Raw genomic sequence first — 65,940 nt, forward strand, 5'->3', positions numbered from 1 at the left:
TGTGCGAACAGAATTATAAGGCAAAACCCGACCTTTTTGGATCTAAACCTCAGAACTCTCATCCCCTCCGATTTCCCCTATAATTCGCCCCCCCCCCCTTTTTCTCTCTCTATAATCATCCGATTTGAACAATTTTGGGCTCTATTCCCCTTGATTTTTCGAGCTCTACCTGATTCCTACACTCGTTTTCACCCTAAGACAGGTATACTCCGCGAATCTCCACATTCTGAAATCGTGTTCTTGAGCAATTTTTGGGTTTTGTGTATTTCTTATTTCCGTGTTGATTCCTTGATCAAATATGCATGAAACAGATGTTTAAACATGGAATAGAACACAATTGTCTGTGATCAACGAGTTTGTAACAGGATTTGAGATGATTTACGGATTGACAATTTTTTTGAATTTGGTTTTTTTTTTATCACAACTCGATTTCGCTTTTCATTTTCATGTTGCTTTGAGTTCTTAATTGATTATAACCATGTTGAGAGCAATGATTCTATTTTGTAGAGAATGAAGCGCACAAAAATGTCAGCAAAGAAGAACCCACAAGAAGAGGGTTCGTCTCATCTGGAGAAGCAAAGGCCAAAGAAGTGGGATAAGTCTGATACCACCCACTACAACAACATGAAGAAGGTAGCCGTTCCGGCTACACAACTAGCATGTCCTGAGACGATGACAATATTGGGAATCCAAGCAGACATTGAAGGACTGTTCCAGAACATGGGTCTAGGCCAACTATGCAACCTCAACGAACCCACTTATCCGGAGTTGGTACGCCAGTTCATAGCATCCGCATACGTCACCCGTCCCGATGATAGGCATCAGGAAGGTTTTCTGGCATTCGTAGTGCAGAAAGTATACTATGAGGTAACTTTCACAGACCTCTGCGGACTATTTGGATTGAGTGCAGGGGAGAGGACATCTGGTCTTTATTGGACTTCAGAGCTGTTGAACTTCTGGGAAACGATTGGCACAGGGGTTTATAGATCTTCTCAGGCAAAGGAGTCACTTATCCGGAGCCCAGTACTGAGATATGCCACACGCCTCATTGGCTCATTGCTATACGGGACAACCACAGCCGCATCAGTCACGCAATGGGAGTTGTGCCTCCTGTACCAAGGTGTGAGGCATTTGCTACCGGCATTTGGAAACTCTACATTCCCACCTGCTACTGCCTTCAACATGGGAGCGGTGCTGGCCGCAAACTTAGCAGGATACAAGGGGAAAGTAACCAAAAAAAAGAGCAATGCATGTGGATTTGGTGCAGTGATTACTCGGATCCTTAGACATGTGGGTGTAGACTGCAAGAACCAGGAGGTAGCACTGGACAGATCGAACAACATTGCTTGGAACTACCTGGATGTCATTTCTCTAGTAAGTAAGGAGTTCATAGCTGGTCCCCACTCGAGGATCCATCGGGATGGTCCTTACGTCTACGTATTCCAGGACCGAGCGAAGAAAACACTCTACTGCCACCTACCTCAGATCGGTCTCACTTCTCTACTTTCAGAGGCTGCAGTTGAGTTCCTACCCCCTGCTACCGCACTAGTAGACAAGCCATCCTTCTTCACGCCAAAATATCAGACCAAAGGCAAGGGCGTGGTTGATGAAGAAGGAGAAGATGAGGCTGCACAAGCCATTCCAGATGATTCACAACCCCATCAGCTACTCCCATCAGACTCCAGCCAGTACAAGCTGCAAGAGCTTCCACCGAACGCCACTTCGCGCCAGCAACAACATTGGAGAGATCAGAGCATAAAGACAAACAACGACATGCTACACAAGATCTGGGCTGCCATTTCACGTATCAGGCCGTGTCGTTGCCAATGTTGCCGGATGTGCTTGGTTGTAGTGGGTCTTCCAGCTCAGAACTTCCCTGAACTCGGCCTCTCGGGTTGAGTCTTGTAACAGTAACCCATGGATCATCTCTGTTTCTTACCCGGGGGTACTTGATATAACAAACCTGTAACATTTAGAAAAATTATAAATTAATACACATGATGATGAATCATTCTGAATAATTAACATTTAATTACCTGATCGGCCTGAGAAGCAAGAATGAAAGGATCATAATATTGCAGCTTTCGCCTCGAATTTACTGATGTAACACCAAATGCATCTGTTCTCACACCTCGATCTGGGGTGTTGTCGTGCCAATCACAATAGAAAACAGTACAGCGCAATCCAACCATGCCCAAATACTTAATTTCCAAAATCTCATGTATGTGTCCGTAGTATATATCATCTCCTGATGCAGAACAAACGCCAGCATCATAAGTCGTACTCGAACGTCTCCTCTTCTGAGTTGTGAATGCATATCCTCGAGTACAAAATCTCGGATATGACTTCACAACAAAGTTTGGTCCAACGACCATCTCACGTATCCAATCGTCAAATGTTTCACCTCTGGCCAAACCAGCAGACACCTATTAATAGCACATATATATATATTATATCAATAAATGTGAATTAGTATAAATATGTGATAAAATATATTTTAATTTGTTTAAAGCACTCACATAAGTAAACATCCATCCACTAAATTCTCTCTGCTTCATTTCTTCTAGTTCGTCCTCTGTGGCGTATCTATACTCGAACCGCTTTTCTGCCATGAAAATCCTGTATATGATGACAATAATGTAATTAATTAATATTTAAATTTCAACTTGTTAAAATAAAAATTTGTAAGCTCATTTATTTACCTCTCATATTGAAGAACGCCTTCGCAGTTGGTGAGCAAATATGTTTGCAAATGACTGCGCTCCTGCTCAGTAAGTCGACGGTCCTTTGGTTTTCCGCTAAGTCGTCCAACATCTGTGAAAATGTCTGGAACCGTAACATGATATGCTGCCCGTTCGCCTCTATCATCATGCCGAGCAGGTCTTCTGTTTTTGGTCTGAACTTCTGCTGGAAAGTAGTACTCGGCAAAGTTTGAAGTTTCTTCATTGATCATCTGTGCGACTATAGAACCTTCCACCCTACTTAAATTTTTCACCATCTTCTTCAAATGGAACATATACCGCTCATACAGATACATCCATCTATACTGCACAGGACCACCAAGTTCCAATTCTCTTGCCAGGTGAATAACAAGATGCTCCATAACATCAAAAAATGAGGGAGGAAATATCTTCTCAAGGTTGCACTGAATCACGGCTATGTTAGTCTTCAAATTTTCAATACCTTCAAGAGTCACTGATCTCGTGCATAAATCGCGGAAGAAACCACTTATCCCTCCAATTGCTTCATGAACATTTCGTGGTAATAGTTCCTTGAAGGCGAACGGAAGGAGGCGCTGCATCATTACATGGCAATCGTGGCTTTTCAAGCCAGTAAACTTTCCTTCCTTTCTGTCGATACAGTTACGCAAATTTGATGCGTAACCGTCTGGAAATTCCACATCGTTTGAAATCCAATCAAATAACGCATCTTTTCCCGCTGCATCAAGTCGGTATATGGGAAAAGGAGCCCTACCATTTTCATCAACATGAAGTTCTGAACGAGCACATATATCGACTAAATCCAGTCTTGACTTCAAATTATCCTTTGTTTTACCTTGAACATTAAGGATCGTGTTCATGAGATTGTCAAAAAAGTTCTTCTCAATATGCATGACATCTAAATTATGCCTTAGCAGATGATCCTCCCAGTATGGCAGATCCCAGAAAATACTTTTTTTGTGCCAGTTATGTAGTTCTCCAACAGCATCTACCGGAAAACGCTCATGTCCACCGACTTCTGGCGTCCTTTCTGCACCAAAATCTCTTAGTTGTATCTTCAAATCTTTCCCACAAATTTCCGGAGGTGGACTGTCAAACACCCTCTTGTTCTTCGTAAACAAATTCCTACTCCTACGATATGGATGATCAGGTGGTAGGAATCTCCTGTGACAGTCAAACCAACACGTTTTCCTTCCGTGTTTTAGTTGGAAAGCATCAGTGTTATCTTGACAATATGGACATGATAGCCTTCCATGCGTTGTCCATCCAGACAACATACCATATGCTGGAAAATCACTTATTGTCCACATTAGTACTGCCCGCATTTGAAAGTTTTCTTTACACGAAACATCGTATGTTTCAGCACCTTGAGCCCATAGTTGTTGCAACTCATATATTAGTGGCTGAAGAAACACATCAAGTGATCTCTTAGGATGCTCTGGTCCGGGAACGAGAATCGAGAGGAACAAAAACTCTCGTCGCAAGCACAAGTTTGGGGGGAGGTTGTATGGTGTAAGAATGACGGGCCATAGAGAATATTGTCTTCCACTCTTGCCAAACGGACTAAAACCATCAGTACATAATCCAAGGTAGACATTTCTTCTCTCATACGCAAAGTCGGGATACTTTGATTGGAAATGCTTCCACGCTTTTGCATCTGAAGGATGTCTGATCTCACCATCTGTTGAGTGCTCCGCATGCCATCTCATTGGTTGCGCTGTGCGTTCAGACAGATACAACCTCTGCAACCTTTCCGTCAAAGGTAAATACCACATCCTTTTATATGGCACTGGAACTCTTCCACTCGTATCTTTATAACGAGGCTTTCCACAAAATTTGCATGTAACCCGCTGTTCATCCGCCCTCCAATAAATCATGCAGTTGTCGCTGCATACATCTATTACCTGATACGATAAACCAAGACCAGCTACGAGTTTCTGAACCTCGTAGTATGAACCAGGAGCTACATTATCCTCGGGTAGAATACCTTTTACAAAATCAGCAATCGCATCCACACAGTCTTCAGCCAAATTATAATCTGTTTTAATGCCCATCAATCTTGTAGCAGATGATAAAGCTGAATGACCATCTCTGCAACCTTCGTACAATGGTTGCTTTCCAGCATCCAACATATCATAAAATCTCCTAGCTTCTGCATTGGGTAAATCTTCCCCTCTAAAATGATCATTTACCATCTGCTCAGTACCTACACCATAATCTACATCCGTTCTAATTGGTTCTTCTAATCTAACCGCTGGCTGAGGTTCGCTAGTACTACCATGTTCATAATCAGTTTCCCCATGATGATACCAAATTTTGTAACTTCGTGTAAACCCACTCAAATATAGATGAGTCCAAACATCCCACTCTTTAATAACCTTTCTATTTTTACAATTAGAGCAAGGACATCTTAACTTACCTGTTTTTGCTTCCGGTTGTCGGTGAACTAACCCCATGAATTCGGTTATACCTCGTTGGTATTCTTCCGTAAGCAATCTCGTGTTCGGATCCAAATGAGGTCGATCGATCCAAGAACGGAAATAATTTGAAGAAGACATATTTTTTATGAATCAAATTCGTGTGTAAATAGAGTAAGAGGGAGGATGAAGATATGGAGTGAATTAAGAGGAAGAGGAGTGCTTGTTTATATAGATTAAATCCTGCCGACATACCGAGGAAATTCCGACGGAATTCCGACGGAAAAGGCTAGTTCGTCGGAATTTCCTCGGAATTTTGTAAAATCCCCCAACGGCTCTCCAACGGCTATAATATTTCCTCGGAATTCATCGGTTTTTTCCGAGGAACACATTGTTCCTCGGAATTTCCTCGGAATATTCCGACGGACTGAGGTTTCCTCGGAATTACGTCGGTATATTCCGAGGAAATTCCGAGGAACCCCAATTTTGTGTTACCTCGGAATTTCCTCGGAAATTCCTCGGTATATTCCGACGATTTCATTTTCCGTCGGAATGTCCGTCAGAATACCGCTGTTTTCTTGTAGTGGTATTCTGCCTTAGTTGAAGAACGTGAGACTGTACATTGTTTCTTTGAAGACCAAGCAATGAGGTGCTTCCCATAATAGACTATATAAGCACATGTGGATGTGTAATTGTCATGTTTTCCTGCTTAATCTGTGTCGGTGAAAGCATGTAGTGTTGGTGTGTTTGTGGCTGACCGGATAATGCATGTTTAATGCTTCCAAACAGAAATCGAAGTATGCGTTTAACTCCATTCCATTGCTCATATGTCGGCCGGTGCATGAACTGCGACATCTTATTGTCTGTAGATGATATGTCCGGTCGAGTAAGGGAAAGGTATTGCAGAATCCCTACTGTTGCGCGATATTATGTTGGATCTTCAAGTGGTTTCCCGGAGCCTGATTGTTAGGGCACATGGGCGTTAAGACTGAGTTTTTATCCACCATCTTTGTTCTTTGTAATGATCTGCGATGTATTATTGTTGTGTTAATAACAGTCCATGAGATGTATGATGTGCTTCTATGCCTAAAAATAAGAGATAGAGCCAAGATCTTTGAGAGAGAAACAAGAGGACAAAGCCTGGATATACTGATTAAGTTATTGCTGGTTCTTACTGGTGAGTATGATGTCATCCACGTAGAGCATGTAGAGTATAGTGTCAATTTTTTTGTACAGGAAGAGATGTACATCTGCCAACGAGTTTGCGTATAGAAAGTCAAGCAAGACGCATTTGAGAAATTTTTTACCACGTTCGTGGAGCTTGTTATTCCATATATCGCCATATGTAGTTTTCATACAGCCTTCAGATTGTCTTTGTCAGTGAATCCGGGTAGTCGCATCATGTAGACATCATCTTCGAGTTTTTCTTGTAAGAAAGTGTGAATGACATTGAATTGTCTGATAGGGCATTTGTGGGAGGTTGAGACACCAAGAACCAGTATGATTGTTGTCGGCATAACCATCGTATTGTCAATTTCTAGTTTTTGATTGAATCCTTTGCCAAAGAGGCATGTCCTGAACCTATCAACAGAGCCACAACCTTTCGTTTAATCGTAAAGAGACACTAACAATCCACAACGTTTGATGCCTTCAACAGAGATTCCAAATCCTAAGAGTAATTTCTTTTTTGAGCATTTATCTCATCTCAGGTCGTCTTTCGCCATTGAGGACCTTTTAGAGCTTCAGTTGATGTTGTGGGGATCTTCTCAGATGGGTGAATGACTACCGCAGTGATATTGAGTTTGGTCGCATGCTTATGCTGACATGTTGAGACGCATGTTGGTTGTTGCGGCAGAGCAACACCTGATCCTGAACCATATTTAATGTCTCTGGTGTAACTTGTTCCTAGTCCGAAAAAGGTGTAGGTATGGTAGTTGGTGTTGTTGTGTCCTATGGAGTAGTTTTTTGAGTTGTTGAATTAGGAGAAGGCAGTGGTGCTTGTTGATCAGTTGTTGTTGTAGTAGTTTCTGGTAATGTGGGTGGACCGATGTGTGAAGTCGGAGTTGTTGTTGTCAACGTTGGAATGATAGTGACCATTGTGGTAGCTGCATTTGTAGTCTCTGCATCTAAATTTTCATCAGGAACTGCATTCACAAGTGGGTTAGGCAATTCAAATGGAAAAACATATTCATGAAAATACAAAATGTTCAGATGTGTAAATCATAGAAGTTTCTCTATCAAGACAAAAGTATGCACTATGTGTTGTGGAATAACCAAGAAAGATGAGACATTATTACGTTTTAAAAGGTGTTTGGTCAAGGCTCAGGAAGTGATGAAAAGTCAGGCGGATAAACACCGCCGAGATGTGACTTTACAGGAGGGAGAGTTGGTCTATTTGAAGCTACGACCTTATAGACAGCAGTCCGTGGTCACTCGTTTTTGTCAGAAGCTCACAGCTAAGTTCTATGGGCCATACAAGATTGTGGAGAAGATTGGAAAAGCAGCATATCGATTGGAGTTACCTCCAGGTTCCAAAATTCATCCGGTCTTTCATATCTCGCAACTTAAGAAGGTGGTGGGCAATCATGTCCAAGCAACTCACTTACCACCAGTTTGTTTGGAGGAAGCGTAAAACTACACTGTTAACTTGACAGTAGACAAAGATCATATTTTAGTGTATCAAGTTTTGGCGCCGTTGCCGGGGACCAGCTTTTTACCTTTATTTTTCGGTTATTTATTTAGTCTAAAACCTCTAACTTGTTTAATCCCTTTCTTGCAGCGAATGACCCAGATGCATGACCAGTAGACATACTCGGAGCAATACACAAGGGGAATTACTTTCGCTTACAAATTAGGAACTCACAAGTTTAGAAAGAACAAACCGTCAACAAAGACCAAATGCCGCCACAATGGACAACTTTTGCACTCCAGAGCAACTCGCTGCTTCTATACAGCAGATGCAGCAGCAGATGCAACTAGGGTTGGCAATCAAGGACCTGAACCGCGGGTCTGGCCCATAAAGGCTTGCTGCGGGACGGGATTGGGCCTCCATTTGGTAAGCCCACAAAATTGCGGGCCTCGCGGGATGGGTCGAAAGCGGGACGGGTCGAAAGCGGATGGGCTTAACCTGCGGGATTTTGAAGACCCGCAACCCTAAGTCCCCATTTCTGCTTTCACCTTAAACATTGTAGCTCCGGTGATGGTGGTTTCAGGGTCGATGATGCACCGGTGGAGCTTCTTCGAGTCATCATAAGTTGTTTGAAAACTCACTTTCCACCGAAGAAGAAGATCTAGTTCCCGCCATGGGTTCTTCATAGTTTTGCCTATATGTATTTGTTCACATTATCATACATTTTGGAGTTTTAAGTTTCAATATATCTTTAACCGACTTCTATTATTCTTATTTGCAGAAGATGAAGTTGATGGTGAAGAAGAGAAATTTTCATCTTTTTGTCGCTTGTTGGTGATAAAGGTGAAGAACAAAAAGTGTGATTGGTGTTTTCTTTTTATTTATTTTTGGGATTAGCATCTTTGATTAGGTGTTGGTTTTATTTAATTTTGGATTCAGAAAATGAAAGCATTTGTTATGAACTTATGAGTTATAATATTTGGATTCAACAACTAAAGTATTGTTTATTTTAAAAATGTTTGGAGTCTAACAAAAGTAAATAAACTAGTGTTTTGATCCAACTAAAATCTTCAACTAACAAGGGTATTGTCTTATCCAGTCCAATCCTCGACTAAACTCACTTACTGATGCGTCATGAAACTGATAAAGCGTCATGAATCATGTCTTGAAGCGTTCAGGAGCCATATGTCTGTTTGTAATTATATGTCCCGCGGGCCGATCCGTAAAGGCCTACATGTTTTCCGGTACGGGTTTGGTCAGCCATTTTGAAGACCACAGCCCGCGCGGGCCTGACCCGCCGTGACCCGCTTGAAGACGAGCCCGCTGCGGTACGGGACGGGACGAGACGGATCAACCTGTTTGACATTCCTAGATGCAACAGATGCAGCAGCAGATGCAACAGATGCATCAAACAATTGCAACACTGCAACTGGCTGCACAGCAGGAACCACCTGTTCCAATCGGTGAGAGGAACTTACAGCGTAACATCCCTGATACGCGCTCTGCTATCGCTCCACCGCCATGTCAATGGGCGGATTTTGAGATCAAACCCGGCATGATCAATCTAGTGCAGAGAAAGATGTTCCATAGACTGTCAGCTGAGATACCAGTGGAACACATCGAAGCTTTCAAAGAAATTTGCAGCTTCACTTGTGCAAACGGCGTCCCACCCAATTTCATCAAATGCATGCTCTTTCCATTCTCTCTAGCGGACAAGGCTTCACGATTGCTTAAGTCGTTACCTACAGGCTCCCTAACTACTTGGGAGCAGATTAGAGCAGCTTTCTTGGGTCACTTCTACACGAAAGCAAAAACGGCTGCCTTAAGGAACAAGATCTCTTCGTTCAAGCAGCTTGCTTACGGACCATTTAGTGAAGCGTGGGAGCGGTTTAATGATACCCTCAGAAAGTGTCCTCATCACGGATTTGACGATAACCATGTCCTTGGAATCTTCTACAACGGTGTGGATTGGGAGTTCCACAATGCTCTGAATGCAGCGAGCAATAGAGACTTCATGACCCAAACCACTGAAGGAGTTCACGCGCTAATAGAGAACATGACAACCAGTTCATCCAAAAAAAATGAGGAGACTAACCGCTCTAAGAAGGTGCACAGCATGGACACTAAAAAGATTGATGACCTCACCGCCAAGGTTGATAAGCTGCTCAAGAACAATCAGAGCCAGATCTATGTAATGGAAGAAGCCACCATGGAACCAGGTGCTACTGATGCTACAACAGAGACCGAGACATCGGAAGAGAATCAGCAAGAGGTCAGTTACGTCAACGGTCATGGTTGGCAGTTCAAGAATTACTATCCAAACCCTAATGTGAGAAATAACCCGCATCTGTTCCCATACAAGACCAATCCAGACAACCCCAACGACATACCTCAGGGAAATCAGTTCCAAAACCCTGGATATCAGAAGCCATACCTTCAGAGTCAGAATCAGAATGGAAAGATGTTCATCCTAAGCCAAGCTCAGAACCAGTTTCAGAACATGCAGAACAATCCGCAAGCTGCTCCAGCAACTACGAGTGGTCCGCCAGATGAACTGAAGGGAATGATGCAACAACTTTTGCAAGGTCAGCAGATTCAAGGAAAAGCACTGAAACAAGTTTCCAACGAGATCAACACTCGGATGGATAACATGTTCACGGAATTAAATTCCAAATATGATGCTGTAGCAAGCCACATAAGGAAGCTGGATGTTCAGATTGCTCAAACTGCCAAAACAATCAAAAGGCAATAGGGAACACTCCCTGGAAAAACATACAAGAATCCCAAGGACTGTAACGCAGTTGAGTTGAGAAGTGGAAGACATCTCCCAGATCCTGTCTCAAAAAAGCTTACTGCTCAAGTGAAGGGAAAACAGGAAGAGGGAGAACAACCTCCACTTGAGGATGTCCTCGACGACGAACAAGACGCAAAACAGCCAACTGTCATAGAACCTGTAGCTCTTACGACGCAAGAGCAGCCTGTTCCTACTCGCGTCTACACTCCAAAAGTTCCCTACCCAGTCCCTGCTAAAAAATCACGCAAGGATTGCGAAGAGATGAAGTGCAAGAAGATGCTAGAGGAGTTGAATGTCAAACTATCTCTCATGGACGCAATTCAGATGATTCCTTCAATGCGCAGTCTTGTGAAGGGGATAATCTCTGGGAAGACCTCTGCAGACATCGATATCATGATGGTCTCAAAGGAATGCAGCGCAGTCTTTCAAAACAGAACAGTCAGGAAACTGGAAGATCTTGGAAAATTTGTCTTCTCGGTTCAGATTGGAAAAACAGTTTTCGCCTGTTCCTTATGTGATTTAGGTTCCAGTGTGAATCTCATGCCCTACTAAGTTGCAAAACGCATGGGACTAACCAACTTCAAGCCAACCAGGATTTCGTTAGTGTTCGCGGACAGATCAGTCAAGTTGCCAGTAGGTGTTCTCGAAGACCTGCAAGTTCAAATTGGCAACACCACTGTTCCGGCAGATTTCGTGGTTCTGGAGCTCGAAGATGAACCGAAGGACCCTCTCATTCTGGGCCGACCCTTCTTATGCACAGCTGGTGCAATAATTGATGTGCGTAATGGGAGGATCAATCTTCAACTAGGAGATATTGTGATGAAGTTTGAGATGGACGAGCTGCTCGAACGACCTATGCTAGATGGTCAGAACTTCACGGTTGACGACGAGAACGCCGCCTTGACCCCTCAACAAGGGATGATTGAAGAAATCCTAGCAGATGATCCTTTGGAAGTGGCTCTTATACGAGCTAAGTCCGAGCAGAACACATTCAACATTGATGCTGATGGGTGCGAAAAGATGCTAGATTCGAGCCAAAGCATTGAGAAGATGGTCGCTTTCCTAAGTTTGGGGGAGACGAGCAATCAGGTCCCACCAGAAGGAACAACTGCTTCTTAAAGAGGAAACAAACCGACCAACCTGCTCGATGATTCCTGGAGCGAACTCAAGGCTCCAAAGATCGAATTAAAGTCCCTCCCAGCGGGACTCAGGTATGCGTTTCTTGGACCTAATTCCACATATCCTGTCATTGTGAACTCTGAGCTCAATAATGTGGAAACTGGTAAACTATTGTGTGAATTGAGAAAATACCATAAGGCAATAGGGTATTCATTAGAAGATATTCCCGATATTTCACCTGATTTATGCATGCATAGAATACATCTAGAAGATGAATCGATGACTTCTGTAGAACATCAGAGGCGGTTAAACTCAAATCTAAAAGATGTTGTTAAGAAAAAAATAATGAAACTTCTAGAAGCTGGTGTAATCTATGCGATTTCTGATAGTAAGTGGGTTAGTCATGTTCATGTAGTTCCTAAGAAAGGTGGCATTACTGTGGTTGCTAATGCAAAAAATGAATTCATACCTACTAGGACAGTACTTGGTCACCGTATGTGCATTGATTTTCGAAAATTAAATACAGCTACACGAAAGGATCACTTCCTGCTTCCATTTATTGATCAAATGCTTGAGAGATTGGCTAACCACCCATATTACTGCTTTTTAGATGGTTATTCAGGTTTCTTTCAGATTCCCATTCACCCAGACGATCAGGAGAAGACAATTTTCACGTGTCCCTACGGAACTTTCGCCTACAGGAGAATGCTGTTTGGGCTGTGCAATGCCCCTGCGACATTTCAGCGTTGCATGATGTTTATTTTCACTGGCCTAATTGAGGACATAATGGAAGTTTTCATGGATGACTTTAGCATCTATGGGAACTCCTTTTCTGTCTGTTTGCAGGGTCCTTCAGCGGTGTGAGGAAAAGCATCTTGTGTTGAATTGGGAGAAGTGTCATTTCATGGTGCGTGATGGGATTGTTCTCGGCCACAAAATCTCCGAAAAGGGGATCGAAGTGGACAAAGCAAAGATAGAAGTGATGATGAGTTTACAGCCTCCAAACTCTGTCAAAGGAATCAGGAGTATCCTCGGACATGCTGGTTTCTACAGAAGGTTCATCAAGGACTTCTCCAAAATCGCAAGACCACTCACTAGACTGCTCTGCAAGGAGACAAAATTTGAGTTCGATAGCGATTGTTTGGGCGCGTTTCACACGATCAAAGGAGCTCTAGTCAGCGCACCCATTGTGCTACCACCAGACTGGAAGGTTCCTTTCGAGATAATGACTGACGCAAGCGATTTTGCAGTTGGAGCAGTGCTCGGCCAACGAAAAGACAAGAAGCTTCACGTGATCTATTACGCGAGCAGAACACTAGACGAAGCTCAATGTCGCTACGCAACTACAGAGAAAGAACTTATGACAATTGTCCTTGCCTTTGAAAAACTCAGATCTTACCTACTTGGCTCCAAGGTGATAGTGCACACGGACCATGCAGCGTTGAGATACTTACTAACAAAGAAGGATGCGAAACCAAAGCTGCTCCGATGGATCTTATTGCTCCAAAAATTTGACCTAGAAATAAAGGATAAAAAGGGCATCGAGAATGGCGTCGCAGATCACCTTTCCAGAATGAAGATAGATGAAGAAACAACCCCTGATGACAGCCTTCCAGTCGAGCACGTCTACTCGATCAGCCTCGGAAGCATAGCTGAACAACCGCTCCGTCTGGATTTCTCCAGCGCACTGGAACACCTTGTCTGCGCGATAAAAAAGCAATACCCAATCTTCCATGGTTTGCTGAGATTACCAACTATTTGGCCGCTGAGAAAGAACCAGTCAAATTCACTGGCAATGATAAACAGAAATTTCTAAGAGGCGCCATACATTACTATTGGGATGAGCCATTTTTGTACCGAAATTGCAAGGATGGAGTATTCCGACGGTGTGTATCAGAGTCTGAGATTCGAGGAATCCTCTTTCACTGTTATGACTCCTCTTATGCAGGGCACTTCGCAACATTCAAAACCGTGTCTAAGATCCTCCAAGCCGGCTTTTGGTGGCCAACAATGTTCCAAGATGCCCACTCCTACATCTCTAGGTGCGACTCATGCCAGCACTAAGGTAACATCAGTAAACGGAATGAGATGCCTCAGAACTTCATCTTGGAAATAAAAGTATTCGATTGTTGGGGGATTGATTTCATGGGACCATTCCCACCATCCTTCAAGAACGAATACATATTGGTAGCAGTTGACTACGTTTCTAAGTGGGTGGAAGCGATAGCCAGTCCCACAAACGACGCAAAGGTGGTGACTAAGATGTTCAAAACCATAATCTTTCTAAGATTTGGGGTACCACGAGTGGTCATCAGTGATGGGCGTAGTCACTTCATCAACAAGATCTTTGCAGGTCTATTGAAAAAGAATGGCGTGAAACACAAGGTAGCCACGCCATATCACCCTCAAACCAGTGGTCAAGTGGAAGTTTCAAACAAAGAGATCAAGAGCATCCTGCAGAAAACAGTCAACACTAGTCGCAAGGATTGGTCACTCAAGCTAGACAAAGCTCTCTGGGCCTATAGAACCTACAGAACAGCCTACAAAATACCAATCGGGACCACTCCCTATAACCTGGTGTACGGTAAAGCTTGTCACCTGCCGGTTTAGTTGGAGTATAAGGCAGCATGGGCTGTGAAGCTACTCAATTTCGACATCAAACCAGCAGCAGAAAGACGATCCATGCAAATCCACGAGCTGGAGGAAATTAAGTATCTCGCCTATGAAAGCTCAAAGATCTACAAGGAGCGAACTAAGGCCTATCACGACAAGAGGATCATCAGACGAAACTTTCACCCTAAGGATCAGGTGCTCCTTTTCAACTCTAGGTTACGATTGTTCCCTGGAAAACTGCGATCAAGATGGCCCGGACCATTCACCATCAAAGAGGTCCGCTCCTACGGAGCTGTTGTGTTGCTGGACACAAAAGGTGAGGAATTTGTTGTCAATGGTCAATGACTTAAGCCATATCTTGCTGAGACAACATTCGCAGAGGGTGAAGAAATTCCCCTAAGCGACCCTTGTTTAGCCTAACAAGCTAACCAAATCAAGCTAGTGACTTAAACCAAGCGCTTGGTGGGAGGCAACCTACTGGTGAGTGTAAATATTTCTTTTAGATTTTTGTTTTGTGTTTCTTTTAATTTATTTGAAGGATACAAATCAGAAAAGCCCGAGTTACTCAATCGGAACAGTCTACCAGAGCACCATGTATCTCGACGGGTCGGCGAAAGGGGCACAAACGGAGCAAAAAGAAAAGAGGGAGAGGAGAAGAGCAAGCCTCCGACGACCACGCGCCCGGCTGACGGCCGTCGGAGTAGAACGGAGAAAATAGCGTAAAGAAAGGCTAGAGGTTCTGGTTTTTGGAGAGAGAAAGAATTACTTAGGTTGTTTAGTTCCAGAATAAGTTTTCCTTTTTAGTTGTTACTTTTTTATAATTTCCTTTTTATAATTTCTGTAACTTTTAATTGATTTACATTCAGATTTCAGATTGGTCACATCACAACGGCAAGAGATCTGGAGAGAAACATTTTTTTTAATCATCAGCTTATTATACAAGTCTGAATGAATTGTTACAACCTTTTAAACCGACCAAAACCGGCTTCTAAATCACATATGGTTCAGTTGGTCTTCGGCTTTTTTTTGCTTTTTCTTCAGTTCACTTCTATAATTGTGTACAAATGGAATTTTTTTCGTAAACCAATAATGTGACCTCAGTACCTGAAGAAAAGAAATAGTCTTATTATTTTGTGTTGATATTGGATATGCTGCATAGTTTTTGGAGAAGTGGTAAACAAAATTGTCTCTTCTTCAACGATTTCATTCTGCAATAAAAACTCTATAAATTAGTACTTGATTAATTAATAATTTTTTTGGTACCGAGTTGGACAAGTTCAAAATATGACATAAATTGATAAGATAAGACGATAATATTTTTTTAGAAATTTATATGTAAATATATACTCCATTAAAATCATAAATTATTAATCTTTATAGATATAGTTCATTTAAGTACAAACAAAAAAATGTATTGTTTATTTTATATCAAAAATATAATTCATCTCTTTTTTCTTAACACTTCAACATATTTTGATAATATTTCTTAAAATTATATCTAAAGCAATATTTAAATTCCATGAAACACATTTCACACACACCAAATAATATAATTAAAAAACGATTTTCTAAAATTTAATTAATTTATATAAGGTAAAATCTAAAAATAAAAGTTCTTGTAAATTAATAACTCTATAAATTTATAAAATATCATAGTCCAAACAATATTAACATATATAGAGTTTTTACTGTATATTGCAATAGAATAATGCATACTTTCAAGTAGATTCGCTATGTTAGTCGTCCATGTTTGTCCGTTAAGATTCATGTGTTGCCGTCCTCACCAAGGAAGCTATGACTAGAAACTAAACTTGGGATTTATAATGCATGAGAATGTGGATCCTCAGGGGCATCATGGTGATTCCATTGTGGCATTTTCAAAATGAGATATAGAAGTCATTCAGACCTCAAAGAACATAGTTTGGGGGTTTTTGGTTGTTGTATTTTAATGGATATGAAAATCCGAACTAAATCTAGTGTTACTGGTTCTATGATTTTCAAATCTGTATTAAAATCATTTGTTATTGGTTTAATGATTGATAAATTCTATATCAAATCAAGTGTTATTCAATCGTATGGATTTACTAATAAATTTGATTCTATAATGGATTTGAATGGATTTCCTTGGATTTTTTTGTTAAAAATACAAAGACTCTAATCCGAAGGAAAAACTTAGGATTTGTAAATACTAATCCGAAAAATTAAAAATCTGCATATTTTACTTGGATTTATAAATACTACATGAATTTCTAAATCAAACAAAATATATAAACCAATAACACCTTCTTAGTATTTAGTACTCACTAACCAATACTGTGTTTTAGTGTTCATAAGAGTGTGTATATTGAAGAACAAACACCAAAATGTATTTAATAGCAAAATTTACTAGTACACTTTAGATGCAATGAACATGTATTCTGCCTTATCTGTTTCTCGACCTCAAATCTCTGTTCTTTTCTGCCTCCATTGATTAACAGACAAACTCCAAATGGAAGGTTAATCCCCTTTCTCCCTCTCGACATATTTTCGATCTCTATTTCTCAATCAGACAACTCTCTGTGTTCTCTTCAGCCGCCTGTTCTTTTCCGCTTGTTTGTTCCACGCCGCGGCAGTTTCAATTGCGAGCTCCGGTGAGTAGAGCACGATGCGACTGCTAGCTGTCATCAAGTGGAAGAGGAAGACGGTGGATAACCGCATGTAACATGTCTGTTTGAGGTGTACACTTTGTTTGTGTGGATATTGTGAACTGGGAATCTGTATATGTCGATGTCGGGCATATGTGAGGTGCGGATGTGACTTTTGTGGACAGAGGATGTGTGGATGTTATCGGTGTAGACGACAGTTGTGTGGATGCGGTGGCTGTGGACATGAGAGTTAGGGGGGGGGGGGAGTTAAGTGCGCAGTGGTCAGATAAGAGGTGATCAGATGAGATATGGATAACAAAGAAGATCCCGCATGCGTCTTCCATGTTCTGGGTATTTACGAGATTCATATAAGATGATAGTTTTTGCATTTTGTAAACGTTTGTATTTCTTTTTGTATGATACAATCAATTTTTTTTCTGATACTTTTTGTTTAGGAACCAAAAGAAAGATCTATTAGTGAAAGGGTTAAAGCCGTTAAACTAAATTAACAAAACTTCAAACCCATACAACCGAACAGCCGACGAAAACTGCGCCCTATATCCCGGTGAGATTTCACTCTAGACACTTACACAACATGGCGTTTCATAATGCAAACACTCTTTCACCGACTCTTTTTATTTTTTTCTCAGGTCCCACTTCAGCCGGAGAAACAAGAATCACTTGGAAGCCACTCCCCTATCATTAGCCAATATGCCGCACAACACTACCTCCACCCAAACCAAAGCCTACAAGATCACACTGGCACTGTCGCCAACATCGGCATCCATTTACACACTGACCACCAGAGCCTTGACCACAACACTCCCGACCACAACAACACTCCTCCTAACCACGAGAGTCCCATTCACAACACATCCGACCACTACAACAATCACATTAACCACGAGAGTCCCGTCCACAACACACCTGAGAACCACAATCCGACCACCTTTTTTTTGTCCACCACGAACTCCCATTCCCATAGGAACCACAAACCCATGCTCCACCCATTACCAAACACATCTCATCCATCTACATTAGCTCTGCGAAATAGATTCGTTACAGAGACACAACATGTTTAAGAGATTTATAGTTGACTTGGCTCATTTTCTCTTTCACTGTATCTCTCAACACAAACCCAAGCTCTAGCGAAAAAGGATGTCTTCACCTACTTTCACCACCGCTGTATCCCTCTTAATTGCATCATCTACCAAGCAACATTGTAAAATGCTAGCATATCCCCAGCTGTTAGATCTTATGTCTATAAACAGATCTAACGTCCCAAAACAACTCACCTTCTCTGATATATCTACCTTTTAGTAAACACCTTTATCATTTATTGCAACTAGAAACAAATTTAGTTACAACTCTCTAACCTCACGTTGCCTCCTCAAAAGAAGAACTCTTCTCATTACACAAAAGCAAGGTCAATTTTGTCTCAAATAAAACAGGTGGCAAGAGAATGTGTGTCATTTTCACAATGTGTCTCTCAGTGAAAACATAAGTCATGAAGTGTCCTTCTATGTAACTCTCTCTTCTTTCGAAGAGGAACTGTATTGCACTAGTAACTAAAATGACGTTGTAGATCAAACAAAACTATTATTTAATATGATGTATTTCAGTAGTTACTAAAATGGTATGTAGATCAAGAGAAAACTGTTATTTAATATTAATTTAAATAACTGATTAAATTTAAATGTTTCAAAAGAAATTAAGTAATTTATATTAATTACCTTATCTCTCTGTTTGGCTATGTTATTAGTTGGTGACATGTTGTTTTCCTTACCTCAGAAGGGTCATTTCTTTGTACATGCGTACAAAGAAGCATGATTGTACACATGGACAACCTGAGATTCGTTCACAGTGTACACGGTCGGATTGTACACATACTATTTTGATTGTACAATATCAATCAATGTTAGTGCTGAAGAGACCACATTTGATATAAGCTTGAATTCACAAGATTTATAACACAAGATACTTTGAGACTTAAAACTTGATTCTACAAACTATCCTAACTCGCAAAACAGAACTCTCAAAAACAATACATTGAAAAAAGCTTTTTGATTGATGATTGGAAGATTAACGAGAAATACAAAAATTCTTAGCTTTTATAGGCTATTAGAACTGTCCTCTAATGGTCTAGACTGACAAAACAGAGGAAATAATTATTTAGAAGCAAATAATCGTCTCAGGTGGATGTGCTTTCCGGTAGGGGTCTTGGCTGGCAGTTTCAGCTCTTAACTTCTCAGCTACTTGGGCCATGCATAGGATGTCCTCATCAACATTGGACGGAAAGCTCTCTTGTGCCATTTAGACACGCTCTGACATCTCTCTTATGCGAGCCGCTACATCAACATAGTAACATATCAAAAACTCCATTGAAGCAGTCAATTTGGAGCTAAATGTACAAACTTTGAGATTAAATGGAAGTACCTTGAGCACGGTATTCATAACCCTTTCCACGGAAGTTGTTGGCGATGATGGTTGTAGAATGAGACTTGGTTTGAGAATCGGTGGTGAGGTTGTATAAATGAGTGATTCCTCGATGAGTGTAGTAGAAAATGGAGATTTTTTGCCAGCGGATTCGAACTGTATAGTGAGCCAAGTTTTCAATTTTGAGATTTGGGAGATGCAATCTGAAGAAAAAAAAAAGTAAACAAGAACAAGGGAGATGATGATTTTGCTTAATAATCTTGGTTGTAGATGATGAAAGAACATGAATTAATCTAATGGCTAGGAACATTGGTAGATATAAGTTTAATCAATATCTGGAAAAATAGATCTTGACCGTCGAAATTGGAGACAGATCAATGGTTGCAGTGAAAGCATGTCACTTATCTATTTTATAAGGGAACTAGGCTTTTATGATTGAACTAAGAGATAACTAATTTAGTTAAGAATGAATGAAATAGTTATGGAAAGTGTACCGGTAGAAGAACATAACCAAAAGTGTAATAAATAAGATGAAATTTGTCTTAGAGTGAAAATATTTCTTCTTTATATGTCACGATTACTCACGAGTGCTTAATGTAGGTAGATGAATGTGATATATTCTAGGTTATCCATTTTTGGAACATGCATAAAACGGAAACCTTGATCCGAAGTAGCAACTGTAGTCCACGTTTTATCTTTAATTATTGTTTATTTAGCTGGTTCCTTTTAATCTTTTAATAAAGGAGACTATTTATATTAGGCCTGAGACTTATTATCCGAGATCTGGATTCGATCCGAGATCCGCTCCGGATCCGCTCGGAAAATAGGATATCTGGGGTGCCCGGATCCGAATCCGGATAGTAAAATCTTAGATCCGTCCAAACCGAATCCGGATCCGGATAACTTAATTTTTAGGTCTGGATATCCGGATCAGGATTCGTATTTTTAAAACACATTAAATTTTTAATTTTCATTAATATTTATATTTTATATAATAATATTTATACATAAATTAATTTTATAATATTATATTTTAGTTTTTACAATATTATATATATATATATATATATTTATAAATCTTGTATAAATATTTAATTATGTATTATTTTTAAAATTTTAGTATTTAAAAAAAATTAATTTTTTAAATTAATTTTACGGATCCGGATCCGGATCTGTATATCCGCGGATAATATAATATAAAGACGGATATCCGAAATCCACAAATCCGGATCTAGATATTAAATCCACGGATCCGACAGATCCAGATACCCTAAATTTCTCGGATATCTGGATCATTCCCAGGCCTAGTTTATATGACCCTCTGGCCTCTGCTATGCAACCAAAAATATAGGGTAATTCTCCTAAATAGATCATTTTCAAGTTTTGATCACAAAAATAGACCACATGGACAAAAATAACAAAAAATATTTCATTTAATAGGTAAAATGACCCTAATATCCTAGATATATAAAAAATAGAAAAATAAATAAAAATAAAAAAATATATAAAAAATAAAAAAAAAAATATTTTTTTATAGTTTTAGATTATATGTTTTCAAATTCGAACTTTTTTTATAAATTTTTTGTTTTTATAAATTTGTTTTTTTTAATTTTTTTTTTTTTCAAATTTTCTTTTTGTAATTCGAAAATACTTTTTGAAACTATTTTAAAAATTTTTATTTTAAAAATTTTAATATTTATTTTTTATTTTATAAAATTTTAAATCTCAATCCCAAATTTCTACCCCTCAACTCTAAACCTTAAGGTTTTGATTAGTTAAACCTAGAGGTATAAGTGTATATTTACTTTTTTAATGAAAAATTTTGGTCTTTTTAATCGCTATGATATATATTTGTGACATAAACTTTTTTATTGCTATCCTAGGGTATTCCCCAAAAATATATAGGTTTTTTTTTTTTTTTGCTTACGCTATGTTTTCTTGGTCTCTTAGGTTTCGCAGAAAAACATCATTAGACAAAATCAATTCAACCAATCATAAGAAATAAATGTAAACAAACTTACTAAAATTAAATATTTAAAATTTCATAAATTTTTGAAAACTTTATTTGGAAACAAATTATTTTTTCATAAACATCATTTATTGAAAATGGAGGGAGTACGAATATACTGTCTTTTTGTGCAACTTACTAATATATTGTCTAAGTAAGCGGGATCCCTTTAGTTCAGAGTTTGACAAAATATTATTTAACTAGCATAAGATCTGCGCAAGGCGCAGGGTGAGTTTATTTGTACATATTATCGATAGTTTCTTTTATATATTTGATCATTTTATTTATATATATATAATATTTTTTGTTGTTATTATATAATTTCTTTCCGATGGATCGGATCAATTTTTATTAAAAATAATGGAACAAAACTATAATTAAATACATCATGGGTTGATCAGATTGAACATTAAACAAATTATGATATAAGAACCTTATTTTTTCCATCGAACACATTCTTGAAAAGAGTGAACAGTATTGTTTTCACGGTTGAATTATTTTGACTTTTATCTTCCATATGATTTTGAAAACTTTCAAATCGACCATCGAATTGATACATGTCATTTTAATGTTTTTAGTCGTATACTTAAGGAAAACTTACATTTTTGTAATTTAAAGTCGTTTTAAAAAATTCAAAATATAACATATAAGAAAAAATCTAACATATAAGAAAAATATGACATATAAGGTGTCCTCATTTTTGTATTTTAAAGTCGTTTTAAAAAAAATATAAGATATAAAGTTTCCTCATTTTTGTAATTTAAAGTCATTTTAAAATATTCAAAATATAACATATAAGAAAAAATCTAATTTTTTTATTATATGGTTAATGTGATTGTTTATTTTTTAATAGTATAAAATTAAACAAAATGAAGAAGAATGCAAAAATTGTTATCAAATCTTTATTATTCATAATCATTAATTGCCATATATATGTAAATCATATTAGGTAATTTCGTAACTTTTATTTACGGAAAGAATACACACTTTTTATATTTTAGGTTAATATAATGTTCTCTAGTGGACATTAAACAAATTATGACATAAAAACCTTATTTTTTCCCCTAACACATTCTTGAAAAAATGAACAATATTGTTTACACAGTTGAATTATTTTGACTTTTATCTTACATATGGTTTTGAAACTTTCAAATCAACCATCGAACGGATACATGTCATTTTAATGTTTTTAGTCGTATACTTAAGGAAAACTTACATTTTTGTAATTTAAAGTCGTTTTAAAAAAATTCAAAATATAACATATAAGAAAATTCTAACATATACAAAAAATATAACATATAAGGTGTCCTCATTTTTGTATTTTAAAGTCGTTTTAAAAATAATATATAACATATAAGGTTTCCTCATTTTTGTAATTTAAAGTCATTTAAAAAAAATTCAAAATATAACATATAAGAAAAAATCTAATTTTTTTTATTATATGGTTAATGTGATTGTTTAACTTTTTTTTAATAATATAAATTTAAACAAAAATGAAGAAGGATGCAAAAATTGTTATCTAATCTTTATTATTCATAATCATTAATTGTCATATATATGTAAATCATATTAGGTAATTCCGTAGCTTTTATTTAAGGAAAGAATACACACTTCCTATATTTTAGGTTAATATAATGTTCTCTAGTGTTATATAATTATGGAATAGTGTGACACCATTAGATTAAACTTTACTTTATATTAGATGCTCTAGAATTCTTTGAAATAGAATTTAGAAGGCATTTAGAGTGCCACCAAAGATTTAATGTTTTTTTTAATTAATACCAAATTAAGGTTTTAATTTTTCAAATGCTTCTCAATTAATATATAGGGGATACGATAAAACTAAAAGTCTAGAATATAAAATTTATTAAAAAATCTACTATATGATTCCCCGAAAATGTAACAGCCAAACTTACTGCAAATTTCTTTTACAAAAAAAAAAAACTTACAGCAAATTTTAGGTCTGGTATAAATAATACTGTTCGTCGTAGTGGTGCAATGCATGTAAAATTACCTTATAGTGGATAAGGAGGGGTTATTGCAACCAAAATTTATTTGGAATTTGATAAGTCTCAAAGTTGAGAGATTTTTAAGTCAAGTAAATTTTAACAAATATCGTATGAATTTTCATCAGATATTTTGTATTGACTCCCATTGATTGTTATTAACTATTTTTAGATTTTTTTCCTACCAAAAAAAAAAAACTATTTTAGATTTTTATATATTTTTTTCTCGAAATTGTTTCCTTAGAAGGTAATAATAATACATACAAATTTTTCTAAAAAAATTCTAAAATATATTTGATGTAAAACATATTTATATATCATCTATCAATTAACACATTGCTACGGACCTTTCTTTGTTAGCTATATACAAATATTTTCTTTTTACATATAACAAAGTGTTTTATTAATATATTGACATATAATAGTTTTTTCTCAATATTTTTCGTGTTGTGCTTTAGGAGTGGAGTCAGTGAAAACCACATTTTGATTCTCTTATTAAAATCGACATGATTCACACTATATACATAGAAAAAATGATATATATAAAATAATTAAGAACTGTAAATATGTCTTGATCATATTACTCATTTTTATATAACTTAATTGTTTTTCCATAGTGTATTTTATTTCATTGGTTATTCTATTCCAGTCTCGTTACCCAGACCACGTCAAGTTTGAGCAATAAAGCAGCCTTTCGATGAAAAAAAATAAAATAAATATATATATATATATATAATTTAATTAATTTTATTATAATTGTTTTGTGTAATTTATTTTGTTAATAAATTGGTTTATATTATAATCGGTTTAAATTTGTTGTTAACAATTAGTGTTAAATATTTTTCTTCAGATAACTTATATTTTGAATTATTTTTTATAATTATTTTTGTTATTATATTTATTGTAAAATGTTCTTTTTAACTACGAACGTCTATTATACTACTCAAACTTGAGATGATCTAGGTAACCAGACCGGAATAGAACAACCAATAAAATAAAGCTCTCTATGGAAAGATTCTGAAATCTGATTTTGCGCTCATGGAATATAAATGATTTATTGCACAATGTATAATGTATTTATAAATATATATATTATGCAATGGCTATTATTAAATTATTATATTACTTAAATAAATGATATAACCATTATTTAGGAAATATAAATAAAATAATACATTAATTTAATTGATTTATTATTGATTGAAATGTTTTGTAGTATTTAAACCTGTAAAAGTAAGTTCTATTTATTTTTGTTGTTTTATAAATTATTCGATTTTTGAATTATTTAATTCATCTAAATAATTTGAAAGAAAATTGTTAGAAGTTATTAAAAAGATGAGATCTAATATTTTTTATTGTTTGGACACAAGATTAATTATAGTTTTGTTTGGAAACATAGGTAATAGTATAAAGATTGTTTGGAAACATAATTAGTAATATACAAAAAAGAATATTGGTGATTTAATGTAGGTTTAACTATAAAGTAAAATGGTGTATTTAATTTAAAAATTTACAAAATAAATGTTAGGTCCAACACAATATTTTTGTTTTAATAAGATATATATTTCGTTTAAATTTATATCATACATATAGGTATATGAAATAAATAAATCATGCATATTGATTTCTAATAAGCAGACGGTATACTTCCATGCGCTGGTGAAGCAAAGAAGAGCAAGGAATATGATCACACAACTCCTAGATGAGAATGGAAATGCAGTGGAGGATGAGTAAGGATTAGTAGCCATTGCTACTAGCTATTTCAGGCAAATTTTTGAGTCTTCCAACCCGGAGGATATAGCTGATGCTTTGACAGAGGTCTCAACATCGATTACTGGGACAGTAAATGACGACCTTACAAGACCAGTAACTGAATGGGAGGTCAAATTGGCTCTTTTCGCAATGCACCCAGAAAAAGCCCCAAGGCCAGATGGAATGACGGCCCTCTTCTACCAGAAGTTTTGGGATATTGTCAAAGAGGATTTAACTCTTATGGTTAATAAGTTTCTTTTCGAAGGAAAAATGGCGCAGGGGGTTAAATGATACTAATATCTGCCTAATCCCGAAGACGGATAAGCCGAAAGAGATGACAAAGTTTAGACCTATCAGTCTATGCAATGTCAGCTATAAAATAATATCTAAGGTTTTATGCCAAAGATTGAAGAAGGTTCTCCCACAACGAATATCTGAAACCCAGTCGGCTTTTGTTGCAGGGAGACAGATCATAGATAATATCATGATAGCTCAGGAGATGTTCCACGCACTGAGAACCAAGCATGGTGGACGAGTCAAGAGAATGGCCATAAAAATGGATATGAGTAAAGCATATGATATGATGAAATGGTCATATATTGAGGCTGTAATGTGGAAGATGGGTTTTTCAGAGATATGAATTGGCTGGATTATGAGATGCATCACCTCGGTCAAGTACAAAGTACTCATGAATGGAGAACCAAGGGGACATATTGTCCCAGGTAGAGGTTAACGTCAAGGAGATCCTCTGTCTCCTTTCATATTTATTCTATGTACGAAAGCGCTCGTTAGCCTTCTTAATCATGCAGAGAACCAAGGGAAGATAACGGGGATGCGAGTCGCACGCGCTAGCCCCTCGGCATCACATCTACACTTTGCTGATGATAGCCTTTTCTTTTGTAAGGCGGAGACCCGTGAATGTGAAGAAGTTTTGAAAGTAGTCAGGAAATATTGGAAAGCACCAAGACAATGTATTAACTTTGATAAATCCTCATTACTCTTCGGTAAGAGAATTTCTGCAAATGATCGACATCTGACTAAAGATACACTTGGTATCCAAAACGAAGGGGGAATGGGATCCTACTTAGGAATTCCAGAGGATATTAGTGGATCCAAGTGTAAGCTATTTGCATTCTTAAAAGACAAACTACTACACAGAGTGAATGGATGGACGGGTAGATGGATATAAAAAGGAGGAAAAGAAGTTCTAATAAAATCTATTTTGTTAGCTCTCCCGACATATGTCATGTCCAGTTTCTTGCTCCCTTTCGAGATATGTGAGAACCTTGTGAGTGCCATCGCACAATTCTGGTGGAGTTCAAATTCACCAAAACGAGGGATCCACTGGGCTAAATGAGAGAAGATGTGTGCCCCTAGAGAGGAGGGAGGCATTGGTTTTCGCATGATCCATGAATTCAATCTTGCCCTTCTAGCGAAGCAGCTTTGGCATCTTGTACAATTCCCAGATTCACTAGTGGCGAGAGTTCTCTGGGGAAGATATTATCGGTTGAGTTCGCCTTTACGAATCAGTGCAGTGGATAACCCATCGTATGTGTGGACGAGTATCATAACGGCAAGAAAACTGTTACTTTTGGGCATCATGAGTAAAGTGCACTCATGATATGAAATTAATGTTTGGCAAGATCCATGGATTCCCTCAACTCCAGCAAGACCGGCTCGCCCCAGAGCCCCATTAGTACATCCAAAGATGACAGTCATTAATCTTATTGATTTTGAATCAAAGGAGTGGGATGCTCGAATACTGGAACAGTATGTAGACCAAGAGGACATACCAATGATTCAGAGTCTGGCCATAAGCCCTACTCATCGACGTGATACCTTTTGCTGGAGCTACACCAAAAATGGTCAATATACAGTTAAATCTGGATATTGGGTAGCTACAAATATACTGACAGATGTTGAGGAAAAAGAAGTTGTTGAACCCAGCATAACCAAACTTTAACCCTTCGCTTGGAAAGTCAATTGCAACTAATTTCAGGGTAGGTAGCTGTCACAAGGAATCTGGTACGTCGCAATGCGATGTGATAACTACTGCCCAAGATGTGGAGAGCCAGAAGAGACGGTTACTCATGCGATCTTTGAATGCTCACCGGCAATACAAGCATGGGAACTATCATCAACACCGTCAAGCCCTCAGACTTTCCCTACTTCGAGTATCTACACCAACATGGACTATCTCTTTTGGAGGAAGAATAGTATTATGGAACCAGAAAATGACAGAGACCCATATCTTTGGATAATTTGGTATATTTGGAAAGCGAGGAATGATAAGCCATTCAGAGGTATAGATAGGGACCCTTTGAAGTTAGTCAGATATGCAGAGAGTGAGTGCCAGGCATGGTACATTGCAAAGGATTCTATACCTGCTCCCCCAGATGCACAAATTGTTGAAGTCACACAAGCCTTAAGCTTGGAGAATATTTGTATGGTGGATGGTTCATGGACCTCTACGGATCAATTCAGTGGAATTGGATGGGTGTGGAAGGATGACAGAGCGAAGATCCAACTAATGGGGACAAGGAACTTAAGGAGGCGTGAGACACCACTACACTCTGAACTGGAAGCATTAAGATGGGCAATGGAGAACATGCTACAGCATTCGACATGTTAGAGATTTGGGATGGATTGCAAGGACCTAATTGCAATGGTAGCAGATCCACAAGCATGGCCAAATTTCTCAACCGAGCTGGAGGTCATTCAACTTCTCAAGTTGTATTTTTCGGACTTCAAAATTGAATACTTCCCAAGGGTGCAAAATGGAATTGCTGACTCGCTAGCTAGGAATGCCCGTTTATTTCATAGATCTTTGTGCTTTATTGGTTGTTTTATTCCGGTATGGTTACCCAAACCACCTCAAGTTTGAGTAATAGAATAGCCGTTTGTTGTAAAAAAAAAAACCAGACGGTATACTTCATTTTGGTGATCAAAAAAATATAGGAGTAAATAGAATCTAAGTATAACGAAATTAAATATATTGATTTAATTGTTTAACAATACTTAAATAAAGAGTTTAAACATATCATAGATCCCATTTCAGTTTCCAAATAAAAACATCACTCCGGTCTGATGAGTTTTAATCGGATTCATTTTGCGAAGTAAGAATCTGCTTATAAAGTTATCATTATTATCACTGTATAATTTTACACTTATATACTTGGTATTTTGTATATAACATACATTGATCGTAGCACATTAACTTCTGGCATGTAAGGGTTCCACAGTACTTGGTTGTATTCATTGAATCATGTAAGAATAACTAAATTTGGAGGTAAATGACATATAAAGTTTAATGTGGGTATTAATATTTAAAAAAAATACTAAAAGAATACCATATGGGAACTGATTTTTTATTTTTTTTTTGCAACAAACGGCTATTCTATTACTCAAATTTGAGGTGGCCTGGGTAACCAAGCCGGAATAGAACAACCAATAAAACAAAGAGATCTATGAAAAGAACGGGCATTCTTAATTCCTAGCTAGCGAATCAGCAATTTCATTTTGCTTCCTTGGGAAATAGCTGATCCTGAAGTCCGAAAAACACATCTGAAGATTTGAATGACCTCCAGCTCAGTTGAGAATTTTGGCCAAGCTTGTGGATTCATTATCACTGCAATCAGGTCCTTGCTATTTGTCCCAAATCTCTGACATGTCGAATGCTGTAGCATGCTCTCCATTGCCCATTTTAGCACTTCCAGTTCCGAGTGTAATGCTGTCTCACGCCTCCTTAAGTTCCGTGTCCCCATAAGTTGGATCTTTCTCATGTTATCATTCCAAACTCATCCAATTCCACTAAATTAATCTGTGAAGGTCCATGAACCATCCACCATACAAATATTACCCAAGCTTAAGGCTTCTTGTCTTTCTTTAACAGTCTGTGCATGTGCTTGTGGAGGAACATGTATAGTATTCTTTGCATTGTACCAAGCTTGGCATTCACTCTCTGCATACCTGACTAGTTCCAATGGGTCTCTGTCTATACCTCTAAATAGCTTATCATTCCTAGCCTTCCAAATATACCAGATTATCCAAGGATAAGAGTCTCTATCATCTTCCGCCTTCATAATACTACTCTTCCTCCAAAAACGATAGTCCATATTTGCATGTATGCTCGATATAGGAAAAGTTTGAGAGCTTGACAGTGTTGATGATAATGCCCATGCTTGTAAGGCGGGTGGGCATTTGAAAATCGCATGAGTAACAGTTTCTTCTGGCTCTCCACATCTTGGGCAATAGTTATCACATCGCATATTACGGCGTATCAGATTCCTTGTTACCGCTGCATGTCATGAGATTAATTGCCATATAAGATGACAAATATTTTGTGCTGCATTCACTTTCCAAGCAAAGGTTTGAAGTTTGGTTAAACTAAGCCGTAGAACTTTTATTTCCTCGTCAGCTGTCATCAAATTTGTAGCAACCCAATATCTAGATTTGACTGTATATTGACCATTTTTGGTATAGCTCCAGCAAAATGTATCACGTCGATGAGTAGGGCTTATGGCCAAACTCTAAATCATCGGTATGTCCTCTTGACCATATGGGTACTGATTAATATGCCAAAAACGCAATAAACATAGTTCAGGTTCTCCACATTGTTGAGCACAAACTCATTCTCGCTCAAACTGAACGGCAACGACACCAACTGCTTGTCATTCAATTATACGTTCGCTATGTATAGCAAACTTTTTATTATTAAATAGTATATATACTAATATATAGACCTATATAGTAACAATGAACACACCTATCATCCTCAATCGAGAGACTCAAAATGCAAGATATTTTTTCTTAGATTTGTCATTCAAAAAGAATTAGAGTGGTGTACAACTTATTATCATGCCAATAACATCTGAAAAAATATTTCATTAAACAAACAAAATGATAATAACTTTTAGAATAAGGTAACTTACGATTACTTACCAAAAAAAGTTTTGAAGTCAAGCCTCCTGTGGATAATATCAACGAATTATTAAGGATAGAAAAACAACGAAGTTGATACATAAGGAATGTTCTTGACATGGTTGACATAGTGAATTTGAGCTTAAAGATGTTATCCGTTGTCCTGGTTCTACCAACATTTTTTTTTTATCTTGAAATCCTTGATAGAATACCACATGTTTTCCCGAAATTCATCAACAAAGTATATCACACATTTATGAGGAATTGTTGCTTGGATTTTTTTCCCCTAAAATGGACATGGTAATACTATAAAATCATATATTTGAACATGCTACCATATATATAATCCCATCTAATAAACATAACTATAAACGATATTCATTTGTACATGCAATCAAATAATTCAAAATCGATAAGGATGTATAACAGCTAACCTCGAAATAAATTATATTCATTTGTTAGATTCTATGAGGGATAAACCTAAAATATAGATACGCTAAGGTGATAAATATTTCCTTCGAGGATTTTTTTTGTAATTCTTGTGTTCTAGAGTAGCTAACTAGAACCCTGAATTTAGGATAATTAGGCGCACACGACAGCATGGTCTTCTACCTGAATTCATTCTCTTGAGCTAGGATTTCTAGAAACAATCGACAGCTGATTTAGTTAATACTAGTGAACCTATCGAAGAGCTCGGTAAAGCTTGCCTAAGTAAACATCGATCAACGTTCGAACAAAATCAACAAGCGACAACTGAGATATTAGACTTAGTGAATATGATTTATCGCACGCGGAAGCTGGAATACTTTGCAATTAGAATTGGAGTTCTAGTTTTGAAAACCTTACCAAATATATCACTATAAGCCTGATCCTGATTACCTGAAACCTTAGATCTAGCTATTTCTCATAATTTTTTACAACCTCAACCAGTCAATCAATCAACTGAACAACTACCTTGTTCACCCTTGCTCTTTATTAATTAATCTGTTTGCCTAGCTTAATCATAAGTGATTAGGATCTATTGTGTGCCTTAGCTCCTTGTGGATTTGATCCCTAAGTACTGCGAGTGAACATCTTATTTGCGAGAGTACACGTCACTCCTAGGGGTAATTTGAGTGTTATCAAATTTAGCGATGTTGTCGGGGAGCTTCTATTGCCATAGATCTTATTTGTTAGATTTAGTCTACGTTTTATTGTTACTGATTTTTCTCATAAATTTTAACTTTATTTCTTTCAGGTGCATGCCCATCAGTACCAGAAGCAATAAGGAAAAATCGCTGCTATTCTCAGATCCCGCAAGCCTAGAACACACGACACCGAGAGAGGAACATCGACCGATGGAGTCATTCGAGCACCGACCGACACATTCTGTTCAGCATCTATCGACCCTTTCTATGGAATCAGTTGCATCGTGCGAGACAGTGAGGATCATGACTCACGAAGAGTTCACAGCTCGACACTCTCATCCACCCCATCCCTATCGTGTTACCACGGAAGACATCGATCGACAACAGTATGTCATCGATCGACATCAGAATTTAGGCAATGATCGACAAGAGTTCCCTAGCGTCGATCGACACCCACCTACCTAGCATCGACGTAGCCAGACTAAATGCACTCAGAAACCTATATAAACCTTCAGCGACATCAACATACAACAACAGTCAACAATCTGAAGATGGATCAGAGCCTATGATGGTTGAACAGGCTACTGAGGGACTAACCTTGAAGATAAGGAAAGAAAAGGCTCCCAAGCATCTAAAGAGAGGAGCTAATGACAAGAAGATGGATAGCTTCACTAAAAGTGTTCTCAGGATACCCATGAATAAGCCATTCGGTGAGGTTTACTTTACCCACAAATTGTGGAAGTTCTTCATAGTAACCAAGGAGACTGAACATGACATTAAGAGGATGTTCCATTAGGCCAGAGAGAAGATGAGGCAGAGGATTACACTGAAGAAATAGAGTGATCCTAAGAAGTTTGTAGTACCATGTTTGATAAGAGGCATTGACTGCCCTAGTGCACTCTATGATATACCATGGATTTCACCCATTTTTAGTCATGGTATATAAGTGTTTTAAGATATATTTATTATGTTTTAGAGTCTTTTCAAAGCAATTACAGGTTCAGCTACTTGATAGAAGGAAATGATGCTTTTGGGACACTTTGGAGTACTTTTACGCGTAGAGAGTCGATCGACGCTTGAAAAGCAATATCGATCGACCAGAGCCAATTAAAATCGATCGACAGTCGTTGAGCGCCATCGATCGATATTGGATCACTCGAGGATTAATCACGAAATTAGAAGACTTCATTTCCATAAAGTTTATTAATTGCAACCTAAGCCCTTAGCCGCCTTTGAGGCTATATGTACTAGGGTTTTATATCATTTTAGAGGCAGACTGACCTAAAGACCTAGTTTGGGAGAAGAAGCATTTTGGCTATCATTAGAAGAGCTTAGGAATGGAGAGATAGAACTGAGACTGCATAACAGAGAAGATCTTGAACTCCTTTATTTCTATTACTTTTATTTTATGTGTTCAATATTTAATTTGAGTTCTATTCAAACCATCATGACTTTGTCTCTCATGAATATGTCTGAGTAAACCCAATTGTTAGATTTAGGTTTCTCATAAGGGTTGAAAGTATGTGCTGCTAATAAGACTGTTAAAAAGGTGTTTTGATTGTTCTTTCATGCTTGTTAAGCTTAATGCTAAAATTATCACCCTCATTTTAGGTCTAAAGATTAATTGAGATAACCAACTGTTACCCTCAATACCTGAAATAGCCAACATGATCTAACTGACTAGATAACAACGAGAGTTGGTCTAGAAAGTTAGAGAACACCTTCAAACCCTCTCGCAAGGCTTTCTAGAAGAACCGTCGATCGACGCGACTATCGTTGTGTCGATCGATTGTTCGAAAGGTGTATCGAACGATGTGCATCACGTCACATCGATCGACTCTTTCTCGAGATCAAAAGACGACAGTTGAGATCCGAGATCTAGTAAAGAAAACCTATCTGGTTTTACCATTGTTTGAGTTCAAAAACCGTCAAACCCTTTAGTCTAAACTAAGTTGCTTGCTTTCATACCTGAGAATTTGCCTAAGTCTAGCTGTTTTCCCATCTTTAAAACAACTTCAACTTAAACAGCCGAACAATTTCCTTGTTCAACTCATCATTTACTGCTTTTAAACAAACAAACCTCTTAGTCTATCTTTATTTCTAATCCCTTAGATCTATTGAGTAATCCTAGAATCCTTGTGGATTCGATCCCTAAGTACTGCATCTGAACCTCTTATTTGAGAGAGTAATTCACTCCTTAGGGTAATTTGAGTGATATCAAATTTGGCGCCGTTGCCGGGGACTCTTTTTTATTACCATTAGATTTAACTTAGAATTTAGTATAGACTTGTTACGAAAAACTTGCTAAGTTTTCTTTCTTTCCCTGTCTACGCATACACTAAGAATGGAGAACATAGAACTCGGCCGAGCATCGATCGACGAAGATGTAATGTTATCGAGCGAGGTGGAGACCAAAGAATCGACTGACACGGAGCTCCCGACATCGATCGACACCGCCCAGCCGTAAGCAGGTAAGTCTTCTCTTACAGAGCTTATTGATGAGGAAGTAGTCCAAACTGAACCAATAGGTCAATTGAGCAATGAGACTAGCCAAACTAAACAGGGGACTGAAATCCCTGTTGAGATAAATCCCACCTTGATAAAAAGTGAAGAGATAAGATTGCCTTTGCAAGACTACCTTGACCCTGGTAGAACCTATTCCAATAGGCCCACTATTAAAATACCAGGAGACGATACCAAGAAATCTAAGTTCAACGCAGATTACTACTGTATGGTTCGTCGAAACCCATTTCGTGGATCTGTCTCTGAGCACCCGCAAGATAACATCGAAGGTTTGGAAGAATTAATCCCAGATGAATACAATCGTTGCAAACTATTCTCATTTTCCCTAGAGGGAGAAGCTCTCAGATGGCTAAACTGTTAAGCAACAGGATCCCTTACTTGTTGGGAAGAGATTAGAAACGCCTTCCTTAAGAAATTTTTCGATGATGATCGCTATTGGGAAGTAAGGAGACAAATCTTTACATTCCGCCAAGATCCACGTGAATTGTTTAAAAACGCCTGGGGAAGATTCATGAGCTATGAACTTGAATGTCCCCATCATGGTTATTCAGAACCACAACTCCTTAACATCTTCTATGGAGGTGTTAACTTGAGCTACAAAACTACACTCGACACGGCGAGTGAAGGAAATTTCGTCACTAGGAGCCCCGAAGATGCTAGATGCCTTATCAAAAATGTAGCAACGGGAAAATCCTATGAAAAGCTGGATGAAGAAATAGGAAATTCGATAAATTCAGAAGATAATTCAGATTTGGTAGAGATTAAGAATTCCCTCAATTCGCTTCACTTTTTTCGTCCAAATCAACACCGATCTGATAAAGCCCAGATCAAAAACGATGCCTTGTCTGATATGAAAAATCAATTAGAAGAAGAGACAAGCTATTCAGACCCCTATCCCGTATTTAACATTGATAGTTTCACCCAAGCTTATGACATTGCTGTGAAATCACGCACTGGAAAGGAAAAGTTTAATATCAGACAAGCACTTACTGTCAACCGTAAAACAAAGTCAGATTTTTACGGAAAAATAAATATGGTTTACGGAAAGTTAATGGAGAAGGCAGATTCTTTGAGTGAGCTTATCCGAAAATTAGAAAGTAAAGTTGCTGAAATTGCGACTGCCATTAAAAGAGAGACATGACGTCTTACCGGGAGAACTGATTTAAACCCGAGACGTCAAGTCAGTGCCGTAATGTTGCGTAGCGGAAAACATCTCGCGACAAACACGAAGAACAACACCAAAATTGGTAGTTCTGCCAATGTTGATGAAACAGGCAAAAACAATTCTCAGCCTATACTTCTTGATGACCCTGACTCAAAACCTTCTCGCGAAAACAGGAAGTCTACCGCTGAAAAAAATAAGGAAAAGACTATAGACTTAGAAGTAGAAGATGATTCGGATATTGAGGCCGAAATCGATCGTCAGTATGGTAACCACGTCGATCGACCGGTGAACCCTGTCGTCGATCAACTTTCAGATAACCCTATCGATCGACATTCCACTCAACCCGAACCAACGATTGAAAGAGTCTATAGAACCCTACCCCCTTATCCTCCTAAAACGCAGACTAAAAAATCATTAGAATATGCAATCTGCAAGAAAGCATTGGATAGAATTTCTATGGAGATGTCCCTTAGTGATGCTATGAAAATAGCACCTTCGATAAAGAAGTGTGTGAAGGATATGACGTCTCCAAACTATCCAACTGCGGAACAAAGCGTGATGATTGTGTCAGAGGAAGTAAGTACCATGATTCGAGGAGAAACTCCAACTAAGGGGCCTGATCCTGGTAGTTTCGTCCTAGATTGCAATATACAGAACACGCGTTTTCCTCGATCTTGGCTCTAGCGTGAATCTTATGCCTTACTCCATCGCAGTAACCTTGGGATATAACGAGTTTATGCCAACTCCGATAACCTTGGTTCTAGCTGATCGGTCTATTAGGGTACCTGAAGGGATTCTCGAAGACGTTCCCGTAAAAATTAATGATTGCTTCGTGCCTACGGATTTTGTTGTGTTAAAATACATACAAGAACCAAAAGACCCCCTCATTCTGGGTCGGCCATTCCTAGCTACATCTGGAGCGATCATTGATGTGAAAGAAGGACGAATAAATTTGAACATCGGGGACATTTCGATGACCTTTGATATGGAAAGGCTAATCAAGCAACCCTTGATAGATGACCAAGCCTTCTATGTGGAAGATGTTTCTGAGCTAGATAAGGAATCTTTCATAGACATGTGCTCAGACGACCCCTTAGAAAATGCTCTTACCATTATGGAAAAGGAAATCTTGAGCACAGATAATAGGACAGACGATTACGTGCGACAGATGGATGCAAGTATCGAGGTTGCGAACATCGAAGAAGATGATGACTCAGACATTACCGTCGATCGACAACCATCTTCATTATCTAATTGGTCTAAAGACAAAGCAGCAAAGGTTGAATTAAAACCCCTCCCCAGTGGTCTTGAATATGCATTTCTTTATGACCAATTCTACCTTGTTATTGTCAACGCCAATCTCACTAGCGGAGAACTTGCGTTATTATTAAATAAACTACGCAAGAACAAGAAAGTAATCGGGTATTCTCTCGATGATATACCTAGTATTTCTCCTGATCTTTGCATGCACCGTATTCATTTGGAAGACGACGCTAAAACGTCGATAGAACAGCAAAGGAGATTAAATCCGAATCTAAAAGAAGTAGTCAAAAAGGAAATTATTAAACTCCTAGATGCTGGAGTTATCTATCCTATTTCGGATAGTAAATGGGTAAGCCCCGTACATGTTGTACCCAAAAAGGGAGGTATTACAGTAGTGAAGAACGAAAACGATGAACTCATCTCGACCCGTGCCGTCACTGGACATCGGATGTGTACCGACTATAGGAAATTAAATGCCGCTACTAGGAAAGATCACTTTCCCCTGCCCTTTATTGATCAAATGCTGGAACGTTTAGCCAATCACCAGTATTATTGTTTTCTTGATGGATATTCCGGATTTTCCAAATTCCCATACATCCGAATGATCAAGAAAAGACAACCTTTATATGCCCCTATGGAACATTTACGTATCACAGAATGCCATTTGGTCTTTGTAATGCTCCCGCCACTTTCCAACGTTGCATGATGTCAATTTTTATAGACATGATCGAGGACTTTATGGAAGTCTTTATGGATGACTTTTCAGTCTACGGATCAAATTTTAAGAGTTGCCTCGATAATTTATGCAAGGTATTGGAAAGATGCGAAGAAAATGACCTTGTCCTAAATTGGGAAAAATGCCATTTTATGGTTAACGATGGCATCGTATTAGGCCATAAGGTTTCCGCTGCTGGTATACAGGTAGATAGAGCTAAAATCGAGGTGATGACCTGTCTACCCGCACCCAAAAATGTAAAAGACGTGCGAAGTTTTCTCGGACACGCCAGCTTTTATAGGAGGTTTATACAAGACTTTAGCAAAATTGCTAGACCTTTAAATAACCTCTTGTGCAAGGAAGTAAATTTCTATTTTACACCATAATGCATGAAAGCTTTCGAAGATTTAAAAAAATCCCTTGTAACTGCCCCCGTCGTTCAAGCCCCCGACTAGAATCTCCCTTTCGAGATCATGTGCGATGCGAGTGATTTTGCGATAGGAGCAGTTTTGGGCCAAAGAAAAGATAAAAAGCTGCATGCCATCTACTACTCCAGTCGTACGCTTGATGAAGCGCAACGGAATTATGCAACAAAAGAAAAAGAACTACTCGCCGTAGTTTATGCATTTGAAAATTTCCGTCAATATCTAATTGGCACACATGTGATAGTTCACACTGACCACACTGCCATTAAATATTTGATGCAAAACCTCGACTCATACGCTGGATTTTACTACTCCAAGAGTTTGATATTGAAATTAAAGATAAACGAGGAGTAGATAATGGAGTCGCTGACCATCTTTCTCGGATCAGAATAGAGGATAACGTTCCTATAGACGACTTCTTCCCAACATAGAACGTTGCACAAAGAGACACATCTTTCTTAGGTCAAATTTCTCTCACTTCCGATGAGAAATCAATCGATGAAAAATAAAACATATCGATCGATTCCAGTAGTGATACATCGGTGGATAACGACAATATCACAACGCCTCGATCCCCTAGTAACAACAATCACGACACCTCATCTATAAAAATAAATATTGACATAAAGGTTAACGTTGCTGGTGATAAGATTAATCTCACACCTAATGAAGAATCGCAACGAGAGGTGCACACAATTGGTAGGAACTCGAAAGATCGACCCTGGTATGCTGATATAGTAAACTATTTGGCAGCCGAAGTCAAGCCTGAAGAACTCAAGGGGTATATGAGGAAGAAATTCTTCAGAGAAGGTAGAAGATATCATTGGGATGAACCATACCTCTACAAGCATTGCTCTGATGGGATATACAGACGATGCGTATCCGAAGCTGAAATTCCGGACATTATATACCAATGTCATGGATCTGACTATGCAGGACATTTTGCCACCTACAAAACAGTTTCAAAAATCCTTCAAGCAGGATTCTGGTGGCCGACGACTTTTCGCGATGTCCATGCATTTATAACACAATGTGGCAAATGCCAAAGACGAGGAAAAATCAGCAAAAGACACGAAATGGAACAGAAGTTCTTTCTGGAAGTCGAAGTCTTTGATTGCTGGGGGATAGATTTCATGGGTCCTTTCCCATCCTCATACGGAAACAAGTATATACTAGTCGCTGTGGACTGCATATCCAAATGGGTTGAAGCAGTAGCTTCCCCAACCAACGACGCATCTGTAGTTATTAAGCTTTTCAAGAGCATAATCTTCCCGCGGTTTGGAGTTCCTAAAATAGTCATTAGTGACGGTGGAACCCATTTCATCAATAAGGTCTTTGATGGATTGCTTAAAAAGAACAGTATTCATCATAGAGTAGCTACGCCCTACCACCCACAAACCAGTGGACAGGTAGAAGTCTCTAATCGGCAAATCAAAGAAATTCTAAAGAAAACTTTAGGTATTTCCAGAAAAGATAATGCACTTTGGGCCTACAGAACCGCCTATAAGACACCGTTGGGAACAACACCATTCCACCTCCTTTATGGCAAATCCTGTCGTTTACTAGTCGAACTGGAGCATAAAGCAGCTTGGGCCACTAAACTTCTGAATTTTGATATAAAGCCTGCTGCTGAAAGGAGACTCATCCAGCTTAACGAGCTTGATGAAATCTGACATTTAGCCTATGAAAATTCGAAACTATATAAAGAAAGGACAAAAGCGTACCATGATAAGAAGATCTTATCCCGACATTTTGAACCGGATGATCAAGTCCTTCTTTATAATTCTCGGCTAACACTATTTCCTGGAAAACTTAAATCTCGTTGGTCCGGACCATTCACAGTAACAGACGTAAAACCCTCCGGAGCCATAACTCTACAAAGTGATAAAGGGGATGAGTTCTTAGTGAACAGCCAACGAGTGAAACATTATTGGGCCAAACCGCCAGCAAATCAGCCCATTATTCTAAAACCCTCTGATAACTAGTTTATTCAGGAAGTCGAGCTAAAGACTTTAAAATTTAAGCGCTGAATAGGAGGAAACCCATTTTCTTTTCAAAAAAAAAAAACTTTTTTTTTTTATTTTTATTGTATTTTTATTTATATCAATATTTATATATATATATATATATTTTATTATTAGCAAAATATTAGGAGTAATAGAAATCAGGAGTCGTTTATTTGGAGAAATATCGATCGATGTAGCTGTCTTGCCATCGATCGATGCAGACATATCGAGGGTTAACCTCATTTAACTGGACATCCGCCTCTTTCTCCTCTCATTCCCGAAACCCTAAAAAAATCAAAACCTCTCTTTTCTCTCTCGATTCTTGACGAAATATCTCCGTTTCTCGCCCTAATCCACTCGATTTCTCATTATCTATCTGTTTAGTTCATTCACTCACCCGATCGACAAGGTTTGACTTCGAAATTCTCTATTGTTAGGAATTTTTAGAGTTGAGTTTTGAGATGCACTAGAACTTATGATTAGGGGCGGATTTGGGATGGTTTTGATGTTTCTAACGATTATCTACTGTTAGGATTATAGATTTTATTCTGTTAATGCCCTGAAAGTGCGATTTGGAATTGAGTGATCTTTGCAGGTTTCGCGATTCGACATCGATCGATGCAAACTCTATAGCGTCGATCGATACCCTTATTGTCGACTAATTCTTATTGACATATATCGATTGATGTCTCACATACTTCATCGATCGATATCACAATATATCGACAACACTATCTCACTTCTACTCCCTTTTCTGTTTGTTTTCAGATGAGCTCAGACGAATATGCAGATAGACGTGAGAGGAGGACGAAGAGGAGATACGACGAAGCTAGCACATCCATACAGCACCGCGACCCTTGGCCTCGTGATGATAAAACATCCATCGACACATTCGAGGAGTTCGCTAACCCGAAGAAAGCGGTCAACAGCAAGGAGTGCACCAACCGCGTGCTCAAGGACGAGTGGGACGACTACGACAACTTGTTCTACAACGCTTGATTTGGCGTCTTCATCGAGCCCACACGGTTCATCGACCCATACATCTTACAGAAGCTCCGGATCGAGACATACATCAGGGAGATGATCACGCAGCTCGGAGTTGGTACCATGGCCACTCGCGCATACGATCTCCACGTCGACTTGGTCAGACAGTTTTTGGCCACAGTCGAGCTCACCTACAGCACCTCGAAGGCGAGGGTAACAGGAGATGGTACACTGACCTTCTTCGCCAGGGGAATTCAATACAGGATCTCCATCCCCGAGCTCTGCCGCATCTACGGTTTCGATGAGGCTGCATCTGCGAGCAAAATTCCACCCTTCCTAGGCCTCAACGGATTCTGGGAGATAATCGGCATGGGAGCATGGGACTCCAACTCCGCTACGCAGACAGACATCCGTCACCCCACCCTCCGGTACTTTCTATGGGCTCTTGCAAACACGTTGGTTTGCAAGATGGAGCCTAACAAGGTCAGGATACAAGAGCTTACACTACTCTTCTGTGGAGTAAACAGCTTGGTGAACCTGACTCATCTCGATGAGATCGACGACGTGGTGACTCCAAACCTCGGAGCCATTTTTGCTGTGCACTTGGTGGACTTGAAGAAGAAGCCCTTCACGGGCAAAGGCAGGAAGAAGGAGACGGTTGGGAGTTTGCTGACACCGATCTTTGAGTATCTTGGCATCCACCTAGACCCGAGCACAGCTGACCGCTCCCACCGCTTCTTGGATGAGCAACACCTGATGAAATCAGGTTGGCTCAAGGAGGAACTTCTCTGGAGTTTTAGGATGGGGAACCAGCACCGTCTACTGCAGATGCCGAACAGGATGATCACAGACTTCGATGATCAGGTTGATAGGCTCCGGTTCATGCCCGATCCCCAGCTCCTCGGCGATCTTCCGGCCATCCCGCGCAGACCTCCCGGAGTGCGTCGAGCCAGAGCTACACAGGGACCACCGGAGGCACCTCTTCCTGATTTCCCGATCATACCAGACATCTCTATGCACGATCAGGGAGACTTTCAGAGGGTAGTTGTGGATGCTCTTTGTGCCATCTGGGCTAGAGTATCTTGCACAAGCAGGAGGACCATCAGAGCTCACTCACCAGCAGCAGCAGGACCTTCTAGGCAGCGCAGGGATCCTTCGTTCGGGAGTGACGACGAGTTCAGCGAGGCCACCGACTAGTCCTCCCATTTCTATCTCTTTCCCTTATGAACTTGTTTTTCTATTTTTTGAACTTGTAGGATTTATATTTTAGACATATCTATGCTTTATGTTTGAGACTGTTTACTTATTTCTTATGTTTGGAGTGTCAAACAGAGCTAACTACACTGACAGATCACATGAGTTAGATTCCAGACATGACGCAGAATTTTTTGTTCCTCGCCATCGATCGACACGGAGAGGATGGTATCGATCGATGTACGGGACAGATAGGTACGACACTTTGCTCTAACATCTCAAACATCTAACTTTGCTTATCACCACCTTTGGACACTTTACACCGAGACGGTGTAATTTAAGTCTGGGTGCGGTTGTTCTAACACCATCTTCTTGAGTTTTGTCAAAAATATTTTCAAAAATAATCTTATTAAGTCAAGAAGGGGACTATCAACTTATGATTTTTACTTGAATGTCTAACCACTTTTTAGCACCATTCTAGATTTACTGACTGCAGATAGTACTAAAGATGCTAAAGTGGATCAACCTGTCAACTATACACACTTGCCTAGCTTGTTTGAAAGAACCAAAGCTAACCTCCAATACTAAACCTGACCCAACTGCTTGTCTTGGGGCTTGGTATACACGGGATCGGATTCTTCAAACAAGTTTGGAAGGTAAATCCTTGTGTAGATTTATCACTTTTTCTCTCTCTATTACAACCCTAGATTTATAGGTAGAGATATTTATTGTTCAAAAAAAAAATAATATATATATATATATATAATAGGTGACTAGTTAGGTGGAATATGAACAGGACTTGGTGGATACAACCATTAAGGCTTGCTTCATAAGGATTCCAACAAAAAGAATTTGAACGGGACTTGGTGGCGGCAATCTTCAAGGATCGATTCATATGAATTCTTGGATATAGGTCAAAAAGAAATGAACAGGACTTGGTGGCAACTAGGCCTGGGCAAAATAACCGGAACCGAAGAACCGAACCGAAACCGAACCGAAATACCCGAAACCGGAACCGGACCAATACCTTCAAATACCCGAACGGTTCCTATATTTTAATATCCGAAATAACCGAACCGAGCCGGAACCGAACCGAGAATCGAACGGGTATCCGAATATATAAAAATATTAATTATATATACATATAACATCACTAAATATATATTTTAAATTTAAAATTCTATTAAAAGTACTTGAAAATAGTTGAGGATAACTAAATTATTATAAAGTATCCAAACTACCCGAAAGTATCCAAAACTATCCGGATAGTTTTATCCGAAATATTCAAAGTAATCCGAAATATCCAAAAATTTTATCTAAATCATCCTAATTATTTGATATTTTACCTTAAATAACCGATATTTTACCTTAAATAACCAATATTTTATCCAAATTATCCAAACTACCCGAACTATCCGAACCCGAACCGGATCCAAATGAGAACCAAACTTTTTTCGGATATTTTCCGGTTCCTACATTTACTATCCGAACCGAACCGAACCCGAAACTATCCAAACCGAACCGAACCGAAAATAGGTCAAGTACTAAATGGATCCTCTAGCCCCTATCCGAACTACCCAAAACCCGAAATACCCGAACCGAACCGAACCGATACCCGAAATGCCCAGGCCTAGTGGCAACCACCATTAAGGCTTGATTCATGGAAGCATGTCCAATCTTGGTCAATGATCTTGCAATATAAGCAGACTTTGACTAAAGAGAGAAATTAGTAGAGAGAAAAGATAGGAACTAACTTTTACCTGCAGATCCATATACTTGTTTAAAAATCCTTGCATCATGTGATCGATACTCCCAAGGTAAAGCCTGCACTTTTATTTACGCTAAGAAATGATGTTGGTAGAGGGGAATGTTAGATAAGATTTGCTAAGTTGTTGGCTAGATGAATTTGGTTGCTAAGCTAGGATATTGCATAATTTGCTTTTGTGATTAGGACCTTTTAGATGTGGAATGCGATATTGTAGAGGTGATGACTTCTATGTTTTAATCTGGGAGTCCCTGCTATTTCCAACCCTCTTTCAGAGAGACTGTCCGTTTGTTTTGCTTGAGGACAAGCAAAAAGATAAGTCTGGGTAGTTGATATACCATGGATTTCACTTATTTTTAGTCATAATATATAAGTGTTTTAAGATATATTTATTATGTTTTAGAGTCTTTTCAAAGCAATTACAGGTTCAGCTACTTGATAGAAGGAAATGATGCTTTTGGGACACTTTGGAGTACTTTTACGCGTAGAGAGTCGATCGACGCTTTTAGAGCAATATCGATCAACCAGAGCCAATTAAAATTGATCGACAGCCGTTGAGCGCCATCGATCGATATTGGATCACTCGAGGATTAATCACGAAATTAGAAGACTTCATTTCCATAAAGTTTATTAATTGCAACCTAAGCCCTTAGCCGCCTGTGAGGCTATATGTACTAGGGTTTTATATCATTTTAGAGGCAGACTGGCCTAAAGACCTAGTTTGGGAGAAGAAGCATTTTGGCTACCATTAGAAGAACTTAGGAATGGAGAGATAGATCTGAGACTGCATAACAGAGAAGATCTTGAACTCCTTTATTTCTATTACTTTTATTTTCTGTGTTCAATATTTCATTTGAGTTCTATTCAAACCATCATGACTTTGTCTCTCATGAATATGTCTGAGTAAACCCAATCGTTAGATTTAGGTTTCTCATAAAGGTTGAAAGTATGTGCTGCTAATAAGACTGTCAAAAGGTGTTTTGATTGTTCTTTCATGCTTGTTAAGCTTAATGCTAAAATTAGGATTGATCACCCTCATTTAAGGTCTTAGGATCAATTGAGATAACCAACTGTTACTCTCAATACCTGAAATAGCGAGCATGATCTAACTGACTAGATAACAACGAGAGTTGGTCTAGAAAGTTAGAGAACAACTTCAAACCCTCTCGAAAGGCTTGCTAGAAGAACCGTCGATCGACGCGACTATCGTTGTGTCGATCGATTGTTTGAAAGGTGTATCGAAGGATGTGCATCACGTCACATCGATCGACTCTTTCTCGAGATCAAAAGACGACAGTTGAGATCTGAGATCTAGTAGAGAAAACCTATCTGGTTTTACCATTGTTTGAGTTCAAAAACCGTCAAACCCTGTAGTCTAAACTAATTTGCATGATTTCATACCTGAGAATTTGCCTAAGTCTAGCTGTTTTCCCATCTTTAAAACAACTTCAACTTAAACAGCCGAACAATTACCTTGTTCGACTCATCATTTACTGCTTTTAAACAAACAAACCTCTTAGTCTATCTTTATTTCTAATCCCTTAGATCTGTTGAGTGATCCTAGAGTCCTTGTGGATTCGATCCCTAAGTATTGCATCTAAACCTCTTATTTGAGAGAGTAATTCACTCTTAGGGTAATTTGAGTGATATCACTCTACAACACATGTTCTTCAGTCAGCATTCTACCAAAGGTGATGGCAGGCCATATGGGTCTGGAGATAGAGCCTTCAGAGGATTTGTTCACTTTTGTGGACTGTTCTAAGAGAAACTCATGAGGAATCATCAGAAACCTTGAGGTGCAGATTGGTAACGCTCTAGTTCCAATGGACTTTCATGTCTTGGATATCGAGCTTAACTGGAATTATTCTCTACTACTTGGGAGAACTTCCATGGCTACCGCAGGAGCAGATTGCAACATGCAGACTAACCGGTTGTGCTTGACACTCATAGACCCCAAGGTCTATTATGATCCAGTGAGAGTTGTCAAGCCACATACGTCCTACATGCAGATTGGAGATGATCCATGATTCATAGCAGTCTGTTTACTTCGAGTCGAACGTGAATTGTATACTGAAGCATCGATCACCACTCAGCCTAATCCGTCGTTCAATCCTTAGATTGAAGCCACGATGGGCAAGCAGGATGATGAATCGATCGGCAGTTGGGCTTGCGAAGACCATCACGAGAGTTTTGCGATTCACACTGTTATCCCTTCAAAAAGGAAGATCCGTGTAGTGCAGCTGTATGATTATGGAGTATACAGAGATGAAGATGGCAATGCACAGACACTGGATGGACGGATCATCAATGCTTCAAAGGAGGATATAGTAGCAATATTGGAGATGGAAGTAATCAAAAGCTTTGTTGGTACGTTGAGATGTCCAAAGAAGATGTTGACACTTGTTTCCCAACAAGTAGTCAACTACCTCCATATTAGCCAAACCACCTCCAAAAAGTCAAGCTAAATGACTGTAACAAAGCGCTTAATGGGAGGCAATCCTTTGGTAAGTTTTATTTAAGTGTTCTTTGATTAGTCTTACATATTTTCGTGTTTACTTTTTTTCAGAAAAAAAATAAGAGGAAGAGATCCGAGGAGACGATTGCTCTAAGCATCGACTGATGAGACCCGGTCGACATCGATTGACATTATATCACCACCGACGATCGATTGCCACTAAATTGTGTCGATCGACACTGACATCAACATGCAAGTATATCATTTTCCTTGTTACATTAAGTACTTTTTTGATTTATGTTCTCACCAAAATTCGACTAAATAACCACTGGGGACGGTGTTGTTAAGTATGGGGGAGGTTTACTGATATTAGTATATTTTGAGTCTTATAACAAAATATGTTTACTCATGTTTTATTGAATTAACAAAGGGATAATGATCTTATTACAATTTAGTTACTAATATAACCACTCTCTAGAACCATGTAGATTTATTGACTGCATGATGTATTAGATGGAAACATTGTTCCGCAGTGTATTGATATCATGCATATTTACATGGTTTTAACCATCATTTCTTGTACATAATGATCATGTAGATTAGGAATTAGGCATCTTTAGGGTCCATTTTGCATACATGGGTCTTTATTAGGGGCTGGAGTGTGCTATGGAGTTCTTGGAGGTGTTTAGAGACATTTGTGGTGCAAAAGGGTGAAAGATGAACATGGATGGAGACCTTAAAGATATCTTTTGAAGCTCATGTTTTGGGGTGACGTGGGAAATTGAGTTATCTTTCTAATGGAAGTGGTTTCAAGTCATTTGAAGCTTTATTGGAGGAGCTATGATCGATTTACTAGAGGGATATCAACCCTGACGCGGGTAGATGGACGCGGGTTAGCTTACCCGGGCAGCCTCCCAGAAGCTGGACGAGGAGCTGACGCAGGTTGGCCGACGTGGATTGCGACCATGGCATCTACCCGGGTCGCGTCTTTACCTTGGCCGAAAATCAACATTTTCAAAGGGCATTTTAAACTTTTCTATGGAAACCATTAGGTTTTCCAAAGACCATATAAATACTCTTGTAATCCCCAAGTTGGGACTTATCTCATTTTCTCTCAAGAACACACTTTGCCTCATTTTATGAAGCTTGGATCTTTTCATTAATCTAAGGAAGTTCTTCATCTTATATCTTGTTTCTCCTTCTCATAAACACGATTAGCCTTGAATCTCCCATAGATTTAAGGTTTTCCATGGAGATTAGTGAGTAGACACATTTTGGATTCATAGGTTAAGGTAGATTAGGGTGATTAACTGTAGATCTAGGGTGTTTTACTGTGGATCCTTCTTATTTCTTGCTTGTTGAGTGATTTCAATGCTATATTAGAGTTGGCCTCTCTGAGATAGATCTCTAGGCATTTCACGCCCGAGAGGTGTTCGAAGAAATGCCTGAACCAACTTTTCAAGGCTTTTAGCTTGCTTTGCCAAAGAGATTTGATGTCAAAGGTGCTAGGATTGCTATTAGACTTGTTCTCCATGATTGCTCTAGTAATATTCAACCAAAGAGATTTGATGCTTGAGTTATTTTAGCAAATGAGCTTCCATCTTGAGAAAGAGTTTGCTTAGTCTTGTGTCTAGGCATAAGGTTGATAGATTGATTGAAAGTTGCCACCTTTAGATTGAACCTTGATCACCTTATATCAATTATCCTTACCCATGAATCCATCCTTAGCATTTGATTGAGTTCTTGTACTTGTTTCTTGATTGGATTTGAGATCACCTTGTTTATATTTCTAGGATCTTAGCTTGTTACAAATCATTCATCTTCTTGTTTGCTTAGATTAAGATAGCTTGTGTATTCTTGGTGTATAAGTCTCTAGTTCTCTGTGGGTTCGACAATCTTTTATACTACATTGATTTGATCTTGGCCCTTGAAAAGTCTTGCATCAAATTTGGCGTCGTTGCCGGGGAACTAAATAAATTTGTCATTAGGATTTCAAACTTTCTTGAGATTAAGCTTTATTTTCTTATGCTTTGTTTTGCTTTTGTATAGCTACTAACCTTTTATTCTAGCTTTTTGCTATTTGCAGTGATGGCTGCAAGCCACTTTGTTTGGCCACAAGAAGAGGAAGACACACTTGAAGATCACATTGATGATGATGAACCATATGTGGAGGAGCCATTTGATGAAAGTATACTCACACCAGAACAAAGTGTAAAGGTGGATGAGCTTTGCAAAGAGAACCCAATGTTGACAAGGGAGGACATGGCAGTGATGCTTAGGCTAAATCTTATGTCACATCGGGCAAAACTAGAAGGAAGAGAGCTCACCGGCATTGAGATAAGAATGACTCAACAGCTCAAAGAGGTATTTTATTTGGTTCCACCAACCCAACTAAAAGGTATATGCAATCTTACTTTAGAACTTCAATGTAAGAGTATTTGCTTGCCTTGTGTTGAAGATATTACCTCTGATTTGAATACTCAATTGCTCATCAATGAATGTCTTGATCTGATATGTGAAACTAGAAAACAAGATGATTTGAGAGTAGAAAAGCTTGTTAGGATTCATCTTGAAGTTTCTTTTGACAGGAACTATCTTTGTGCTTCAATTGATCTTGAATCCGACTTTATGATGCTTGAGAATTCTAGACCTCTTCATGAACTAGCTGATTTAGGGGATGAACTTGATGTTGATAGGCTCTTGTTTGAGATAGAAAACCCCCTTGTCAAAAACTTTCTTGAGAATGATAATATTGTGTTTTATTTGATTGATGGAGATAGAGTTGACTACTTTGTTAAAACTTCGTTTGTGCCTGTAGTTGAATTTGTGTCTCCACCAAATGCTTTTGATTCTTATGATCATCTGAACCTCAAGGAGCATTTCATAATTCATGTCACATCCTTAGTGAAGCTCTTTGAGGAAAAATCTATCTATTTTCTATGGACAGTAGTGTGCTCCTTTGCATACTTGGTTCCTTGTTCTTGTAGGAGAAGGACCAAAGGTTCATTGGCCCAACCTTTTGATACTTATGATTAACAAGAACACAAAGTCAAGCTAGAGACTTAAAACAAGCTCACTTGGGAGAAAGCCTCATGTTTATACATTGTATATATTTCTTTATCTTTCTTTCTTTTAGGTTGTTTAATAAGTATGGTTGAGGTCTTTCAGGTTGAGTCTAGAGCCAATAAGACAGGAAAGGCGGCCAAGCATTGCTACTCTAAACACCCATTATCACACCCCAGTCTCCATTTGAGGTACCACTCCAACCTTTCATTGTAGATACCATTTGCTTTTCTCATATTTTCGGTATCTCCTTTTCTCTTAATCACATAGAGACTGTGTGACTTAAGTTTGGGGGAGGTACCAAGTATTTGATCATGTTTGCTTTGATTATTTGGAGTCTCATGCATTGCATTGTACATACATATATACATAGAAAAATAAAAAAAAAATTGAAAATTTTGAAAAACACAAAAAGAAGCTTTAGTTGCATCATTTGCATCCTTAGGATTGAGTCTAGAGCATAGAGGTTGCATTCACTTGCATATGAAGCAGAAGTTGAAAATGCCTTGTAAAGAACACTTGTCTAGAATTCAAAGTGACCCCCTAGTTAACATATCAAGTAGCTTAAGCATCTCTTGAAAGCCTTGCATGCTTCGAGCATTGAAAACTCTTCTTGAAACTTGTTTGCTTGCTTGATATTGGCATTGTTCTTAAGATCAGCTCCAATCTGAACTTGGCTTGAATGAACTTAATCTCTCTTGCATATGGGCATTTGCATACTTGATCATGGATCTCATGCACATTTGGGTTATCTTATTCCATTATACCAATGTTTGTTAACCCAAATGGCACTCCATACCCTACAACCCTAGCCATTCTTTGAGACCAAACATTGAATTGCATGAGTGAGGCCTCTTTTGATAGCTTGTCATGTGTAAAATCTTGAGAGTATTGGAGGCGACATAGATTTGTTCTCATCTCTTGCTAGCAAAATGAGCTAGCATTTGGGGATGGTGAGAGGGGTTTGTGTGTTCTAAATGTTAATATCTTGGGTTTTGGGAGTGAGAAAGATGAGAAAGATGAACAAAAGAGTGTCATATAAAAAAAAAAAAAAAAAACTCTAGGGACAAAAGAAAAGTATGAAGCTCTAGATTATGTACAAATGACCTTCCCCCTTATAAAAAAAAGAGAATCAAAGAGAAGGTGGGGAGAGAAATGAGAAAGAGTTAGAGCTAAGTGTTGTAAAAAGAAAATTAAAGTCCCTAGTGGGTTGAGTCAAAAGAAAAAGAGAGTTGTTCATTGGGTGAGTGATGTGAGTGGGTGTTATTTTGGCTTTAAGATGGGAATGAAAAGGGTAGAACTTCTAATCACTTAGGAATATGGTAGAATGATGAGAATAGATCTATGTATGCATGAATTGCCTCTAATCTTAGATAAATTTTGCATAATGATCAAGCTCCTTGTTTTTGAGTGATAACCACCTTGAAATGAAAACATTTGAATCCTTCTCTTCATTCATATTAGACCATTGCTTACCTAGGCAAATGATTGAGATCATGTGCCCATTTGTGATAATTCACCTTGTGTGTGTGTGTGAATCAATGTGAGAGCTGGTTGAAGGAACTTGTTAGTTGATGAATATTGCAACTTGTGTAGAGGTATAAGAGTATTGATAGGCCTTGAGAAGCTAGAGTATAATAAGAGAGTGTGCTCATACTATTTGCTATGTTTCCTTAGGATGTCAAGTTGAGTGCTGTAATTGTCTCTTTTGGTTATAAGCTCCTATCTTTATATCTCTCCTTCTTGAGTTTTTGAAAAGTTTACTTGAGGACAAGTAAAGGACTAGTGTGGGGGAGTTGATATCATGCATATTTACATGGTTTTAACCATCATTTCTTGTACATAATGATCATGTAGATTAGGAATTAGGCATCTTTAGGGTCCATTTTGCATACATGGGTCTTTATTAGGGGCTGGAGTGTGCTATGGAGTTTTTGGAGGTGTTTAGAGACATTTGTGGTGCAAAAGGGTGAAAGATGAACATGTATGGAGACCTTAGAGATATCTTTTGAAGCCCATGTTTTGGGGTGACGTGGGAAATTGAGTTATCTTTCTAATGGAAGTGGTTTCAAGTCATTTGGAGCTGTATTGGAGGAGTTATGATCAATTTACTAGAGGCATATCAACCCTGACGCGGGTAGATGGACGCGGGTTAGCTTACCCGGGCGGCCTCCCAGAAGCTGGACGAGGAGCTGACGCAGGTTGGCCGACGCGGGTTGCGACCATGTCATCTACCCGGGTCGCGTCTTTACCTTGGCCGAAAATCAACATTTTCAAAGGGCATTTTAGACTTTTCTATGGAAACCATTAGGTTTTCCAAAGACCATATAAATACTCTTGTAATCCCCAAGTTGAGACTTATCTCATTTTCTCTCAAGAACACACTTTGCCTCATTTTATAAAGCTTGAATCTTTTCATTAATCTAAGGAAGTTCTTCATCTTATATCTTGTTTCTCCTTCTCATAAACATGATTAGCCTTGAATCTCCCATAGATTTAAGGATTTCCATGGAGATTAGTGAGTAGACACATTTTGGATTCATGGGTTAAGGTAGATTAGGGTGATTAACTGTAGATCTACGGTGTTTTATTGTAGATTCTTCTTATTCCTTGCTTGTTGAGTGATCTCAATGTTATTTTAGAGTTGGCCTCTCTAAGATAGATCTCAAGGCATTTCACGCCCGAGAGGTATTCGATGAAATGCCTGAACCAACTCTTCAAGGCTTTTAGCTTGCTTTGCCAAAGAGATTTGATGTCAAAGGTGCTAGGATTGCTATTAGACTTGTTCTCCATGATTGCTCTAGTAATATTCAACCAAAGTGATTTGATGCTTGAGTTATTTTAGCAAATGAGCTTCCATCTTGAGAAAGAGTTTGCTTAGTGTTGTGTCTAGGCATAAGGTTGATAGATTGATTGAAAGTTGCCACCTTTAGATTGAACATTGATCACCTTATATCAATTATCCTTACCCATGAATCCATCCTTAGCATTTGATTGAGTTCTTGTACTTGTTTCTTGATTGGATTTGAGATCACCTTGTTTATATTTCTAGGATATTAGCTTTTTACAAATCATTCATCTTCTTGTTTGCTTCGATTAAGATAGCTTGTGTATTCTTGGTGTATAAGTCTCTAGTTCTCTGTGGGTTCGACAATCTTTTATACTACATTGATTTGATCTTGGACCCTTGAAAAGTCTTGCATCATGTATCACTTGTTACTCACATCCACACTTCCTGGAAATGTCTGGAGAAACCAAAGCTAACTTCCAGCCTTAATCTACTTTACTTGCTTGTTTTGGGGATTTGTATACATTGGATTGTAGTCCTCTTGCAAGTTTGGAAGGTATTAGACTTAGTGTCCATGGTTCTCCTTCCACCTCTCTTTGGCATCCATATTTACAAAAGATTGAAATGCTTTCTTGCTGTTTAGAGGGGTAGAAATGTTTCGTTCGACCCCATTATTCCACTCTAATTGAATGATCACAAATTGTTTGGAAGCGAGGGGTAGATACATAATCGATGACCCTACTGTTCACCTACAACTTTCCCAGTAATATTATATATACTATATAAAAAAAAATTGAATTCAGAGAAGAGAGAGGGAAAACCAGAAAGGGTTACCTGTAGATCCAGATACTTGCTTGAGTTGATTCCATGTGTCCCTTGATCGATACTCCCAAGATGTAGCCTACACATTTACATTATGCAGAAATGAAGTCAGTAGAGGGGTATGTCAGACGCTATTAGTGGAGTTGTGTGATGTATGGTAATGGTGACTAAGCGACAGTGTAGTACATTAAATCATCCAAGGTTACTAATGATTCACATCCACCTATCATATTTGCAAAAGTGAGAGTTGTGATTTTAAATCATGTGAATCCCTGCTGTTTTCAAAACCTCTTTCATTAGAACTACTCTTGTTTTCCTTGAGGACAAGCAAAAGAGTAAGTCCGGGGGAGTCGATATACCATGGATTTTACCAGTTTTTAGTCATGGTATATAGGTGTTTTAGGAGTTATTTATTATGTTTTGGAGTCTTTTTAAAGTATTTACAGCTTCGAGAGTGTTTTGGAGATATGTGGTGATTTTGAGGATTTTGGAGATAAAGCTAGAAGAAACTCGTAGCTGTCCATCGAACCAGTTCAGAGTCGACATTCAGAGTCAAACATCAATTGATGGACAATTGTTGTCGTCGATCGAAAGTGAAGCGCGCAAGGCCCGACTTGGTTCCTAGCCGACTTATGGCCCAAGTTCCACATCATTTACAGAAATACTCATGGCCGACTTTAACCTAATACTTATGTGTCATGCCATTGTTTTGTGTACACACACTTTCATACTTTATTATTTTCACAATAAAACATATTTATGATTTTTAGTAGTTTGGAGAGAAGATCCAAGACTCCTTTAGAGCTTTGTATTGGAACTCCAGTTTTTCTACCTTATTCTATTTATGCATTCTATTCAGACGTTTGCTATGTTCTGCTTTGCTAAGTCTGAGTAGTTACCTTTGTTAGATTTAGGGTTTAAAGTAAGGTGATATACCATGGATTTTACCTGCTTTTAGTAATGGTATATGATTGTTTTAAATTATATTATATGGGTTTGGAGTATTTCTTTTAGAGTGTTTTCAGGTCCAGATACGTTTTGGAGAACTTTGGTGATTTTGGTGCCTTTTGGAGCCTTTGAGGTGCAGAACTGGACAGACGTGTCAGATGTTTAGATATGTATGGAGACCTTCACACAGTGAGATTGGGCTAATTTTTTGACACAAGATAGAGCTTTGAGTTAGCTTTCCAATGCCACCGGTCTGAGGTCAATCCAATGGTTAGACCATAAGTTATGCTCGTTTTATTGAAGAGTGGCCAGTCTGTCTCGCGAGAGAGAGATGTTGAGGAGATGAAAGAACGTCGATCGACGGTGCACCCTTGGTGTCAATCGAAGGTTATTCCAGAACACGGGCTGAGTATATTTCAAGACCGACTTAAGCCCAGAAGCAACCACATATTACCAGAATACCCATGGACGACCTAAAACCGTATTTATGTATTTTCTAAGCCATTGTTGACGGCTACGCTTTCTATTCTATGTTTAGGGTTTCTCTTAGGTTAGGAGAGAAGAGAGGAACTCCTTGAGAGTCCTCTTGGAACTTCATTAGTTTTATATTTTATATCTATTCATCTATAATTTATGTGACAAATTTCATCCTTAAATAGATCCACCTGTTAGATTTAGGGATTCATTATGGTATTGAGGGATTAGCCCAAACTATAAAATTGCTAAGGTGATAGATATCCTTTGATAGAATTTTTCTTACTGCTTGTGTTCTAGAGTCGTGAACTAGAACCATGAACTTAGGATAATTAGGTACACGCGACATCAAGTTCTATTATCTGAATTAATTCTTATTGAGCTAGGAGTGCTAGAAACAAGAAACAACTGATTTAGTTAACTTAGTGAACATATCAAACCTATTTGTAAAGCTTACTAGAAAAAAATCGATCGACACAACAACATTTGTATCGATCGACGTTTTGAAAGGTGTATCGATCGATATTCATATAGAATCATCGATCAACACTTTCTCATGATCAACAAACGAAAGTTGAGATTTGAGATCTTGACATTAGATAATCTAAACAAACGGAAGTTGATAGATTATTACTTAAGTTTGAGTTCTAGGATCAGCCCTTAGTATCTATATCATTATAATATTGATTGCATAAAACCCTAAGTCTAGCAACCATGTTTCCATAACAAACAAACTCTTGATTTCACTACAGGAAATATGAGTATTAGTAGCGACCGTAAAACGCTATGAGTTCTGTATAATAGCGTTTTCTTAGCCGTTCTGACAGCGTCCGTTATAATAGGTTCGACAATTTTAATACCGGTTTGTTTGTATGCTACAATTAAATACACAACGATAGCGATAATTCTTAGGTCATTGTTAATATTTATAATAACGTGATACAAATGTTATGAAAGCTCATTAATTTTATTTAGCCTATAGCAATTTGTTTCTTAATTAAAATTATTTACAGAAATATCAGTATAATTAAAAATGAAATTTTATTTATTAATTATAATCAGTTTATAAATAAAATTAATTTTACAAAACTAAACCAGTAGGTCCAGTACATATTAAACAAAAGCTAGTTAACCCTAAACCTAAACCTAAGCCGCCGCCTTCCTCAAGCTCTTTTTTTCACTTCGACCTTCCTCAAGGTTCATCTGTCTCTTCCACTTTCCTCAAGCTTCCGCAGTATCTGAAAAGCACACAAAACAAGTGTTGCTAAATACAATGATTTGAGGACATACACCCATACTTGAGACTGGGACCAATCAGTACACGATAACTTATCTCAACACCCATACTTAAGCACGATTTTCTTATAGTCTGCCGTATAGAGCAATGTTTTAGCTGTATAAACCTTCAAGGCAATGAATCAACAGACATAAGCAAAGAAGAAGAAAGTCTCAGTCTTTACTGTCACAATACCTTCAAAGGTTGCACTTGGCATTCCAGTGAGAGACTGCAACATTCGTTTGAGTCTAGACGGAGACGAGTTTGAGACATCTCCTCTGCACAACAGCAGCTCTTGCTCACGAGTCATGACCACCACCTTTACTAGGAACAAAAACAAAATACTGATAAGCCTTCATTGGATGAAAGAAGTAGAACTAAAATGGAAACAAGCAGAGCACTTTTCAAAGATCAAGGAGTCTCTTACGAGCATGTAGCGAACAAACACATGAAAATTACAGAATGATGAAAACAAATCAGACAAGCTAAAACAATACCTTGCAAACATTGGGACATAGTTTTGGCAGAGTCATCCCCCTTGGACTTCTGCAACACACATAACTAAAGAAGCCAACTTTAACTTCAAATCAAACAAATATAAAGCATAAAACTTTACTGTAACAAGAACAATAAAAAAACACAGAGACTGATAAAGAAAAAAAGAAAGTACCTTGCGTGCAAGATAGCCGTCAAGCCAATCTGTAATAGCTGCTGCAACGAAGATGCTTGTGGTGGCAGTTGTTCCCCACCAACAATCAACGTAAAAGGCTTCAAGCAAAATAACAACAACAAAAAAGGTGAAACTTTTAACATGAAAAAAAAACACAATCCCAAAAGAGCTTTAGAGCTAATGAGAAGCAAAGGTGAACACTTGAACATGAAAAACACAATCCCAACAAAAAAGTTAGAACTTAAATGAGAAGCCTACTCGCGAAGAGAAGCGGAACGGCAGCGACACGACCAAGGGTTAAGACGGATCTGAGAAGCGATGGTGGTGGTGACGAGCGATGGGGGATGGGAGAGATGCCGATGGTGGTGGTGGTAACGAGCGATGGTGGTGGTGGTGGTGACGACCGGCCATGGCGACTTCTCCGTTCTCTATCATCTACAAACTCCGGGGATGTATTCAATTTAACATTTTGATGTGATTTGATTTTTAATGGGGTTTTAGATGATTTCAATAAGTTGCAGAGATTTAAGTGACTTTTGTTAAACTACTCTAGAATATCACCTAAAACTATGGGATTTGAGTTTTAATTTTTTTAACTAAGAAATCATACCCAAACACCCTAAAATCACCTGAAAACTTTAAAACTCCACAGCTTAAAATATTTTCAATAACAGTGGATTTCAGAGTACTTTAAGAAATGTCAAATTCAATAACAGTGGATTTTAAATGAGTTTTTAAAATTCATGTTTCAATAACAGTGGATTTGTCATTTTAATACAAATCACCTGAAACTCTCAGTTGAATACATCCCCCATCTCTCTCTCTCTCTTAGATCAGAAAAGATAATTAAAAATAAAGAATAAAAGACTAAACAATCTCAACCGTTAATTCAATATCATCATCCGAGAGTACAAATGGTGATCCATGTCATAAACAATAATAAACCAATACGAAAAAAAAGGGTGAAGATAGATACAAGAATGATTTTGAGTATTTAATTCAAATCAATTAATGGTTCAAAAAATAATAATACAAATTGTCTTTTTATTTATTTATAACTATAATAAAAACTAGGGATTTTTCCGGACTATGCCCGGGATCGGACAAATATATTTACATATAATATAAAAAATATATAAAATACATAAATTATGATTAATTTATATAAAAAATATATTTTATATTGAATTTAAAATGCTCGAACCTTAAATTTAAAGTGGTTGTCTTTTGATTATAAAATATATAATATAAGATGATGAAGATGAAAATTAATAAATAGTTAATTAAAATTCTAACCTAATTACTATTGATCCAAACTTAGGCGCAACTCATAGTTTCAATTAAAAAAATCAACAAATAGTCATTACTTATATATTTTTGTGAAATTGCATCCCATATACACAACTTTTCCCATAATTAACTCAATACCCTAAATCCCACACCATGATATCTTTGTTGATAGACACACAACTTGTCACAGCATGTGTATTTACCTAATTTCCAACTTTTTGTGAGTTTTTAGCTAATTGACTCTATATTTTTTTCTCTTTTCTAATTGGATCACAACTCCAAATTTATCAATATTTCAGTCATTACCTTTTTTGTAGTGTTGCTCAAACAGTAAGTTTAATATGTAAATCACTTTATCAGATATATATGGTAAGTCAAATATGAATGACAAATAGAAAGTGTTCGTTGCAATTAATAAAACACTAATAATTTAGATTTTAATAAATATTTTGAGTGATACTACAAAACACTACAAAGTGTTTCACAAAAACATCAGTTGTAAGAAACTGATGTCTCAGATGCAATTGATTTAAGGAAAACTTTTTTTTTCTTTTAAAGTATAAAAAATCAGTGAAGAATCGGTCTTTCAACATAGTATTGGTTGAAAAAAATGCTCTTTTGAAGATTGAGAGTTGTTGAAAACTCGTGAACGACAAAAGAACCGAGTGATTGGTAAGAAGACATAGCTGTAGATATTCCGGAGAAAAGAAATTTAAACTGCAATAAGTTCTTTAACTTGACATATTAATCTTTGTCATTAAAGATGCTATGAATTTCTCGATGCCACGCGCAAGATTATATATTATATTACAAATACACAGTCTGATTGTTAATATGTATTTTAATATTAATCTTTTCATGACTTTCTAAAAAATATTCTCAAAAAAAAAATATTTTGTATAAGATATTGTCCAACTTTTTTTATATATATTACTTCTAAAAGCCTTTGTAATACTCATTTATTTTGTGAAGCTTTTTGAACATAATTTTTCACAATTTTCTTATTAGCTATTTAACAATACTCACAACACAGTGAAAACTTCAATCAATATTTTTATATGATCTACTATACTAAAATTAAAAATTGCTACCAAGCATGGACCAAGGCCAAACAGCCTTAAGAATACCATTCTAAACAACAAATCTCATGCAGCAACAGTAGCTCCTCCAGCTAAGAAGCTTGAATGTTGAGCACCCAAATTCATGTGGAACACTATCTTTCATAGAAGAAGTTCGAATCGTTTCTATACTGTTCTTATAGAAGAATTTCCCGTCTTCCACAAAACCTCAGAAGCTTGACTTTCCATATACACAAAACATAATCATGACAACAAAAAGAAATAGATACTAACCGGACCAAGTTACTTAATGCATTGTAGCTAAAGTTTCAATTGAGACACTTCTCCACAAGGTTTACTTCTTTCCCATTGCCAATATCGAACCTGTAACATTTCAATCAAACACACATCGAAGTTTATTTTTCTTGATTGGTTCAAACCTTTTGACATAAATGGAAAAATGAGTCGGTGAGAAGTAATTACCAGTAGAAGAGTCTGTACTCTGGCAGTGGAGACACTCATTGTAAAAATGAAGGTTATGTCCATACCGATGTCTAAGGTCACAAACCTTTACTAACCTTATCTGCTCTAGACCCAACCTGGAATTCATGGTTTCATGTTTCTCAATATCAAAGAATGATATATATCTTCTCTTTAACTCCTGAAAAGATAAACACTAAAATTATATGTTTAGTTGTACAATTTTACGCTCAGTTTTATTTGTTTAGTTTATATAGCAAGTCAAAATGAAATTTTGTAATCAAAATATATTAAGGAGATAATGTATGTATATGTGAAAAAAAAAAATTTCTAAAAATTATATTGAGTTGGAAAATGATCTGGTGACTTTTTGGTGTGTTTTTTTTCTTTGGTTTTGTTTCTCATTTTCGAAGGGATGGGGTGTGAACTTTGAACACTGTTTTAAACGTTATTGGCTTAGAAGAGGTGTCTGATATCAATCTAAACGATGAGAGAAAGAGTTATGCTTGAATGGCATAGTCATCTGACACACTCTAATATATACAATTTTAGTCTACTTATACATGCATGTTTTTTATATATTTCAGACAGACTAAGCATAATTTCTAACATATTAAGATGATTCATATATTTCAGATTACCTCAGTCATAATATAAAATAACATCTGTTTCTTTTAAAAGCTGGAAATCATTATGCATTCCCTTTTTTTTTTTGGAACACACATTATGCAATCCATATAAGTCAAAGACTAAAGAAATAATCAAACTGTTTGCAAATATTAAACCAAAGCAAAGTTTTAAATAACGGTAAAAACACTGAAACTGAAAGAAAAAAAAGACGACCACTCAGCATGTATGGAGTGAGTGGCGTAAAATCTAGTTGCCATGTTTAGGACGCTTAACCTTCTGTGATTCATCCCTGTTACTGGTACTTTCATTCCCATCATCAGCATTGAATCCAAAGCCATCAACGACACTTGCAGTAGGCAAAGCAACTTCATCTTCCGCATCAAGTGGGATTTCAGTTGGAGTTGGTGTTGGGAATGTCCTAAAATCATTTGTACTTACTCTAGCTAGAGTCGTAACGTCGAGTTTAGTCGTATAATATTAATTAGGTGGTTATAATGTTTTGCTAGAAACCTTTTATAAATTATGAATTGAAAATTCATTACTGATATTATATGATCCTATAGGGTTACACACTTAAGCGAATTGGATCATGAATATTTTAGGGCTATATATTTATATTATATATATGATATATAATATACACATATATATAAGTTATATATGTAAACATGTAACGTGCAACATTGATCGTATGTGAGCTCAAGTGATTTAGACTAATGGGCTAAGTCCACTATTCTAATGAGATTAGAATTAGGTCACATACGTAAGCTATATTAGATGGCTTTCATGTTTTATGTGAGTAACATAAGAAATAGCACTACGGCTTGAAAAAACCCTAAGGAGACAAAAGAGTTTGTCAAGGTTTTGAAATTTGATATCAACGGTACTAGCATCAATGTATCGATCCAGTTCGTGTGCGTGTGGATACCAATAGAGGCACGACGTTTGGAGTGCTAGAAATCTCGATTTGGTTTATTCATCTTTCCGCTGCGAATAACCAGGTATATTCGGAACCCTAAGATCTAGATTTATTTCATTATTTGCATGAGATCTAGGCAAACTAAATTCATAGGTTGATTTATGAATTGTTATAAACCGGTATGAATTCCTACAGCTAGCTCAGGTGGCAGAACCTCTGGTGAGAAAATCTTAGTAACAGTTATTGATTGAATCTTGCCTGTGAAGTTGAGGTTAGACATCTTGACCCTGAACTTATGTGTTTGCCCAATGGTGTCAATTAAATCTTGGGAGCAGGCATCTGGTGGCCAGCCTAAGTTCTTGATTAGCCTAAAAATTAAAGGAGGAATAAAGTAAGTTTTAGTGAACTGGGAGAGGGTTTGAGTTGATAGCTAGGTACCTAAAAGTAGTTGGTAACCAATTATGCTGCCTGCTTCCCCGCCAACTCACTTCCTGCATCACCAAGTAGCACGAAAACCGCATGGTCAGTATTTTCGTGGACAGAGATCTCTGCGCGATACTTGCGAATAAATGTAAACAAAAAATCAAATTCTAGAAAGATGAAACAGGAAATTGTGAGGTTAGAATGCATACTTCGCTACACCAGAAACGTTAGTGTTACCACACTTGGCGCCAGTGTTCTAAAATACGGTCTACGCGTCCGCCTAGGCGGCGTTTAGGCGCTATACGGTAGCCAACCGTACTGTTTTTATGTTATACAGTGTTTTATGCGGATTTATATAATACGGGAGAATAATAGCGTTTAGACGGACATTATGTGGTCTACGCGGACACCGTCCGCCTAGGCGGATTTTAAGCATTAATATTAAAAATAAATAAACAATTAATATTATTATTATATTTTATTAATGTTATTATTTATATTACTTTCACCTATTTTATGTATTTATATGATTGTAGATTTTAGTATAATTGTTACAAAATCATTTTAAATGTATCATCTTTATATATTTAAAATGGCTTTAATTTTTATAATTTAAAACTATTTATATGTTAAACTATATACTTTTACATAAAATCGGATTTAAAATATATTTATGTTCAGTTTTTTCAAAAATAATGTATATATATATATATTAATCTTATACTTATATTTCGTGTAAAAGTATATATCCGTATATACCCCGTTTAGGTGTCCGCCTATACGGCTAGGCACTATACAGTCTTCTACCGCGTAATGAACGCCTAGCGCGTTTTAGAACACTGTTTGGCGCACATCAACGAAGAAGGGCCTCTGATGGCGTTATTGTGACAACCGCCGGCCGCAGGCAATATAGTACCATGCACTGTCACGCAGAACATCATCAATTATGGTTATGCAGTTGAAAGAAGCTTCCTGCAATAGGTTTAAAGCTAGTGAATGACATGGATATGCTTTGTTTTTTTTACAGAGGTATGTTAAGGTTTTATTTACCTTGGCATAGTCCTGCTTGATGTAAGCAAAGATCTGCCCAATTGTCATTGTCTCAACCCTAATAACCTCATCTGCATTAACACGCTTTGCAATCAATGGATTAGAACTCAACCTGAGACAATTTACAAAACATAAGTTTAGTAAGGCTCACTCAAGAAAGACTGAACAGAACACTAATTGGGATTGACAAACACAATACTGGTGTCTCTACAATTACTAACCAGTTGAAGTAATCAATTGTGGGCTGTATATCTTTGTTTATGAAGACACGTGAGGATGACATCGAACTGAGTGCTAAATCACCTGTTTTAGGTTACCGCATTAAAACAAACGTTAGTACTGTTTCATGAATGGCTGAAACTTCAAAAAGCGAAGATGACCACATATTTTTGAACCGAAACGTAACTCAACGTAAGACAGCCTGAACTTATGAGATATGAACAACCAAACGCAACATAACATTTTTCTGAAACAATCAAGCATTGATTTAGAGGCCGTGTGAAGAGCAAACTAAATGAACGTTAGACCTTAATATGAACCTGATGAGCTTTGGGTAATGAAAGTATAATTTACAAAGATGAATCATAAACCGGGGAACATCGACCCAGTTTATTTCAAGTAAGAGTTGATGTGGCGAAACAGGATAGCTTAAATATCAAGCTCCAAGGAAAATGTTTAAATTGGATGACGAACGTGTTTGAAAAAATAATAAGCAAACTGTAGAAACCGATGACAAATAGCATGACAAAACACTAAACGTTAATACAGTTGGTCGGTTATGGTAATGGAAAAACTGATTACCTGCTACAGTTTTTGGGCTCACAATTGTGACCAAAAGAACGGTGGGAGTGTCTCAACTAGATGTGAATTTCTTGTAAAAGTGTTTTGCCACGTGGTCCCAAAGGCAGAGCTTCATAACAGGTCCACTGCAGAAGTTTATTTAAAACAGGGTAAGTTTTATTAGGCTATCCTAGAGAGTAAGCTTTGCAGTAAATGAGGGTGTGATCATAATAACAGTAAACACATACTCTTTAGACTGCAAATGTACCAAAATATGACGCATGCTGACGGGGCGTCAAGGAGACACAGTCCATTCACCAGTCTCAAGTGGTCAACGAGATCTACCACATTGTTCATGAAGATTAGTAGGGAAATCTAAATATAAATTAATGCGCAGATTTTTCTAAACCAGACATATTACCAAAGATGTAACACCCCCGAGCCGTCCTAAAGCATATGTCGACCCACCGGCCCACAATCAAACAAGAACATGACCAACGTACGACCCACACCAAGGGTTGGAGATAAAAAGCCAACCGGCCAGCCAACAATTAAACAAGAACATGACTGGCCATCCAACCCAACACCATGGTCCAGAAGCGCTATGTGACGGGCTAGGGACGATCCGGTCAGAGTCACAAACTTTACTCCACGACCTAGACCAGTTCATCCACTAACTCGTCCCGCTGCGTCAAGGCATAAGGCTTTGCAATCCGTACCTAGAGTTAGCGTTTTCCGTTAGATCAAGGACTAAGGCTTTTCAACCCGTACCACGACCTAACGTTGTGTTAGACCGGACTAGTCAAATATATGAGTACTCATGAAGCGCATATAAAACAAATACTTTATTGATTTAGGAAATATTCATACATAGAATAATTCGAGACTGGGCCCGACCTAATGCCAAATCGAGCCAACAAACATGTAACAAAATACCGTTTACAAAAGACATGAAATCTACTCTGGCGGTCCTAACGTCCAGAACCAAGCTATCCGATCATCCTTACCTAAAGCGACCTGCAAAAAGGACAACGGAGTTGGATGAGTAATCTAGTATTACTCAGTGAGCTGGCGGCCTCTACCCGCAACCTAGACTCTAACCCAGACAACCCAAAATAACAATCAATCTAGCCCTATCATGCAATAAAAGCTAAGGCTAACTAATCGATCACAAATCAAAAACCTCAATTATTATCTAATCAGACCGTTACTAAGTTAGACAAGGCCTCCTGCCATGAATCTAACTTCAAGTAACGGGAACCTGCCTGAAAAACAAGTCAACAACCAATCTTTAATTTAATCACACCATTCACAATAACAAGACACTAATTAACTATGACTCGAGTCTAACTCTTAACACCGTATTCCGGTGTTACCACTCACTCTAAGGTTTCAATACTCTACTATACACGACACTCTAATTGGGCCCGACAAAATCATTCTTCCTCCACACAAGGGACACCGGCAATCCCTTCACTATTACACAACACAGGCGTAGGCCCTCGGGAATCACTCGGTCACGGTCCTCAATCGGAATCGCCGTGCCCCGGTCCTCTATCGGACTCGCCGGGGGCTGTCACATCCACGTGTGACACTCGGCCTTGGTGATCAACCAAGCTAAACCGAGCCCACCACTTTCCATACCACGACCGGCGTAGTGGTACCAATTTGAGGAAGCAATGACCTGCCAAGAGTAGAACCACCACGAGGTTCTCAACTCTATCTCACACACTTGCGAGTTACCTAACACTCTACTAATCTCAATTCCTAAGGAAAATACTTGGCTCTAGAATCCAAGTAGGATTTTCTGACCAAACATGTACTCATGACTGACTCAATAGGATTCAAACACATAACCAAATAACCTAATTCTAGCAACTCAACCAGTTAGTCACTCCCTTACCAAGAGCTGACTAACCTCAATCAACAAGATTAATTAAACGAGCAAGCATTTAACTAGTCTAACAAGCAATCTACTTAATCAAACCGTTACCCAGATAGTTAGCCTCCTGCTATGAAACTATCTTTAAAGATAACGGGTACCTGCACTTAACCATATCAACACGCAATAATAGAAAACATGATGCATCCTAGCCCTAGTCCTAGTCAGGTTATTAACTCAATCTTAATTCCTTTCATCTCGGCTTAGCCCTTGCTAAACTGAGTCCGGTTCCATAATAAAAATAACCCTAAGGACTCTATCACCCAGTAACGTGACCATTCTAATTTATATGTAGACTTGTTCTATCCTAAATTCCAAGTGGAATTCAAACAAGCCAACTCACAAAACTACCCTAAATTCCAAGTGGAATTCACACAAGCCAACTCACAGTGTTCTATGCCGATAAGCTGCTGGTTGATCGGAGAGGACTTAGCCAAAACCCATTGGACGACTTGAATGGACTGGTCTGGACTGATCTTGAATTGGACAGAACCTCCCCTGATACTGGTCTGGACTGAACTCAACTCGAGCAGCACCTTCTTTAGCTTCTGGACAGTTCTTTGGACTTTCAGTGGAGTATCGAGCTTCAGAACTACGACTGAACTGAACCCATGGAATTAAACTAATCTTGGACAGAACCTCCACTTGATCATTAAAGAATAAGACTTTCTTGGACAGATTGATTTGGGCAGAGCTTCCGCGTAACAATTGCAGAAAATCTTCGATTGGACAGAACTCGGCTTTTCAGTGAAATATTGGTCTTCAGAAAAGACTATGCTCTCAAAATGACTTCTTTTACTTTCTCTCTCTCTAGCCACGTTTTGGAGTGATTTTGGTGTGAGAAGGATGAATGAAACTGAAGGGAGGGTGCTGGTATTTATAGAAAGCTTCGACCAGTAATATCGCGCCACCCGAGCGACTGTGTGTTAGCCCGCATGCTTCCGGTCGCATGCGCGGCGACACATGCTGCACACATGTCGTGAGGCATGTCTCACACACATGCAAGAGGACACCACTCACATCCAGATGTCATGCTGCATGGCTGGAGTGCATGTGTCACGACACACCGCCCTCTGCGTGTCGATCAGCATGCTTCGGTTGCAGATGCGATGACACCTCGTGGTTCTGTGTGTCAAGCTGCATGTTCCTGCTTCATGCACGGCGACACCTCGAGCTTTTGTTGACACTCAGCTGTTTAGACAGTTGCCACCACGTTCTTATCCTATAGATCAAGCCACCTCGAGCTCCTCGGTCCTTTCGGTATATTTTCGACCCGCGATCAATCCTAAATATTTTTCCTCTCCCGTTCTGATGCTCTAAATATTTTTAATAGACTCCAGATGAATTCTGATATCCTCTAAAAATATTTCCCGAGTTTCCGGCTTCCTCGAAGAGTATCTATACTATTGAAAGAGAAGGAGTCTTAAAAAATCTATTTATATAAGATTGTTGGACCCTTTCATTTTTAACTTAACTTTTTATAAACAACCATGTTCTATACGTTATATGTAATCTACTATTGTTACCCATATTTTCGCTCAACAGTTATTGGTACACATAACATTTGTCCCCGTAATACATACTTATTCCAGTAAATTTTTAAATTTGTCTCTATTCTAATAACATCAGAAGACTAATATGATACATGAAACCGAAATAATATCATA

General features: G+C 38.0%; 2 protein-coding genes and 1 non-coding gene across 3 annotated transcripts; 1 reads left to right on the forward strand and 2 right to left on the reverse strand.

Annotated features, from left to right (window-relative positions):
* The first annotated feature begins 9,138 nt into the window (after positions 1-9,138).
* LOC106432739 lies at positions 9,139-11,112 on the forward strand. Its single transcript, XM_048749104.1, has 2 exons — positions 9,139-10,476; positions 10,519-11,112. The coding sequence occupies exons 1-2, from the start codon at positions 9,139-9,141 to the stop codon at positions 11,110-11,112; spliced, it is 1,932 nt and encodes a 643-aa protein (XP_048605061.1).
* Positions 9,586-9,692, reverse strand: LOC125582785. The gene has a single exon (XR_007320237.1). It is a non-coding gene; the product is annotated as a small nucleolar RNA R71 (small nucleolar RNA).
* Positions 11,113-54,782: 43,670 nt separating the features above from the next.
* Positions 54,783-56,141, reverse strand: LOC106451841. Its single transcript, XM_048747631.1, has 4 exons — positions 55,702-56,141; positions 55,529-55,592; positions 55,227-55,350; positions 54,783-55,148 (listed from the first exon to the last, which is right to left on the reverse strand). Exons 1-4 carry the CDS (start codon positions 55,908-55,910, stop codon positions 55,090-55,092), a joined length of 456 nt encoding a protein of 151 aa, XP_048603588.1. The 5' UTR covers positions 55,911-56,141; the 3' UTR covers positions 54,783-55,089.
* Between the last annotated feature and the right edge of the window lie 9,799 nt (positions 56,142-65,940).

Source organism: Brassica napus, chromosome C2 (genome assembly GCF_020379485.1).
Source record: "Brassica napus cultivar Da-Ae chromosome C2, Da-Ae, whole genome shotgun sequence".
Taxonomy (NCBI): Eukaryota; Viridiplantae; Streptophyta; class Magnoliopsida; order Brassicales; family Brassicaceae; genus Brassica; species Brassica napus.

What these genes read in the sequence shown, in the direction of transcription:
- LOC106451841 (XM_048747631.1), bottom strand. Translation starts at nt 55,910, where the DNA reads ATGTTCAAGTGTTCACCTTTGCTTCTCATTAGCTCTAAAGCTCTTTTG. An exon ending in ACGGCTATCTTGCACGCAAG is followed by an intron (nt 55,593 to 55,701) that starts GTACTTTCTTTT and finishes TGGCTTCTTTAG; the next exon opens with TTATGTGTGTTGCAGAAGTC. An exon ending in GCCAAGTGCAACCTTTGAAG is followed by an intron (nt 55,149 to 55,226) that starts GTATTGTGACAG and finishes AGGTTTATACAG; the next exon opens with CTAAAACATTGCTCTATACG.
- LOC106432739 (XM_048749104.1), top strand. Translation starts at nt 9,139, where the DNA reads ATGCAACAGATGCAGCAGCAGATGCAACAGATGCATCAAACAATTGCA. An exon ending in GCCACATAAGGAAGCTGGAT is followed by an intron (nt 10,477 to 10,518) that starts GTTCAGATTGCT and finishes AAAAGGCAATAG; the next exon opens with GGAACACTCCCTGGAAAAAC.